Source organism: Pagrus major, chromosome 10 (genome assembly GCF_040436345.1).
Source record: "Pagrus major chromosome 10, Pma_NU_1.0".
NCBI lineage: Eukaryota > Metazoa > Chordata > Actinopteri > Spariformes > Sparidae > Pagrus > Pagrus major.
This window is the reverse complement of record NC_133224.1, coordinates 1,511,557-1,572,504: the sequence shown is the minus strand read 5'-3', so window position 1 is coordinate 1,572,504 and position 60,948 is coordinate 1,511,557. Positions and strand designations below refer to the sequence as shown.

Genomic DNA, 60,948 nt, shown 5'->3' with positions numbered 1-60,948 from the left:
CTGACTGGTAACCTCACAGTCATGAGTTCAAGACCAGGTGGTAGCCAGGAGTGTCTTTAGGCAGCAAGAAGCAGCAAATTCTAGTTGCACATAATTTATTAGAGGTGTCTGTCCGTCCTGGGAGAGTGACTCTTCCTGAGGTTTCTTCCATCCTACTCTTTTTTTCCCTCTAGGCGCCAAAGTCGCATTATTGCGACAGGCAACATTGCTGAATAAAACATCCCATATCTTTAAATCTACTGCCTTGTGCTGTTACTGCTTGCTACCACTAGATGGCCACTAGATTCAGCTTCAATCCTGACATCATTTGTGGGTGTGTTTCTATGCAAAATATCTGAGAAAAAAAAAGTTTGAAACCCGACACCAGCTGTCAGAGCGGCAGCGGCTGAGCGGCAGATCGGGAGAGGAGAGGTTTCTTCCATCTTATTCTTTTTTTTCCCTCTGTTAAAAGGTTTTTTTTCCATCAACATGGCAAATTTCTAAAGATTCTGAGGAAAAAGTCAGAATTTGGGGGAAAAAATCGATTCTGATTTTTAAAAAAAGGCAGAATTTGGGGAATGTAAGTCGATTCAGATGTTAAAGTTCAACACAGAAGGTATGCCACTGCTTGCCAGCAAATGCCGCTTCTGACTGGCATATGCCACTTCTTGCCACTTGTTCAGGATTGATATGCTGTTGATGAATAGGAAACCACTCCTGATATCACGATGGGGTTGGTAAGCTGCAGCAGACAAGTTGGCATACAAATTTGCGCTACATTATCTCTCTCAGAACTCTGTTGAATTCAATCTTAAGGTGAAAACCAAAAAAACAACAGAAGTAAAACCAGTGGATGTGGTAGGGTAGTGGTTAAGTGGCTGATTGGCAACCTCACAGTCATGAATTCAAGACCAGGTGGCAGACAGGAGTGTCTTTAGGCAGCAAATTCTGGTTGCACATCATTTGTTAGAGGTGTCTGTCCTGGGAGAGGGACCCCTTCCTCTGTGACTCTTCCTGAGGTTTCTTCCATCTTATTCTTTTTTTCCCTCTGTTAAAAGGTTTTTTTTCCATCAACATGGCAAGTTTCTGAGATTCTGAGGAAAAAGTCAGAATTCTGGGAAAAAGTCAGAATTTGGGGGAAAAAATCGATTCTGATTTTTAAAAAAAGGCAGAATTTGGGGAATGAAAGTCGATTCACATGTTAAAGTTCAACACAGAAGGTATGCCACTTCTGACTGGCATATGCCACTTCTGACTGGCATATGCCACTTCTGACTGGCATATGCCACTTCTTGCCACTTGTTCAGGATTGATATGCTGTTGATGAATAGGAAACCACTCCTGATATCACGATGGGGTTGGTAAGCTGCAGCAGACAAGTTGGCATACAAATTTGCGCTACATTATCTCTCTCAGAACTCTGTTGAATTCAATCTTAAGGTGAAAACCAAAAAAACAACAGAAGTAAAACCAGTGGATGTGGTAGGGTAGTGGTTAAGTGGCTGATTGGCAACCTCACAGTCATGAATTCAAGACCAGCTGGCAGACAAGAGTGTCTTTAGGCGGCAAATTCTGGTTGCACACCGTTTGTTAGAGGTGTCTGTCCATCCTGCAAGAGGGACCCCTTCCTCTGTGACTCTTTCTGAGGTTTCTTCCATCTTATTCTTTTTTTCCCCTCTGTTAAAAGTTTTTTTTTTCCATCAACTTGGCAAGTTTCTGAAGATTCTGAGGAAAAAGTCAGAATTTGGGGGAAATAATCGATTCTGATTTTAAAAAAGGCAGAATTTGGGGAATGAAAGTCGATTGACATGTTAAAGTTCAACACAGAAGGTATACCACTGCTTGCCAGCAAATGCCGCTTCTGACTGGCATATGCCACTTCTGACTGGCATATGCCACTTCTTGCCACTTGTTCAGGATTGATATGCTGTTGATGAATAGGAAACCACTCCTGATATCACGATGGGGTTGGTAAGCTGCAGCAGACAAGTTGGCATACAAATTTGCGCTACATTATCTCTCTCAGAACTCTGTTGAATTCAATCTTAAGGTGAAAACCAAAAAAACAACAGAAGTAAAACCAGTGGATGTGGTAGGGTAGTGGTTAAGTGGCTGATTGGCAACCTCACAGTCATGAATTCAAGACCAGCTGGCAGACAAGAGTGTCTTTAGGCGGCAAATTCTGGTTGCACACCGTTTGTTAGAGGTGTCTGTCCATCCTGCAAGAGGGACCCCTTCCTCTGTGACTCTTTCTGAGGTTTCTTCCATCTTATTCTTTTTTTCCCCTCTGTTAAAAGTTTTTTTTTTCCATCAACTTGGCAAGTTTCTGAAGATTCTGAGGAAAAAGTCAGAATTTGGGGGAAATAATCGATTCTGATTTTAAAAAAGGCAGAATTTGGGGAATGAAAGTCGATTGACATGTTAAAGTTCAACACAGAAGGTATACCACTGCTTGCCAGCAAATGCCGCTTCTGACTGGCATATGCCACTTCTGACTGGCATATGCCACTTCTTGCCACTTGTTCAGGATTGATATGCTGTTGATGAATAGGAAACCACTCCTGATATCACGATGGGGTTGGTAAGCTGCAGCAGACAAGTTGGCATACAAATTGGTTTTGATTTCACAAGTTTAATTTGTGAAAAAACACATGGAAAAACAAAAACAAAAAACACGAAAACTTTTTTCTCCACTTTGTATGAAACCAAGTATGAAGCTTGGAAAAAATGTTGTTTTCACACAAAAAAAACATTTCAAGGAGGAAAAATGTCTCCAAATTTTTTTTCACTCCCTCAAATGTTCTTTTTCACTTAGTTTCACAAAAAATTGTCCTGAAAAAATTCTGTAGAATTTATTTTTTTAACGTGATTTCCCCCCCCCCCCCCCCCCCCCCTAAAAAGTATTTTTTTCATTGTTTTCTCCTTTTTTTTTCTACTGAAAGAATTTCTCATGACACTATTTAGAATTTGTTTGTTCATGTGTGAAACTGGGTGGAAAAGAAATTTGCTCCTGAAATTTTTGCTCCTGAACCACTAGTTTTCATCCATAAAAAAATGTTTTCCTTTGGGGAAACATGAAAATTTTCACTTGGTTTCAAACTTGGAAAAAACTTTTTTTTCTTGGAAAAACAGAACTTTATTTTGCCTGCCAAACTTTTGTTTTCTCCTTAAGTATTTTTAAATTATTGACTTGATTTCACATGAAAAAAAAAACAAACCCTTCTGAAAAAAAACCCCCCAGAATTTCTCCAGAGATGTTTTCTCCTTGAAATGTTTTTTTTCCACTTGGCTTTTCTTTTTTCCATGTCTGAAAGTTTTTTTCCCACTCAGTTTCACAATTCTCTAGAAAAAAATTTCAGGCTAAATTTTCTTTTTTTCTCGTGTGAAATCAAGTCAATCAAAAAACAAACGAAACAAAAAAAAACAGCCATTTCTTTTCTGAAATTTTCACACATCCAAAAAAAAAACAAAAAAAAAGTTTGAAACTGAGTGAAAAGGAGACTTAAAAAGTGAGAAAATAATCTTTACTTGGCCTTCAGGGCTTCCATAATTAAAAAAAAAAACGGTCAGGAGCAATTTTTTTTTCGCCTGGCTTCACACAAAACATTTTTTTTTCTACTGAAATCTTTTTCTCACAGTTTCACACATTCTGGAGAATTTTTTTGTGAAAAAAAAAAAAATTCAGGGGAAAATAGTTTTGAAAAAAATAATTTCTCCATCAAAATTTTTTTAGGAGAATTTTTGCGTGTGAACAAACATCCTCCGGGTTTTTTTCCGCACTTGAAAGGAAAACTTCTCCAGAAAAAATATTCAGGACAATTTTCCTTTTTCTCATTTGAAATCAAGTCAGTCAGGAGAAAACAAAATGTGTGAAAGTGTGAAACCGAGAGGAACAAAAGATTTTCAGGAGACTAAGAAAAAGAAGAAAAATTTTTCACGCTGGGATTTTCACGTGAACTAAAAATTGTAAATTTTAAGCTCTTTAAAAATGACCATTTTTAATAATCACAGGTGGTGACTTGTTGAGTAAATCTAACCTGGATTTAAGAAATACTCAGGTCATGAGTCAGGAAGTCAAGGTCATTTCCAAAAGACTTAAATATTTTTCCTTTGCCAGCAATAAAGTTCAGTGAGAAGTACCAGATCCTTTATTTATTTTGTTGGCTGGAAGTTGTTTGATTTCAATATATTTGATTAAAAAAAATACTGGCTTTGTGAAACGAAAAACATGAATTAAAAACCCTTCCTCTGTTTCTTGACATTTCGGGGATGTGTCGTCACTCGACAGCAGCAGTGTTGAACACTTTGTGTCCGGGGAACAGCACCACTTTTAAAGTGGACACTGCTAACACACATGTTCAACAGATTGTGACTAATCAGGAAACTTTTCAGTCCTTGTGCCCTTTTGTTCCTTCATAAAGTCCAGACTGACCGTGTGCAGCGGTGACTCAGGTTGGGTAAACTGTCCCCGGAGTTATTGACCAGTTTTGGAGGATCAATAAAAGTGTGGGAGGACGTCGGCTCACAGGCAGAGAGGGGATAAATACTCGGTCCAGTGAGTTTTCAGGGACAGACAGAGGAGTGAAGGCACACTGAAGACCAACGACAATTTGAGAAGAGGAACTTTATCGACGGTCGACGATGAGGACGCTGCTGTTGCTGTATCTGTGTGCGTACGCCGCCCGGGCGAGTGATGTTCTGGAATATGATGACTATGATGTGAGTGTGTTGGTCGAGTTTCTAAAGATTTGTTTACTTATATCAGACCAAATGAATGTGAATACAGTATGACCCACAAAACACCTGGAAAATGTTTTATACTTACAGAAATATACAGTTTGTTCCTTAACATAACATTTTATTTTATTCAAGTTTCACATCAAATATCAGAGTTTTCAGATTGTGTGAGTAGATATGAAGCTTTCACACAACAAGCCCGAGAGAAAAGACGGATTCATTCACAAACATTGTCTTCCACAGGACACCAACAGTTCACCTGCAGGCAACGGGACGGTATGTAGAATGTGCTTAAATCATCCGTTTCATGTATTTTCATATGTTGTCACGTATTTCCTTCATCACATTTAAAAAAAAAAATTGTTTCCCCCCAGGGGACCATAGATGTTCGAGGTCACCGTCCATCAGTGAGAGGCGGAGACGTCTACAGTAACAACCGCTATTCCCCGCCTCCAATCGGTGGCCGCGGCAGGTACATAAACACACATATACATGAGAAAGGAGTACAAATCATCAAACTAAACTAATCCACGATAACAATATTATATCTGTAGAAATGGAAAAAAATGCTAGCAATCAAATCCATCTTTAACTTTGTTTACTGGATGTTTCGTTTGTTAAATAACTCAAAATAGAAATATAAGGAGAACAACAGAAGAACAGATGAACTCATTAACAAAGTTTGCCGAAGACGATGGCTGGATTATTAACACCATATCAATATTTATTTTTTTAATGTCACAGTTAGTGAATATTGCGACACGCCTGATTGAACACATTAAAAATGTTGACCAAGTTTTATGTCAATAAAAGTTCAACGATGACCTTCGTGCCCCGGGGACCACGAACATCCAGACGAGATGTTATGACAATCCATAAAACAATGTTCTAAAACATGCGCAGTGTGATTATTACATTAAACATTAAACCTTTAAAAAAGACAAACAACATAAAACAAAGTGGTCGTCAGAAATCAGAGTTACATGTCGGTGAAACGTCTCTTCCTGTTCGTCCAGGTATCGCGGCCGCCCCACCCCCGCTCCCGTCGGACGACCACAGGAGCAGGAGAAGCAGGAGCAGCCGGAGTCCGGAGGATGCACGCACGCCTCAGAGGAGATGGTAGGAGGACACAGGAGGAACTGAACATTTGTTTAACATGTTTCAGAACAGCGACTATAAACTCCAGACGTTACGTTAGAGCAGAAGTTCATGGACCCGTTTCTTCCAGTTGGTTTGAGTTCATTTCAGGGCCATCATTATTTTGGTCGAGGTTATTGTTGTGTGATGATGCATGATGGAGTTTTTCTGTCCAACAGGGTGTTCTGTGTCCTAACGGCTGCGAGCTGAAGACTGCCCTGCTGAAGCAAGAGAGGAACGTCAAGACGGTAAACATAGTTTTATGTGAAAAAAATCCAAAAACAAATTGAATCCTCGTCACATTATTGAGGAAACATTGCAGTTGACTAATTATTGCTGCCTACACTCCTCACAGAGCATCAATGACCTGAAGCCGAAGGTGGATGAACTGTCCAGATCCACAAACAACGTCTTCAACTACGTCAACAGCATCTCCACCTCCCTGAGGGAGAGGCAGAGGCTCTTCGACGGTGAGAAGTTTTCTTTCATTCATTCAGAGAAAACAATTTAGACAACACAAAAAAATGGATCATCGGATTTTTTTCTTTCTCACTTTCTCTCTGGGTTTCAGTAAATACTCACGAATCTGCCAATAAAAACATTTCTACAGAGTCACTGAGGGGCAAGCAAGAAAAAGTTTTTGGTTTTTTTTCATCTGAAAATAAATTCTCCTGAAAATTTGTTTTTTCACTCATTTTTTTTATTTTTGTGCAAAAAAATTGTAGAATTTTTGTTTTTGAAAATGAATCATCAGGAAAATGATAATTAAATTTCTCCTGAAAATGTTGCCTCATTCAGTTTTACACATGAAATTCTACTGAAAAAACTTTGACATATGATTTTTTTTCTTTCTCCTAAAATGTCTTTTTCGCTCGTTTTCAGACATGAAAAAAAAAGTTTCCCTAAAAGAAAAAAATCTTCTGATAATTTTTAATATTTCTCCTGAAATTTTGTTTTTTAACTCCGTTCCACACATAATAAAAAATTGATTCTATATAAAAAAAATTTTAAAAAAAATTCTCCTGAAATAAGACAGAAAACTCCAGATTGACAAAAATGATCCCGGCAAAATTTTTTGTTTTCCACCAGTTCTCAAGTCAAAAGAACATTTTTTAGATCACATTAGAAAATGGATCACCAGAACAAAAAGTCTTCTCTTGCCTCTCAGAGCTTCCGTATTTATCCGCAGATAAACCAAACAGAGTTATTGTGCACTGTAAACATTTAGAAAGAGTTAAAATCTTCCCCTTTGGACGTCCTTTAAGTTTCATCTCTGTCTGCATGTCCTCCTCCTCTCAGACAACGGCAGGGCGGTCAGTCAGTACACCGATCGGGTGGAGGAGCAGCACGTCTTCATCAAGGAGACAGTCGACACCGTTTTCCCCTCCAACATCAGAGTGCTGCAGGTAAATAAGAGCAGACACGAGTCTGTAGGAGAAAACTTTCTGTCAAGTTAAATTAAAAATGTTTTCCCTAATCAGCCACACGGAAACTAAACTTCCTTTTCAAAGACATTTACTCATTAAAAATGTTTCCTTATTCATAAAAGGTCATCAAGCATCACAAATGTATCTCAGAAACCAAAAGTCATTTATACAACACACAAACAAAACCAATGGTCTCACTAGAATCAAGTACATCCCGCCTTAAATGTGACGTACTATGTGTCCTGGCTGCAGGGCGTCCTGGACAAGGTCAGGCAGAAGATCCAGAGGCTGGAGAAGGCCATCCAGGCCCAGAGGGAGGAGTGCAAGGAACCCTGCAAGACCAAATGTCCCATACCAGTCGTGTCTGGTGAGTGCGTCGCCCCCTAGTGGCTGCATTGTTTGGGTATTACAAAAGGCTCACAGTCAACATAATCTGTCTCAGTTTAATAGAATAGACGCCAAATAACTTGTTTTAACGATAACTATAGCGAGTTTCAAGCAAGTTAAACCCAAAAAATGCAATGAGTGATAGCGTGAGGTAAAGCAACTAAAACAAGGGTGAAACTCGATACCTAGAGACTTAAAGTTTTCAGGACTTGTGATGAATCTTACACACACGAACATTTTTCATGCCAATCCAACATTTTTAGTAAAAGTTATGCCCAAAAAACACCAAATGTTACAGGGTAAGATCAAGAAAACAAGAACGATTAATACTCTGCATCAATCACAGTACATATAGATGTATCTTTCATACAAATCTATATGTACAGAAGTTTTCCTCTGTTGAACTGTTCACCTGTGGGATTCAGGTAAGGAGTGTGAGGAGATCTACCGTCGTGGAGGAAGAGACTCCCAGATGTACATGGTCCAGCCCGACACCTTTTACCCTCCATACAAGGTCTTCTGTGATCAGACCAGCCAGAACGGAGGTGAGAATAAAACAAAGAATTAGGAATATTTAGTTAGTTTTTATTGTACATGATATAAATGATAGAGGTCTCAGTGTTTTCAAGAGAACGTCTTCTATTTTCCCAGGATGGCTTCTCATCCAGAGCAGGCTTGACGGCAGCGTCGACTTCGGCCGACGCTGGGACGAATACCGACGCGGTTTTGGCAACGTCGCCTTCGATGCCGGCAAGGGTCACTGCGAGACTCCAGGTAAGACTTTCAAAATATGAAACAAGAGTCAAGTGTTGAAGTTACTATGGTTTGTGGTTGACTTGCGTACCTTTGTCATGCGACAGGTGAATACTGGCTGGGTAATGACCGCATTAGTCAGCTGACCAAGATGGGCCCCACTGAGGTTCTCATTGAGATGCAGGACTGGACCGGAGCCAAGGTGAGGATTCTGTTTACTGCAGAAACTATTATTTGATCAAGAGAAAAGCATTATTTTGATAATCGAGTTCAGGCAAAATAAAAACTCAAACATTCTAGTATTTCTTTATCAGGTCTTCATGTGTTTTGCTTGTAGGAAAATTTTAATTCCTCAATTATTCCTCAATAAACAGGCCAATAAATACCTATAGAAATAAATGATTGACAGATTTTTGACCAATCTGATGTCAAACATCACTGAATCAAGGCCTTTTTTGATTCAATCTGACCTTATTGATTTTAATACAAATAAGAACATTAGAATTTGTAATTGAATCATGCAGAAGCCACATAATTAGCATTGAGGAGAATTCCAGCTCTTAAACATTGCGAAGACACAAACTGTCACATGAAATATTTTACTGATGTCTCAGTTCGAGATGAAACTCAAATGTTTTCTGCGTTTAGGTCCACGCCCAGTACAGTCAGTTCACCATCCAATCAGAGACGTCCAACTACGTGCTAGCCGTGGCCGATTATTCCGGTACTGCTGGTAACTGTTTCCTGGACGGATCTTTGGAGCTCTACGGTGAAAACCGCACCATGACGATTCACAACGGCATGATGTTCAGCACCTACGACAGAGACAACGACAACTGGTGAGAGAAGTTATCCCCGTTTAAAGACGACTTTGAGTTACTTCAATTATTTAAATGTGCACTACGTAAGAATGTTGTTTATCTGTAGCTACTGTTAGTTTGTTAGCTCAGTTAGCAGTGCAGCTACCCAGTCTGTGTTTACGTTTTTTTATACATTTTAAAAAACATGTCTCTGTCCCTGAACCAGGACCCCTGGCGATCCATCCAAACAGTGCTCCAAGGAGGACGGAGGTGGCTGGTGGTACAATCGCTGCCACTCGGCCAATCCCAACGGTCGATACTACATGAGCGGAGCCTACACCAAACAGATGGCCAAGCACGGCACTGACGACGGCGTGGTGTGGATGAACTGGAAGGGCAGCTGGTATTCTCTCAAGGCCATCAGCATGAAGATCCGGCCTTACTTCCCCCCCAGCAAATAATGTCTGAGCAAGTCGACGCACACGTAACACAGTCAGGAAACCGCCAAAATAAAAGTATTTTACCAGTAACCTTTATGTCGATGGACATTTACACATGATTATAAAAGGGTTTGGACATGTGTTGTGAAAGTGAAAAAGAACCAAAATCTGTCTCAAAAATGTGCAACACTAACAAAATAAAGAAAACAGGAGATGTTTTAACGTCAGATAAACTTGTCATGTCTACTGATAAAGAGAAAAATCGTACTGGTTGTGAGCGAATGAGCTGTGATCTGTCCTTTCTTGTAACGTGTGACGTCTTCAGTGTGCTCCGACAGGATGAGTTGATGCCAACTGTCCTCCGCTACTCAATAAACACATTGAGGAACCTACTTTCTGTCTGGTCTGGTTGTTCTTTCACTGTTTCAATGCATAAAGTACAGTCATCTGCAAAAGAAGTATGAACTTACCACAGTAGTGCTGATCAATACAAGTGAAATGATCTTTTAAAGGAAACAGATTTAAATTTTCTGATAAGAAACACAAGAAATACAGAATAAGGGCTCTGAGAGGCTACAAACTTGTGCAAAATGGTTATTTATTAACTGATATGTGAACCACAAGATTACAGAAAAAACAGGCAGCACCTTAAATGCATCCAGAAATTCACTGTACAGCATGAAAGTAATTGTTTCTGTGCATTAAAGTTGCTATTTGTAAGAAACTTTTTTTAGTCTCATTCTCAACTCATCAAATAATGACGCTCTGGGATTGTGGGACGGGTCGGCCGCCATCCCAAAGAGTCAACTTTTCTTACAAGTAGCACCTTTAAGGAAATAAATACCGATAAATAACGAAAAAGGGAAAAGAGAGGAGTGTGCCCTCGAGGACGGAGGTAAAAGGAGCTTTTGGCAACTTGCAGAACCAGACAATTTCAGAACAGTACCCATAAATCCACTGGGCCCGCCTCGCCGCAGCCGTTCCACCAGGCTGTGCCACGGCACATAAACGCATCTCTGCAACATCAGGCAGGCGTGATGCACCACTTCTGAAACGCTCCCAGTGGGATATGAAGCCGCGTGGAGGATGTTGCACACGGCAGGTAACAAAGACGTGCTCAGTGAAAGTTAAGACTTGATCCTGGTAAAGATTAAAGTCGATCACAAAGCATTTCAGCCCTTAAGAGAGCTCCGCAGGTGAACATCTGTTACGAATCGGGAGGAAGACTTTTAGAGGACTTTTAACAGTCTTAAGCAGAGGAGATAATGGTGAAAAAGAATAAGAGGAACGAGAAATATTGTCTGGACACTGAATGACAGTGACTTAATGAAACTGACACCTCGGACAAGTGTCTGCACAGCAGGGCTGAGTACACAACAGGGGATTGAATGTAATTAATGGAAAAAAAATCGTGTGACACCGCACCTTTCACTAAAAAATTGAATATATCAACGTCTAAAAAACGCTCAAGAAACATGACACTTGGTGCAAGAGAGGATGGCACACCAGGTGCAGCCATCTTAGTGTGATCGGCCTCACAGTATGCACAATCCAACACCGTGGTGTTACACACCTTCAATCAGAAAGAAAAACAATTACATATATTGGAAAAGTCCTTTCAAAGCCAAATTAAGAAGTGCTTTTGAAAAGAAAAAGACACACCAAACCCTTTCATTCCAGCTCCACAGGATCAAGAGCCTCCACATCTGCAGCCTCGGCCAGCAGCTCTTCCAGAACCACCTCATTCTGCTCAATGTCCTCAAACTGGGTCAACAGTTCTCTCCGGACCGTCGGGATGGTTTTATACTCGGAGGACGGTGGCAGGTCTGAGTCTACAGGCTGCAGCTTGATATGTGGGATGTCTCCAAGAGGCGTAGCTGCCTTCATCCTCTGGTTGAGAGTCTTGTCCATCTGGTCCATGTCAGTTCGGAACGCTTGATGGCTCTGATGATCAACGCTGAACGGTAACGCCGACCGGCAGGACCCGGAGCAGGCTCGCAGCTTCATGTCAATGTCCACCTGGTAACGTAAGCAACAAGCAGTCGACACAACGTTAGCATGCAGTGCTATTTAAACATGGTCCATAGTGGAAGTGCATTTAGGGCACTAAATCCAAGTCCTTTTTAAATTTAATTTCAGAAGAATTTCATTTTTTTTCCCGTAATGTAATGAGAATTTTTATTTTTTTATTTTTTCATGGGTAACATTAAGTAAAAAAAAAAAAAAAAAAAGTTGAGCAGGGGAGAAAAAGAAAAATACGTCTGACACCGAATGGAAAAATATTTTTTTTTGTTGAATGTTTAATGTTTAATGTGTGAAACTGATTAAGAAAAAAAATAGTGTGAAGCGAGTGTACCAAGTGAGTCAGGAGACATTTTGGTTATTTATTTCATGCGTGACAAAAAAAAAAAGGATTTTTTTTTCTTGTGTGAAACCAAGTGAAAAAAAAAAAACTTTACAGGGGGAAAAGACAAAAAAAATGTTTTAACCCAAATGGAAAAAAACTTCAGGAGAAAAAGTTTTTTATTCATGTGTGACACAGAAAAGATTTTAGAAAATTGGAGAATTTTTTTTCCGGAAGGGGGAAAAAACAATTGTGTGTGAAACAAAGTGAAAAAAAAGTTTCCGGAGGGAGCAAAGAAAAAAAAATTTAAAGTGAAAAAAAAAAATCTTGAGAAAGTCTTTTTTGTTTTTCATGTGTAAAACGAGTTTTTAAAATAGGTTTCCAAAGAGGAAAAAAAAAAAAGTGAAACCAAGTGAAAACTTTTCTTTTCAGGAGCTTGTTTTTTATGCATGGCCCTGACTAAAAAAAGTTTTATTGAGGGGGAATAGAAAAAAAAAATTGAAACCGGGTGAAAAAAAAATAGTTGGAGATTGTTCTCTGGAAAAAAAAAAATTCACACATGAAAAAAATAAGTTTTCTGCTGAAATGTTTTGTTTGAGACACCGAGGAAAAAAACTTTCTGGAGGGGGAAAAAAATATTGAAATGTTTTTGATTATGTGTGAAACCTGTGAAAAAAAGACAAATGCCTGCCTCAAACAAAAACAGTAAAGTTGCAGGCAGTAAAACCAAAACAATGAGCTGAAAGAGGCTAAAACACTCCACAGAACTGACGGGAATATTGTCATCGCAAGCACCATCTTCCATATTACATGTGGTGATTTGATGTGTTGGTAATAAAACAAAGAGAACGGATTAGTGCAGCTTTAAGGATTTAAAATAAACAACACTATAGACCCTTTTGACGTTGAATGAACCTCTCGTCACGCCTCACCTCAGTGCGATACAAGTCCTCCAGTTGTTTCTGGGCGTTGCGGCGCAGCTCGTCGAGTTCCTGCGACAGCCTGAACGACCGTTTCTGTAGTGACGTGAGATTCTTGGCCAATCCTTCCGCTTGTTCTACGAACTTCAGCTCTGAAGCTGCAGACAAATATTCAATTATTGTATTTTGTCCAGCGAACCAAATCAAACACAGTCAGCGAGTCACAGTCAGTCTTACTGTATCTGTTGACTATGACTCGTCGGTTGTAGCTGTAGATGTGCGTCATCGCCTTCATGGACTTCTCAGTCACGTCTTCATACGTCTTTGCTGTCTCACACACCTTCGCCAGCTTTCTCTCCACCTCGCTTTCCATCTTTGAGATCAAACCCTGGAGTCTGCAGCCAGACGGGCATTTAGAGACCTTTGGAGAACATGAGGGTTTACAAGAACGTCCGAGAGAATTAACCAGCAGCTTTGGAGATCAATAACCATAAATATACTGCGACAGATGAAACTATGTTGTTCTCTCTCCTGTGTTTGTGACTTAAGAACTGTTGAAAGAAGTTTTGCCCAGATAATCTTTCTAATTTCCTGAAAAAAAAAAAAAAAAATCTATGAAAACACATGAAAAATAAATAAATAAATAAATAAAAGATTCATGTTTGATTCAATTTCTTTCACAATAATTTTTTTCCCTCTTTCTTTTCAGGTTATTTGTGTTTTGTTGACAGTTTTTTTATGTTTGTGCTTGTTTTTAGATACTCACCTATAAATATGTAATACTTTTTTGACAACTGCCCCATGTTGTGAAAAAAAAAAAATTCACACAATGTTTTTTTCTCCTGAAAAGATGTTTTCACTCAGATTCCCAAAAGAAAAAAAAACAACTTTCTCCTAAAAAAAGAAAAAAATTCTCTAGGAATTGTGTTGAAGTGTGTTTTTGTAAAAAAAAATCTCTTGACAGAAAGTTCTCCTGAAAAATGAAAAACTCCTGAGCGACTGAGCAATTTAGTGCTTTGGAGGACATTAAAGCAGTTATTTATATTAAGCGATAAATCAAAAATAGTGCGATATCATTTAGATGCCATGCTGCTCAGCCCGACAGAGTTTCATATGGAATATAAAGTGCAGCTGTGTGTCTTACCCAGTCATCATCTGAACACAGAGGGACGTCTTTTTTCCCTCGGCATTGTTGCTTTTTGTACGTTTTCCTGCGAGGCTGTTTGCCATCTTGATGCTGCTGCTTCAGCCTCACACACACTGCAGACAGACAAACACAAGCAGGACTGTGGGTCGGTTCAGCTTCAGCTGAGGTACAGTTCAAACACCATGTTGCAAAGATAAAATGTGACCTGCAGCGGTGTTTGTATTCTGTCACTGCTCTGAAGTTCAGATTGTTTTTAATGATTTCATCTCCTACTTTTGATGTTTGTTTCATTTTTTGGTACTTTTCTCACATCAACTGTGATTTTTCCTCAGTGAAAAGATCAAACTGCCTTTAAACAAAACTCGATTACCAACTGGGCAAACTGAATGAACACTTTATGTAGAAATTGTCCGTATTAATTTAATCTAACCAGACTTATTTAGTTTATTCACATCGACTCAACATGATAGAAAAACATTGCATTAACTGAGACACTTGTGTAACGAAATTAGATGAAAAATTATTTTTGAGTGTTGGAAAACTGAGGACATTTCTGAAAAGTTGGCAGATTTTAAGAAAATGAGCAGCTTTGTGAATCGTGAGGACGTTTGAGAAATGAAAGGTAGGTAATAGGTAAGATTTTATTTATTGTTTGTGATAGTGAGAACAAACTGAGAGCATTTCTGAAGAAGGGTTATTTGGGGTATGTGAGGACCTTTACGTAAAATTGTAAAAGAAGAACATAAAACTGTTGATACATGAAAGAAATAACATTTGTTTTCAATTTGACTTTTAAATTGAAAACAAATGTTATTTCCTTCATGTATCAACAGTTTTATGTTCTTATGTTTGACAATGTTCGGAGTTCATGCAGACGTTCAACTTAACTTTGTTTTTCATAATTGAATAGAAAATTAAAAATTGAATGTATTAATTTAATTTAATCAGACTAAGTCATTTAAAATTATTCAACAGTAAAGAAAACAATTGCATTAAATGTGACACTTTACATTGAACTTGTGTAATAAAATTAGATTAACATGTAATTAAAATACATAAATAAGTCACAGTTCTCAGCAAATTATTTTTGGTGAGAGTGTAAAGGTATATTTCTACTACAATAAGTCAACACATAGGTGATTTGAATTGAGATCACTTTAATATTAAAGTTCTGTTTATGTCTGAAAACACATTGCAAAGAATAATAAATGTTTTGTTTTTGACAAACACTTTGTATGCAGTATATATTAAATATAAATACTTTAATAGTCAAAGACAAATTATAGGAACAGGTCTTAAGACAATTCACAATTAACATTTATGAAATTGGTCAATAGTTTATGTTGTAACAATATAGGTCAATATTTTTTTGTATTGGTATGAACATAAGTGTTTTGTTGTGTTATATAGCCCTTTCATGCATGAATAACTAAATCACAAAGTACCCAATTCTTTCATGTTTGTTTTGACTATTAAACAATTAACAGGACATCAGGACAGCTTTTTTCAATATTGTTAAACAAGTAAAATATCACTACAATGAGGTTTTTCAAGACTGTTTAACACTTAAAATATCACTACAATAACTTTTTTCAATATGTGTTATCTTGAAGGAATTACATCACGCATCAGTGGCATGAAAAGTGATTCAGGAATAACTGTTAAATCCTTTCATTCTGAGAAAACCAGGCAGGTAAAAACTATTTTTCAAAAAAGTAAGTTATGAACATTTAAGCCTTAAATATCATGTACACAAAACATTTTTCTTAAAGTTTTTTTCTACAACTAAAAATACATCTATCCACCTGCAGTGGAAGTTACGCTCCAAAGGGCCACTATTTAGAAAAATGGGTCTATATTTACATACAATTAAATCTGTAGACTGTTTAATTAAACTATTCCAGGGTAAATAATATCACATTTTTAAATAAAATGCACAAAATAAGGATTGGACAAATGCATTTTTAGTCACAGAAGAAAGACAATCAGAAAAGTTCCACATTTCTAACATCTCTTATTTAGTTGAAAAATATTGATGTCTGGCACCTGGTGATTGAGACATGCTTCTCCAACTTAAAGAGTTTGAACTAAAATCACACCACAAACCAGAGTAGCTGAAGTGAACATTGAATCTTTATTCATTGAGCAGAGGTCAGTCATTTCTCCATACAGAGTTGAACACTGTTGAAACATCAGGTCGTTCCAACAACACTGATCAGATAATCCTCACAAAGAGGTCAGTGACATTTACATGAGCAAGAATCAACACAAACACCCACGGGGACAAACTGACACTGTTTGACATGATTTTGAAATCTCAGAATGATTTACGAACAGATCAACAGTCTGAAGGTCTGAAACCACCTTTGATTTTTGGCCTCCAACATGTCCTGTTTTTTGCGCCTGTTGCCTGTTTTGTAAGCACATTTTCTTGGGGTTTAAATAGATACTGTGTCTAAAGGTGTGTATAGATCATTTCTTTGTATGTCCTATTAAAAAGCGGCAGATCGGATAAACATCCTGACAGTTTTCAGGCTGTAATTAGCTGTTTTATACGTCACCCAAACAACTCCGTTTTCAATCTCATATGGTGAGTTTTTCTCCGGGTCGTACGTGCCTTTATAATACATCCCATTCAAGTTAGCTGACTGGCAGTTGTTGTACCACCACCCACCCCCGTACATCTCTGCACAATTCTCCTCCCACTTGTCATTGTCTTTGTCAAAAGTGCTGAATTTCATCCCGTTGTGCGACAGGTAAGATGCCATATCAGACTTAGGCATCACCAGAGCGTCCCCGGCATCCCCGGTGTACCCGGACACATGCAGCGGGTACCCCTCCTCCTCTGAGCCAACCCGGATTATGTACTCAGCACTAGCTACGCCCCCTTCCCAATCCTCCAGCTCCACCTTTAGCATGGTCTCACCCTGATTGGTCAACAGGTGGAGGTTCTGGTTGCCCAACCAGAGCTCCCCCTTGCCCTTTGCGTCGACTGAGCCGAACCCGGTGCGATATTCGGCCCAGGTGCGGTTAAAGCTAAGCGCCCCGGTCTCTCTTTGCTGGACTAACAACCACCCACCCATAAGCCCCTCCTGCTGGCAGTAAACCTCCACTACCTGTGTGGAGCCGGTGCCGCCAGGTCTGATGTTAAACAGGCCGTTTGTTTCCCCTTTCAGATGGTTCTGGTAGGCTTCGACACAATCTGCAAACAGAGAGGGGCACACCGCAAACCGCGAGTTAGCTTGGACCACCTTGGCTCGGCTAGCTTAAATTGACTGCTAAATGATGAAAGTGCTAACGGTCTCTTTCCCTAATTAACCCCCGTCAATCTGCATCCAGAGAATCAGCACGACTTTTTGGCACATAGAAAAATGGCTGGCGCTACTAATGAGGACAAAAAGATCATGTGCTCTGGGATGTTTCTGGGTATATCAGATATTTCTGAGTTTTGTCCAAAATTTATCTGGGTGCTTCTACCATCTGCAGTTCCTGAACCTGAGTTGTAAGCGTGCTTTACCTCAGTTTAACTGCTAAAACCAGCTTTTACTCAACCCATTTTTGTCAATCTGCATTTGAAATTTTGTGGGTGCAAAAGAACTTCGCATAGTCTTTAGTTTCTATTCACAATGACAGCAAAGTCCTCAGTGATTATCTAATACATCATAGTGAATGTGAAAATCTTTAAGCTTGAGTGACAAACAATAACAATTACTATGTTCACTTCATTTTTTGGTACATAGGGCTAGCTAGCAAGCTAGCTGATGCTAAAGCATGCTGTCTAGCTGACTGCGCTGTAGTGGCCCCTACAGATTTTACTCCACGTCTGATGTTTCGGTACCTTTTCCTATATAATCTGCCTGCCGCTCGACACGCCTGGTCTTCACACTCCGGGCGTGGAAATCTGGAACGTCATCTTCTGCATTGTCCGTCATAAACCCGCCGAGGTCAATCCCATCAACGGCAAAAGGGTCCCCAAACCCAGTTTTGGCATCTCCTAAGATGCTTCCCTTGGCACCACCGCTGTGGCTGAGGGTTGGGAAGAAGGAGCTCATCCCTCCCTTGGTACTGTCTGCCAGAGCCTGACACTCGGGGCCTCCCTCATACACCTCCTCCACTCTCTCCACTGGCCCGTCCTTGGTGTGGACGACGGTCCTCCTGGTGCTCTTGGTGCAGCTGACGGTTTGTGTTGACATGTGGGTCGTACCGGAGCTGCTGTGGCCTGGAAGCCCTCCACCTGTACCGAACGAATCGCTGCTGCCTCCGTGCTCAGTGATGGAGGGGGAGGAGAAGGAAGAGGAGGAGGACGAGGAGGATGATGAGAATGTAGGTGAAGAGTAGGAAGTACCATGGACCTTGGAGATGGTTGCCGGGGATGAACTGGAGCCTTCCTCCCCAAGGACCAACTGGACCATAGGCACCTGGGGACGAAAAGGATGAATAACTTGAGCATGAGTGGTCATGGTTCTAGAAAAGGTGGGGTGTTTTTGTGTGAATTATAGATTATGGACAGCTCTTCCTTAAGATAAGCTGGAGTGTTTTCTTGCAAAGAGCAAAACCTGTCATACCATAAGTGAAATAATGTGATATCATATCTTTGCCTTCTACTACCAAGGGATGGCGGGACGACCAGGAGAGGTAGCCTCAGTAGCAAACCATTAGCTAGGTGAAGCTGCGATGTGGAGTACACCAGGTAGTGGACCCCCAAAGCTTTGAGCACAATGCCAGTTGATTGGCATCTTTGAATCTCTTGGTTATTTTGAGATATGGCGTTATAAATCCAAAATGGTGGCAGGATACAGAGATGCACCAAGATCCAATAATAACTAAAGAATACAACACTTTGATTTGGGGACGGTCTACTTTCACTTCAGGACGGTATTGAAAAAGTCTGAAACCGTCAGAAGTGTTGAGTTACAAACCAACACATTGTAGGTTTTGTTTTTTTTCATGGGATTTGTTTGCGGTGTCCTTCGCGAACCAACATAACGTGTCACTCACGTCATTGAACACGTCTTCTCTCCGCTGTGCTGCCACAGATCCGGTTGTGTCCTTGGACTTGTAGATGCTGTCCACGATCTGGTCCTGCAGCGGCCGGCTCTTCATCACGTACAGCGTCTTCACGGACTCTGCTCTGCTCTGAGCCGACTGGGAGTCCAGCTGGTTAACCTGGGAAACAGACAGAAACAGAGTGGCTTCTCACTAAAAGACAATACAAAGCCTGATTTTGGGCACCAGCACTATCAAAATGATTTGTTACGATGTTTGGTGTTTTCAGTTTTACTTTTGCTGGTACATAATGAGACTATATGGTGATATGTCATAAGTGTTGTCTTTTCCTGGTTTTAAAGGCTGCATTACAGTAAAGTGATGTCATTTTCTGAACTTACCAGCCTGTTCTACTTGTTCAATTACTTGTCTTTACCCACTCAGTCATTATATCCACATAACAGATGATAATTGATCAGAAACCTCATCGCGTTAGCATTTTGTAAATATGCCTTACCTGTTTGTCCAGTTCCACGTAGCTCTCGTGGTCCACCTGGAACTCGGAGTAGCCTTGGCAGGATCCTTTGCAGGAACGGAGCTTAATATCGATATCAACCTGACAGGAGACAAAGAGTCGGAAATGAGCTCCATCGAGTTTAAATTCTCAAAGTAAACAGACCAAGTCGGACTACAACTGTGTTAAAAATCTGTGCTAACAAATCAAAGTTGAGACGTCTGCCCGACAAAAGCAAAATGCAGTGGCTCACCTACATATTTAGTACAAACTGACATTTTAATGTCTGTTTTACTGAAAACAAAATATGATAAAGAGAAAAATATAATTCCTGTGAAAACAGCTTCTTTAATTTGTGATTCCTAAAAAAGCAGAGCCAAAAAACTAAAATCTGTTAACTCCACATTGAATGTGTGTAGACAAACAGCTACATCAAGTAACGCTAGCTTAAAAGCTAACCTAAGCTAAAGCTACATCTGTATATCGTTTTTTAGGACCGTGTAAAATTCAATTGTATTCAGTTTAAGTTACTCAACATTACTGAATGACTGCTAAACCCAACAATGATGGATATTAATAAATGTAAACATGTATTCTCGTCGTGTCTCCGTACCTCCAGCCTCTGCATCTCCACCACCTGGTCTTTGACTCGATCCTTCAGGGCGGCCAGGATCCTCAGCTGGCGGTCGATCTTGATCTTCATGTCTGTGATCCTCTGGCGCAGATTCTGGGCCAAGTCGTAGTAGTTGGTGTTGTGACCTGGTGGAGGAAGAGAGCGTGAATCTTAACCCTAACCCAGACCGACTGACACCTGGCAAACACTCACACTTCGACCAGAGTTTGGTGTTAAATTCTGCGTCAACTTTAACACCAACATAAATCTAAAAACGTCTCCTTGTTCAGTTAAAGTTGAACTCACCAGCATCGGTGGTGAGTTTGTCTTTCAGGTAGTCGTAGGTCTGTTTGGTAGCCAGGTCGGCGGAGCGCTGCTTGGCCGTGTTCTGATCCAGGAGGCTGCGGATCTTCTCGATCCTCTTCAGCAGACTGTGGTCGTATTTGTTCATCAGACCCTCGATCCTGCAGCCCGACGGGCATTTAGGGCCCTGAAGAGATGGAAAGGGGATATTCCTCATTACTTACAGCTCAAAAGAAAACTTTAACTTTAAATAATTTGTGTTTCCACAAGAGAGAAGAGCATGAGGATGAAATCTGAGCTCAGGAAATTTTACATCATCAATGTGAAAGAGTAAAGATGGACTCGTACCCATTCGTCAGTTGTGCAGAAAGGCCACTCCCTCTGAGAGGCACATTTCTCACTTCTGGTGCCCTGCTCCACTGGACGAGCTCCTCTCGGGTCGACAGACTCAAAACAGACAGAGAGTGCAGATGTTTACGGACCAGTAGAAAAATACTTAATGTTTTTATTTTAGTATTTGTCTCTAATGTAGTTTAAGATACCATGAGCAAAATAAAAATATAAAAAAATATTACAATTTCATTTGACAGGGATTCTCTAACAAAAGACAAACACTTATTCAATCCTAAAGTCATACTTGACTAAAAGTGAAGATATCATGTTAAAATATTACTTTGGTAAAACTCAAAGCCACCCAAACAAATAGTACTTGAGTAAAAGTATCTCATATTAAGTGTACCTAAACATCAAAAATGTAAAAAGTCATGTATCTGTTGAACAATTATCAGATCTGAAAATAAGAATTTTTCTAATCATGAAGACGTTAAAATAATCTAACATTTTGCTCCTTTGTCTCTGAAGCAGAGTGCAATCTGCAAAGTAACTATGACTGAAGTTCTCAAATAAATGAAGCGGGGTAAAAAGTACAATATTTGCCTGTAAAATGATGTGAAGTTGAAGTACAAAGTAGTGGAAAATAGAACTAAACAAGTGAAGTACAAAGTACCTCAAAATTGTACTCAAGTACAGTACTTCAGTCAATGTCCAATTATATGTTTGGGAGAACCAGTTTGTAAATCTTAACGTATTAAAGATCGTCGGTGACGTGAGACTCACCATTTGTGAAGCCACACCGATGATAAAACAGAAGAGTAGACCGAGTCGCTGCATCTTTGTTTCTGTTGTTGTTCCTCTGTGTGAAGACGAGTCGCTGAATGCTGCTTCAGCGCGGCCGTCGGATCATTTGAACCCTCGGTGACTCATCAGGACACGTCTGCTCGGTCCGATCAGTGTTGAGTGACCTCAGCTGATCTATGTGGAGGCTGTTTGTCGTACCGTGTGTGTCTTTGTGCAAATGTACACAAACACAGCGACAGTTCAGTTCAGACTCAAGTGATGACTAACTGATGAGTGAAAGACAGTAAAGACAAAAACATAACAGCAAATACAATTGTTACGGCCCTGCATGTGTTGTATGTGCCTTGTCTCCTTTTTTTTGGTCTCCCTCTCCTGCTCAGTCGCTCTCCGGCCCCGGATCAGGCTCCTCCCTTGACTCCCAGGCCAGTGGCAGGTTCTGATTGGTGCGGCTCCGTCCGGTGCAGGTGCGCCAATCCGAGGTCGACAATCAGGGACTGGAGTTTTCAACGATCTGTCGGCTTGTCAGTCGGGGCGACTGATCCCGGTGGTCAGCTCGCCTCACTTTGTTTGGACAGTTGTGTGCAGTATTGTGGACTGTGGTTTGTGTCGGGGGTACTGGGCCAGAGTAAGTACATTTGCTACGGCGACTGCATACATTAGACGGTTTCCTGTGTTAGTTGTCAACAGTATTAGGGGTGCTGTTCACTTTGTATTTCTGTTTATCGCCATTACCAGACGAGGTCGGGGTGGGTTTTATTTTCATTGTTTGTCTTGTTAAATTGACAGAACTCTGGAATCGGAGTCTCTTTTGGTTATAATTATTTGTTGATTTGAGCAGCATCCACTGGCCTTTTTCCCCCTTTTAGCGTCCTCTGTTTTTGGTATTGTTCTCCTTTGATAAACTTTGGCGAATAAATGATTTATATTCCAACCTTAACATCTGGTTTTATGTTGCTTCCTTTTCCCTAACGAGCTGGGTTGTAACACAATGCATAAAATAAGGATTGCACAAATGCATTTTCAGTCCACAGTTCCACATTTCTAACATCTCTTATTTAGTTGAAAAATATTGATAGATTTTTACCCGTCTGGTTTTCTGAGAATCAAGGATACTTCTCTCTTCCCTCCGCAATTTTAAATTTCTGATGCCATATCTCAAAATAACGAAGAAATACAAAAATAATATTAAAATCTGAATTATGCACAAGGCTTTGGGGGTCTGGCACCTGGTGATTGAGACATGCTACTCCAACTTAGATAGTTAAATATTGCTTCCAAATATCTGCCCACCACCACACGTTAAAGAGTTTGAACTAAAATAACACCACAAACCAGAGTAGCTGAAGTGAACATTGAATCTTTATTCGTTGAGCAGAGGTCAGTCATTTCTCCATACAGAGTTGAACACTGTTGAAACATCAGGTCGTTCCAACAACACTGATCAGAAAATCCTCACAAAGAGGTCAGTGACATTTACATGAGCAAAAATCAACACAAACACCCACGGGGACAAACTGACACTGTTTGACATGATTTTGAAATCTCAGAATGATTTACGAACAGATCAACAGTCTGAAGGTCTGAAACCACCTTTGATTTTTGGCCTCTAACATGTCCTGTTTTTTGCGCCTGTTGCCTGTTTTGTAAGCACATTTTCTTGGGGTTTAAATAGATACTGTGTCTAAAGGTGTGTATTGATCATTTCTTTATATGTCCTATTAAAAAGCGGCAGATCGGATAAACATCCTGACAGTTTTCAGGCTGTAATTAGCCGTTTTATACGTCACCCAAACAACTCCGTTTTCAATCTCATATGGTGAGTTTTTCTCCGGGTCGTACGTGCCTTTATAATACATCCCATTCAAGTTAGCTGACTGGCAGTTGTTGTACCACCACCCACCCCCGTACATCTCTGCACAATTCTCCTCCCACTTGTCATTGTCTTTGTCAAAAGTGCTGAATTTCATCCCGTTGTGCGACAGGTAAGATGCCATATCAGACTTAGGCATCACCAGAGCGTCCCCGGCATCCCCGGTGTACCCCGACACATGCAGCGGGTACCCCTCCTCCTCTGAGCCAACCTGGATTATGTACTCAGCACTAGCTACACCCCCTTCCCAATCCTCCAGCTCCACCTTTAGCATGGTCTCACCCTGATTGGTCAACAGGTGGAGGTTCTGGTTGCCCAACCAGAGCTCCCCCTTGCCCTTTGCGTCGACTGAGCCGAACCCGGTGCGATATTCGGCCCAGGTGCGGTTAAAGCTAAGCGCGCCAGTCTCTCTTTGCTGGACTAACAACCACCCACCCATAAGCCCCTCCTGCTGGCAGTAAACCTCCACTACCTGTGTGGAGCCGGTGCCACCGGGTCTGATGTTAAACAGGCCGTTTGTTTCCCCTTTCAGATGGTTCTGGTAGGCTTCGACACAATCTGCAAACAGAGAGGGGCACACCGCAAACCGCGAGTTAGCTTGGACCACCTTGGCTCGGCTAGCTTAAATTGACTGCTAAATGATGAAAGTGCTAACGGTCTCTTTCCCTAATTAACCCCCGTCAATCTGCATCCAGAGAATCAGCACGACTTTTTGGCACATAGAAATATGGCTGGCGCTACTAATGAGGACAAAAAGATCATGTGCTCTGGGATATTTCTGGGTATATCAGATATTTCTGAGTTTTGTCCAAGATTTATCTGCGTGCTTCTACCATCTGCAGTTCCTGAACCTGAGTTGTAAGCGTGCTTCACCTCAGTTTAACTGCTAAAACCAGCTTTTACTCAACCCATTTTTGTCAATCTGCATTTGAAATTTTGTGGGTGCAAAAGAACTTCGCATAGTCTTTAGTTTCTATTCACAATGACAGCAAAGTCCTCAGTGATTATCTAATACATCATAGTGAATGTGAAAATCTTTAAGCTTGAGTAACAAACAATAACAATTACTATGTTCACTTCATTTTTTGGTACAAAGGGCTAGCTAGCAAGCTAGCTGACGCTAAAGCATGCTGTCTAGCTGACTGCGCTGTAGTGGCCCCTACAGATTTTACTCCACGTCTGATGTTTCGGTACCTTTTCCTATATAATCTGCCTGCCGCTCGACACGCCTGGTCTTCACACTCCGGGCGTGGAAATCTGGAACGTCTTCTTCTGCATTGTCCGTCATAAACCCGCCGAGGTCAATCCCATCAACGGCAAAAGGGTCCCCAAACCCAGTTTTGGCATCTCCTAAGATGCTTCCCTTGGCACCACCGGTGTGGCTGAGGGTTGGGAAGAAGGAGCTCATCCCTCCCTTGGTACTGTCTGCCAGGGCCTGACACTCGGGGCCTCCCTCATACACCTCCTCCACTCTCTCCACCGGCCCGTCCTTGGTGTGGACGACGATCCTCCTGGTGCTTTTGGTGCAACTGATGGTTTGTGTGGACATGTGGGTCGTACCGGAGCTGCTGTGGCCTGGAAGCCCTCCACCTGTACCGAACAAAACGCCGCTGCCTCCGTGCTCAGTGATGGAGGGGGAGGAGGAGGAGGAGGAGGAGGAGGAGGAGGAGGACGAGGAGGACGAGGAGGAGGACGAGGAGGACGAGGAGGATGATGGGAATGTAGGTGAAGAGTAGGAAGTACCATGGACCTTGGAGATGGTTGCCGGGGATGAACTGGAGCCTTCCTCCCCAAGGACCAACTGGACCATAGGCACCTGGGGACGAAAAGGATGAATAACTTGAGCATGAGTGGTCATGGTTCATGAACTGGAGTGTTTTCTTGCAAAGAGCAAAACCTGTCATACCATAAGCGAAATAATGTGATATCATATCTTTGCCTTCTACTACCAAGGGATGACGGGACGACCAGGAGAGGTAGCCTCAGTAGCAAACCATTAGCTAAGTGAAGCTGCGATGTGGAGTACACCAGGTAGTGGACCCCCAAAGCTTTGAGCACAATGCCAGTTGATTGGCATCTTTGAATCTCTTGGTTATTTTGAGATATGGCGTTATAAATCCAAAATGGTGGCAGGATACAGAGATGCACCAAGATCCAATAATAACTAAAGAATACAACACTTTGATTTGGGGACGGTCTACTTTCACTTCAGGACGGTATTGAAAAAGTCTGAAACCGTCAGAAGTGTTGAGTTACAAACCAACACATTGTAGGTTTTGTTTTTTTTCATGGGATTTGTTTGCGGTGTCCTTCGCGAACCAACATAACGTGTCACTCACGTCATTGAACACGTCTTCTCTCCGCTGTGCTGCCACAGATCCGGTTGTGTCCTTGGACTTGTAGATGCTGTCCACGATCTGGTCCTGCAGCGGCCGGCTCTTCATCACGTACAGCGTCTTCACGGACTCTGCTCTGCTCTGAGCCGACTGGGAGTCCAGCTGGTTAATCTGGGAAACAGACAGAAACAGAGTGGCTTCTCACTAAAAGACAATACAAAGCCTGATTTTGGGCACCAGCACTATCAAAATGATTTGTTACGATGTTTGGTGTTTTCAGTTTTACTTTTGCTGGTACATAATGAGACTATATGGTGATATGTCATAAGTGTTGTCTTTTCCTGGTTTTAAAGGCTGCATTACAGTAAAGTGATGTCATTTTCTGAACTTACCAGCCTGTTCTACTTGTTCAATTACTTTACCCACTCAGTCATTATATCCACATAACAGATGATAATTGATCAGAAACCTCATCGCGTTAGCATTTTGTAAATATGCCTTACCTGTTTGTCCAGTTCCACGTAGCTCTCGTGGTCCACCTGGAACTCGGAGTAGCCTTGGCAGGATCCTTTGCAGGAACGGAGCTTAATATCGATATCAACCTGACAGAAGACAAAGAGTCGGAAATGAGCTCCATCGAGTTTAAATTCTCAAAGTAAACAGACCAAGTCGACTACAACACATTCAGTGAATATTAATAAATGTAAACATGTCTTCTCGTCGTGTCTCCGTACCTCCAGCCTCTGCATCTCCACCACCTGGTCTTTGACTCGATCCTTCAGGGCGGCCAGGATCCTCAGCTGGCGGTCGATCTTGATCTTCATGTCTGTGATCCTCTGGCGCAGATTCTGGGCCAAGTCGTAGTAGTTGGTGTTGTGACCTGGTGGAGGAAGAGAGCGTGAATCTTAACCCTAACCCAGACCGACTGACACCTGGCAAACACTCAGACTTCGACCAGAGTTTGGTGTTAAATTCTGCGTCAACTTTAACACCAACATAAATCTAAAAACGTCTCCTTGTTCAGTTAAAGTTGAACTCACCAGCATCGGTGGTGAGTTTGTCTTTCAGGTAGTCGTAGGTCTGTTTGGTAGCCAGGTCGGCGGAGCGCTGCTTGGCCGTGTTCTGATCCAGGAGGCTGCGGATCTTCTCGATCCTCTTCAGCAGACTGTGGTCGTATTTGTTCATCAGACCCTCGATCCTGCAGCCCGACGGGCATTTAGGGCCCTGAAGAGATGGAAAGGGGATATTCCTCATTACTTACAGCTCAAAAGAAAACTTTAACTTTAAATAATTTGTGTTTCCACAAGAGAGAAGAGCATGAGGATGAAATCTGAGCTCAGGAAATTTTACGTCATCAATGTGAAAGAGTAAAGATGGACTCGTACCCATTCGTCAGTTGTGCAGAAAGGCCACTCCCTCTGAGAGGCACATTTCTCACTTCTGGTGCCCTGCTCCACTGGACGAGCTCCTCTCGGGTCGACAGCCTCAAAACAGACAGAGAGTGCAGATGTTTACGGACCAGTAGAAAAATACTTAATGTTTTTATTTCAGTATTCATCTCTAATGTAGTTTAAGATACCATGAGCAAAATAAAAATATAAAAAAATATTACAATTTCATGTGACAGGGATTCTGTAACAAAAGACAAACACTTATTCAATCCTAAAGTCATACTTGACTAAAAGTGAAGATATCATGTTAAAATATTACTTTGGTAAAACTCAAAGCCACCCAAACAAATAGTACTTGAGTAAAAGTATCTCATATTAAGTGTACCTAAACATCAAAAATGTAAAAAGTCATGTATCTGTTGAACAATTATCAGATCTGAAAATAAGCATTTTTCTAATCATGAAGACGATAAAATAATCTAACATTTTGCTCCTTTGTCTCTGAAGCAGAGTGCAATCTGCAAAGTAACTATGACTGAAGTTCTCAAATAAATGAAGCGGAGTAAAAAGTGCAATATTTGCCTGTAAAATGATGTGAAGTTGAAGTACAAAGTAGCAGAAAATAGAACTAAACAAGTGAAGTACAAAGTACCTCAAAATTGTACTCAAGTACAGTACTTCAGTCAATATCCAATTATATGTTTGGGAGAACCAGTTTGTAAATCTTAACGTATTAAAGATCGTCGGTGTCGTGAGACTCACCACTGAAGCCACACCGATGATAAAACAGAAGAGTAGACCGAGTCGCTGCATCTTTGTTTCTGTCGTTGTTCCTCTGTGTGAAGACGAGTCGCTGAATGCTGCTTCAGCGCGGCCGTCGGATCATTTGAACCCTCGGTGACTCATCAGGACACGTCTGCTCGGTCCAATCAGTGTTGAGTAACCTCAGCTGATCGATGTGGAGGCTGTTTGTTGTACCGTGTGTGTCTTTGTGAAAATGTACACAAACACAGCTCCAGGACTTCCCGGCATTTGATCGAGAATGTTTTCTCACAGCAAACAGTGACAAACAGAACCAACAGTTACAGTTATGATCCAGTAATGACTCAAGCGATGACTAACTGATGAGGGAAAGAAAAACATTACAGCAACGACTCATTAAAGTCAGTTTTGTTGTCTGAACATTCTATGGAAACGTTTTGTGTCTTTAATTTATGTTTTATTTCAATCTCTGTATGTTTTTTTTCTGTTAAATGCAATTAATTGTATCACTGTGTTTTATTAAAGTGTCATTCCATGAAAACTCACACAGAAAGAAGAACTGTTCCAAGATCATGTCATGGATTTAAAAAATAAATGAATTAATAAATTAATGGGACCTTGTAAAATCCCGTGTCTATACTTTTTTGTGATTTTTTTTAAGTTTGGGCTAAAGTCGTCACTTCAGTGATTCTTTGTTTGTGTACTCTCAGCATAATCAACTGCTTATTTTTCACTGGATCAGGCTGAAATTAACAATATCAGAGATATTAATGAATATTTTTTTTATTTTTACCAGAACATAGAATCTTTCATTTTCAAACATTAACATCTTTGCTAGTTTTCACTTTATTGACTCAAATGTCGAGTTTGTGTCATATTAATGGAGCTCTGTCACATTTATAAGTGACACAGATGTTGTTGAATATAACATCAGAGCTGAAAAAACACACTTTTTAAATATATTTTGACTGTAAATTCTCCCGAGAAGGATTATAAAAGTCCTTGAAAACTTCTTGTTTGAGTGTTGATATTCTTTGAAGACATATAAGACAAACAAAGATGTTATATTACGTCATTTCATAGATTTTTTAATTTTGTAGCAGATTTTTTGATTGTTTAATTTTGTTTGATGACAGACGTCTACTTTTTCTACATGATTATTACCACGAAGACGTTTCAGTAGTGTTTATTAAACTCAAACTTTAATTTCAATTCATTTCAATTCTCCAATAATCACGACTTTAATCCTTAATAAAACTTAAGTGTTAACCCATAATTTCATCTGATTTTCTCTAAGAACAGAATATTAAAACATCACTTTGAGTCACTTCCAGGCAATCGTAGCAACCTTGTGATGATCGGACCTCTGACCCAGTTCTTCCTCCATCACTCAGCGGTGTCCACAGTTCAGGTGTGACGAGCTGGAGATCACTGAGGAGAATGCAGCAACAGCACCACCTGCTGGAGACATGTGACTGATGATCAGTTTTCAGATTGTTTATTATTTATTAGACTTTCTAAATAAGGTCACGTTACTTAAACTTATATACTAATTGGCAATAATTAGGCCTGTCACGATAACAAATTTTGCTGGACGATAAATTGTCCTAGAAATTATTGCGATAAACGATAATATTGTCGCTTTGAGACCATTTTTCAACTAATATAATGATAATGGCATAATAATGCAACTACACCCTTTCAAAGATCAATAAACCTTTATTTCTAAAGAATATTTAACATTGGAATGTGAAAAAGACATTTTAAATATCCAAAATAAATAAAGATGGAGGCTGTGGCCAAAGCAATTGAGCCATGGCCAGCCACGGTTCCTTACTGCAGCAACAATGTTAGCACCATTGTCTGTGGTGATGTGGAGGCGTGACGGTACACGTGATGATGATGACGTATGTGTTTTTTTCCAAGGTGTTTCCCCGGTGTCCTCCTGTTAATCTAAACATGTACCAGCTGTCTGTTTATAATCATATGGATGCTGTTATAATGTGTTGTGATTGAGATCCTGACCCACCAAACATCCTGGAAAGTGACAAAGTTACGTTTTTCTATAATTTACATAATTACATAATCGCCATCAGTAAACTGGACGCTGTCTGACTATTTCACTCGCGGGGTTCACTAAGTTCACTGAGTCTCGTCGGGAGGGCTGACCGTCACCATGACAACAGTAACTGACCGTCACCATGACAACAGTAGCCTAACTGACCGTCGCGCGACAAACACTTGGTGAGTTAAAGTTTTTTGCCGGGGACAGACGCTGTTTTTCGGGCAGAAATGTGACGAAGAGTCGGTCAGACCGGCAGGCTGACAGACACTTCTCCACGAATAACTGCGGTATTTTTTTCCTCATAAGTTGCCAAAGACACGACCAGTTACTACGTTCCTGTTGTTTGGTCCTGTAACGTTGCTTTGTGGGACATTTATTTTTATTTTGTTGAGTGAAGGATCTGTAGAGTTATCAGACACCAACACCTTCAGATCGACACGCCCTCGCTCCGCGCCGCCGGCTCGGTTCGCCTCTGATACCTCCGGAGGTGCAGCGAAATTTCACCCGTCACCGCATCTGAAACTTTCACACAAAGGCGGATGCGGAGAATTGGCGCAGTATCCTCGCATGCAAACGGCTGCGTGAATGGGGCTAGTGACTGACAAGAGGGTTCTAGTGAGAGACACGAGGAAAACAAACAAGCATGCAAATGTTAATTATCGAGGCCGGCAAAATTATCGAGCTCATTTTAATTTATCGTATGATTAATTGATTTATTGATTATCGTGACAGGCCTAGCAATAATGTAGATAATAAAGGAACTTGCATGTCACAAGATGAGTTGGAGGAGATGAACCGTGTGAACGGATCAGCAGGAGGACGGTGTTTGATTTTCATTTAGAGAGGAGGGAACGCACAGAAACTACTTTTCATCTTGTTCTTGAAGTATAACTGAAATCATCTGTTTTGCTGATTAACTTTGTCGAACATGCTGACAGAAGACGCCTCCTTGTAACTCGACCTCCAGCTCCATATAAAAAAGTCCAAAATCTCAGAGTCTCTAATCCTTCTTGTTGTGTGTGAGCCGGTGGTGTGTGAGGTGCTGCAGCAGCCTGAAGCCCTTCTTACAGAGCTCGCACTCAAACGGCTTCTCTCCGGTGTGGATGCGCAGGTGCTTGGTGAGGTTACTCGTGTGGTTGAACTGCTTCCCGCACTCCTTACAGACGTAGGGTTTCTCTCCGGTGTGGATCAGCTGGTGCCTCTTCAGCGTTGCAGTCTGGGTAAAGCACTTGCCGCACTGGGAGCAGCGGTGCGGTTTCTCCGCCGTCTCTTGGCACTCGTGATCGGTCAGCTTGGCGAGCTTGTCGAACTTCTGCCCACACAGGGAGCAGCGCGGCGGTTTCTCCTCGTGAGCAGACTGGTGCACCTTCAGCCCTGATGGATGGGAGTAGCCTTTCCCGCACTTGTCGCACTTGTACGGTTTCTCCCCCGTGTGGAGGCGCTCGTGGATGAGACAGTGATGCACGAGCCGGAAGCTCTTGCCGCAGTGTGAGCAGCTGTATGGTTTCTCTCCGCTGTGTATCATCTGGTGCTTCTTTAGGTTGGTCCTCATGCTGAAGGCTTTGGGGCACTGGGGGCATTTGAAGGGTTTCTCTCCTGAGTGGGTGTACTGGTGCGTCACCAGAGACATCTGGACTCTAAACGTCTTCGGACAGAACTTGCACTGATACGGTTTCTCCCCCGTGTGGACGCGCTCGTGCTGCTTGAGTTTGGCTTGGTGCTTGAAGCTTTTGTTACAGTGGCTGCAGCTGTGTGGTCTCTCTTTAGAGTGACTCAGCATGTGTTTCTTCAGGTCTCCTCTCCTGGCACAAGTCTTGCCACAGTGGTCGCATTTATATGGTTTCTCCCCTGTGTGGATCAGCTGGTGCTCCTTCAGACTGCCCTGTCTCCCAAACTGCCTCCCACACACCTCGCAGCTGTACGCTTTCTCCCGCGTATGGGTGAGGAGGTGCTGTCGGAGGGTGTGCAACAAGTAGAATTTTTTATCGCAGCGCTCGCAGGCATGACTTCTCTCTCGTGGAGCCTCTGCTGATGTTTCGGTTCCCTCCTGATTTTCCCCGTTCTCCGTGTGGACGCGGACATGCAGTCTTAAGCAGTGTTTCGTCCGAAACGTCCGGCTGCATTTGTTGCATGAATGAGTCTCCTGCTCTGTCGGTTCTGATCCTGATTCTTGCTGGTTCCGGCTGCAGTGATGCCGCTGGTGTCTGATGACGTTGCCTCTCCTCGAGAAGGATTTCCCACAATGCTCACAGTGGTGACTCCGGGTTTTGGCTTCCTGCTGGTTCTTCTCTGTTCTGTTTTCATCTGTCGAGGGCACAAAAGACGAGAGAAACAGAGAAATACATGATTAAGCTTCTGTTCAGGATGATTCAGTAACACTGAGCTGAGACGTTTGTTTTCTTTAGGAAGCCGGAGAAGAGCGAAATTAAGAGATGGAAATCAGAATCTGTAGGTCTCTAGAAAATTGCTACTGATGCTTCTGTTAATCAGCTGATCAAAACAAAATTAATCTCATCTATTTTGATGAATCGCTTCGGAATTGTTTTTCATCCAAAAATGGAATAAATTCATCTATTAAAGCTTTTAAAAAGTCTATATTGTTTCTTTTTCTGTGACAGTTAATCCAACAACTTTTCAAACAAAGGCTCAAGGAACAGTTGATGGTATGAAAGGATTAGAGCCGCTGTAAAGAAGAAGAAAAAAACGTCATCGTTAGTCGACCTGAGTGAAAGCAAACAGACGTCTGATGCCAGATGATGTTTTCATTAATTGATTGATGAAAATTTGAGGTCTGAGCGGAGCAACAACTGTTGCTGTCATTCTGGACAAACTACAAACCCAAAGATCTTTCTATTGAAGAATCATGCACCATCATGCCTTTTTAATATCATTTAAGAATAATAATTAACTTTTACCTCCACCTGCAGACTCCGCTTCTTCCTCTTCCTCAGCTTCATGTTGCTCTGATGTGGTGACGACATCTGAAGGGCTGCTTTGTGATTGGTCAGCTTCCTCTGAATTACCGTGCGTGGCTGTTTTGACGGACTCATATTGTTCGTGGTCGTCTTCCCCCATGTGACTCGGATGCAGTTCAGTCATTTCTTTGGTTTTAGTTTTGTCGTCACACTCCCACGCCCCCGTTTCTTCTTTAGACAAACTGGTTTCTGCTTCAGCGTCGGGCTGCCGGTCCAGCTTCAGGATTATCTGCTGCTCCTCCTCTTTCAACTCGAGCTTGAAGCCGGCGTATTCTGCTGCCGGATCGACCGTCTGCCCGTTCAGTTCTGTCTTCATGCAGTCCACCAGGCAGGCAGACGGCTGCTTCAGAGCCACGACTGAGGGGCCGACTGATGAGTCTGAAGGCAAGACGGGTCGATTCAGAAACAGCGTCACATGCAAGATAAGATCTAAATAATCCCAAAATTCTGGTTCCAGATTTTGGAGGGATTAACTCCCAAACACTATATTTATTGTTACTTGTGGTATTAAAATCTCTTGTTTGGTAATCGATTCAATCCTTTTTAAAGCTACAATACCTCAACATTCACTGGTTCAAACAGGAGTAATGGGTCAAAGAATACATAGAGAAAGATTCAAGGTGACTTCCAGATGAAATAAACTTAATAAGACAGTATTTTTACTTCTCTTTGAGCATAGAGAGTATAAAATGCATGTTTTTGTCATTTATTCCATGATGAATATCTGGTTTATGACGTTGAGACGTACAGTGTCAACATAATCATGCCAACACCAGCTGCAGGTGATAAACTTTCTATGCACCAAAGTAAAACCCGTTCTCCGTCCCTGACAGCTGCAGGAGGTGACCGTGTGACGTTGTGTCTCTGGAGGGATTCTCACGTCAGCCGCTCACCTTCTGGCTCCAGCCTCTCAGCTGGTCTCAGGTCTGCCGGCGTCTTCAAACAGTCCACCAGGTAGACCGACAGCCGCCGGGAGCCCAGCAGAGACGGACGGCTGGAGGACGCCATCACCTCTGCAGAAAAACAGACCCCAAAGACACAGAGCTGTCAAAAATAAACCGTCTCTGAATGATTGTGGCAAAATAATGATTCTCTGAACAGATTTATTCATTTCACTTTCTTACAAGGTGAAATATGTAAGAGTTTTGATTATAAAACAAACAAACATAACTTCACTAAAATCAAGAGAATGTGAAGGATTAACAGGTTAAACACCAACACTTCCCACACAGCTCCCAGTGCAGACTGCTAGCTGCACGGCTAACTCAGCTAACTAGCCAATAGCAGCAGTTAGCGGTTAATCTGGTCACAGGCTGCCCCGACTTTCTTCAGTATGAATCCCGCAGCTTTAACTTTATAAACTGTTTTTATCTTTTAACTTTATCTTTGCTTCACTTTATCAAATACATGTTTAAAAGTGCTACCAAGAGGTTTATTATAATAATCCGATGAAACTCTCATAATGCTCATCTACCTATGAGGCTAACGTTAGCTTAGCTTGCGTTAGTGCACAAGCTGCTGTTCACCATCGCATTGACAAACTCTGTCCCGGTTTAAACGATTCATCCTCGGGTGAAAGCGAAACTGTGGCTGCAAACAAATTAAAGTATCATCACTTTAACTCACCACACGGAGCTAAACCCAGTGTTTTCCAGGATTAACGTCTCAGCCGAACTGCTGCTGGTGTCTTTTCGCGCTGTAGCTATAAAACTACTCTTCCGATGTTGTAATAATGTGATATCTGCGGCTGAAACACTAACAAACTGGTTGAAAACTGAACGAAACGCACCAAAGAAGCTCCATGTTTGTTGTCTTCCGGGTTTATTTGAAGAACGGGGCTGTCGACCAATGAGCAACAAGAAACCGAACAGGAGGCGGGTTCTTTTAGAAAGCTGGCGCCAATCCTGGCTTGCCGTTGTTACCGGGGAACGGCACCTCGCTGAGGACAAAATCAGACCATACGCGTTTTCTTCTATAGTCTTTAAAGCTTTAATTTCACTGCGTGTCGATGTAATATAATACAATAATATTAAATAGTGTAATATTATATAATATCATATAAACTTATTTAATGTAATGTAATGCAAGGAAAAGTCAAAAGTTGAATAATTAAATAAATAAATACCTCAAAACAATGTGACAATACACACATAAAATACTCTCATCTAAATATGGATCATAGACATGCAAACACAAACAATAGGAGTAAAATAAACAAGACAAATGTGCTACATAAAATCCTCTCTTGCAGCTCTTCTCTAAGCACCACTAGATGGCACCACATGATCAGTTTTTGTCCTTGTACAGCCTCCATCACTGTACATCCTCTTTACAGTAGGGTTGATTCAAACTAAAGGTTTGCAATGATTTGAAAAAATAAACAGTTTATCTTCGTGTGAGACACGGAAACGCACCAAACAGAAGAATAATGTGAGTGCAGATTGTAAACCTGCAGGAATCTGTTGTGAAGCATCAACACACGACAGAGTCCAGATAAAGAAGCTCGAAATAGATTCTGAGCCTCTGAAAGAAAAAACTCCTCAGGCCGATAAAAGATAAAGATTTGAACAATCGATATATAACAGTCCAAGATGACGCACACACACACACACACACACACACACACACACACACGAACACACACAAAGCCACAGGCTGAGTCCTTTGATAATTTGCTCTTTTGAAGACGGACATATTTGAAGTCCCTTTGAAGTGACTTTTACTAATGTTGTTCGTTTGCGAGCCTCAATTAACTGACTCCCTCATTTTAAATTCAAAGACTCGTCTCTGTTCATATATAATGAATTCATATATGAGCCGGAGCAGGCCAGGCAGGAGGAAGTGAGCAGCCACATCAATACGTCTTTAATCCACCGAGCAAACATCGCTGCAGGGCTGCAGGCACGCCGGCCTGAAAGACGGCATTTGAGCTTATTTGATATTTTCTGGATACAAACAATAAAAACCCATAGAATTACTCTTTCAAATGAGCGTGTAGGAGCAGTAAACCCTTCAAAAACCTGGTAAGTAGAGCAGCTCTTTCTAACCTGGGGGGTCGGGACTCTGCAATACTGGGAATACTGAAAGAAAGAAATGCAAAAAAGTTATTTTTTGGACTTTGTTCTATTCTTTGCGTCTTTACTTTCTCTTGTTTTACCATTTCAGACCTCTGAAAGTTATTCAAATGAAACAATGCGAGAGAAAAATATTATTCATGCAACCTATCGCAAGGGATTGCAAGGAGACGTTGCTGCATATTAAAGGGTCACAAGCATAACAATGTTGGGAATAAATGAATTACACTAAATCCAGAGAGAGAGCAAAGCAAAAAAAAAGTGTTAATTTTTCTCAGGGTTTACATCCACAGAGGGAACAGTAACTGTTGCATGTGAGAGCATGAATGTATTTTTGTTATTGGTGTGAGGGATGAAATTTACCCTACGAGGCAGCTGGACTCTCGGGATCACAGGTATGTAAAGAGGTTAGCATGGATGCTGCCATAGCTGCAGTGTTATCAGAGCTGGACAACATTTCTTCATGAAAAAGAAGAGCAAAGATCAGCACTGAAGGCTTTTCTTGATGGAAAAGATGTTTTCCCAAGCGGCTTCGGCAAGAGTTTGTTGAAACACCTTTTACTTCCAAGATGGATTTGTGAAACAAACCCTCTGGCGTGTCAAGGTCAGAGAAACCCAAAAAAGCCTTCAAAGGTCTTGTTTCGTCAGACCAAAACCCTAAAACATGCAGTTTACAGTGATATCAAACAGAGGAAAGAAGATTTTTGCTGGTCATATCACAGCAATCGCTAGGATTTATAACACTTCTGTCATGAGTGAGTCGTGTTGCTAAAAATGAGCTGGTTGTTTTGTGGCAGAGAACACGTAGAAGAAGCGTATGACCTCTGGATGTCTTCTTCTGTACCTGTCTCTGTAAAAGACACCTGTCAAACTTTGTGTAACACTCTCTCTCTCGGGGTGCATTTCACTCTAACATCTGGTCGATCACTTCCTGTGAGGAGAACATTTCCCTGCAGTGTAAACACCAGACACCAAAATCTCACTTTGGCAAACTCTGCATATCTCCTGTGTCTCAATTAGAGGGGACGATGTTTCAGTCAAAGCCCCAGTTCTAGATGTTTTAAAACATGTTGGAAGCTCCACATCACCTCCTTTTTACATTTTAAACAAACAGATTCACTCAGCCAGTTGGCCGAGGTACAAAAACTTCAGTGAATCCTTGAATTCCCCACGTACGGTGGCTGTGGTGGAACATGGTGGCACTAAAACTACATATTTTAACATCATTAACATCTGCTGAAGTAGATCAATACTTTTAGATGAATCTATGTTTTATCAGTGCAAAGAACGAGTTTGTCATTATGAGCCTCCGTTTGTTTTCAGAGTTGGAGGTGGAATATTTGGAGGCGGATCAATCAAACAGTTGTGGTGTTTGACGTTTGCAAACGGAGACGTCTAAGCTTCCAAGTTTTGATTTTTGTGATTTTTGAGTGATACCTGATCTACTCTGGTATTTTTCTGCCCCCGAGTTGTCTAGAGTATGAATTCAGGTGGCATATTCTTTAATATTGCACGGAGAGCGTCTTGTAGCTTCTCTGTATGTAAGTTTGGACAAAAGGTTTAGATTTAGATTAGATTGACGGGATGTTTTCGCAGCCTGTACAACACAGGAACACACAGATGTGCTGTTCGCTATTTAGCTACAATCTGATTTTTTTTCTCCCCTGGTACAAGAGTACAAATCCAATCTTGATGGACTGTTTAAACCAATTAAAATGTGTATTCCCTCAGTATGTACAACTGATTGAAATATTTCTACTATTTGCACATTTACATTGAACTACACATCGCTTCTTGTGCAGTCAGCTCGCGCTTTAAACAAGTTTTTGAAACCCGTTTTATTCAGTCCGGACCAAAAACATACTGATCGATAATGAGCACACACTCTTCAAAGCAGAGACGCTTGAAGTCGGTTATTAGTATTCATAGTCTGTAAGCTGTTTATAGAGGTGCAACATTTTGACCTCAATTTCATGCTTTCCCCTGTGAACGTTACCGCACACACATACACGCTCTCATCACCCGTTGCCCTGTGAGATTACAGGTTTACATCCCCCTCCTCTATCATCAAACCCTTTTACAAGTTAATGCTTCAGGTACACACACACACACACACACACACACAGAAAACTGGCAGGTCAGTATTTGCACACAAATTGCCTCTCTGTGGTTTGTGTGTTTTGGTGAAACTCAGGAGGATTCCAGTGAGCTGAGTCTTTATTTGATGAGACACCGACGTGTTTGCAGGAAAATAACGTCTCTGCAGGAAAAACCTCTTTTGGCCTCAGATCATGTAGAGAGGAGCTTAAAGGTTTCCCCTCCTCCATCCCTGTCTTACCCTCCTTCATGTGATTTGGCTAGTGGTGACACTACCTCGCCTCTCTGCCACCTTATGTCTTTGCAAGATGAAACTACTAAATTAGTAGTTCTTGGATCCATAGCACCAGTCAAAAGCAACATCAGGCACTTAAGTGGTGCTGCACACTTGTATGGCCTGTCAAACAGAGTGGTAATGTCCACAGAACCCACTATTTAAGAACCATTTCAAAACGCTTAACCAGATGGATAGAAAGTTAAACTAAGAAAAATGGTGTCTCCTTAGTGGTTCTTCAGCAGTTTTTGTGGCGGTTGAGGTGCTATAAAGCTCTGCTGCTGATCAAAGAAGAGTTGGCCCCAGTTTGGTTTTTCAGCTGTTGTTTAGCAGATCTTTGGGTTGGGTTGAGGTGCTGTATAGCTCCACTGCCATACAGAGAACCTTTGAGCCCAGTACGGTTCTTGAACCAGTTAAGCCTCCTTTGGTTTTTCAGTCAGTCAGTACGCACCAGGGGAGAATCAGTTTATTGACAGAGGTATATCTGACTCCACCACGGTAGATGACGATACGCACCGTTTCAGCTAGTTTCTACTGGACCTTCATCCGGCTGACCTATTATGTCACAAACCAAACAAGTTAAGAAGCAGTGAACGGTGAAAATGTGGATAACTTTTCAATTTGTCAAAAAATGTGTATTTCTTGCTCTAGCACTCACCCTGTTGATACCTTCATCAGCGTCTTCTTCTTCTTTTGTTTTTCCCAGCCACCATATGTGTGTGTGTGTGTGTGTGTGTGGACCGGAAATTGCTGCTTTGTGAAAGGTGAAAACTTGAACTCAACTGATTCTCCTGAAGGCGCTGAGACATATTTAAAATGGAAAAGAAGAAAGTGGCAACAAGAGTGTTTTTTATGATTGATTTAGAAATCAATAGTTTATATCCTGTAGATAAATGATGCTGTTTGTGCCGCCAAATTCTGTTCCACAGGTAGTTTCCTGATCTGCTGTAGGACCGTTCACTCTTCCCCCAGATCAATACAGACATTTGATCAATCAAGTGTCGCTGCCCATTTAAAGAAGTCCTCTCATCTCGCTCCTTGTGGTACATTTAAGGGATTGGATGATCCTCCATGATGCCGGAGGGGGAGCGATTTCCTGGTCACAAGAGGAGAGAGGTTAGAGTAATGAAAAGCAGCCCATATCTCTTGTGTTTCCACTTCCCTCACTCTATTTCCTCTTGATGTGTTTTCTTCTCTTCTCTCACAGATCCTCATACAGATGCTAATTGGCTTCTGATGCATTTTTAATGTTCAGCCACTCAAATCACACTCTGCCTGCCACCATCTCTGTTTGTGATGCTCAGATTGAGTTTGCATATTGCGTGTGGACAGTGTGCACGTGCAAATGTACATAAATCCTGTTTATGTGTGTGTGTGCGTGCATGTTTTCATGTGTAATCTTGTGACAGGAAGTCAATTTGTACTCATCTTTTCTTGCTTCAATCCACCCTCCCAGCGGACGCCTTAATGGCAAAAACACAGAGCTGAGCAGCTAAAAGTCTGCTGGAGAGTTTTTGTATCCGCTGCTGCTGAAAGTTTGTGGTTAACAGCTTTTCTGATGGTAACTCTGCTTCATTAAATGAACTCGCAGCATCGCGTCATGCTGGCTGCAAACTGGGTCACTTATGTGAGGATGAGTGTGTATTCTTATTCTCATGGGTCAAAACATGAAATATAAACATTTGCTTTTAATTGATGCAGCAGAACCAGAGATATCTTTGTGTTTTTCCTTTTTAAAACCTGGTATTTACATTACCCACAATTCCACTCTACCACAAGACAGATCAGACAGAGATTCAGTCGTGTTAGTCCACATAAACAGATTTGTTTCATGTTCCATAATAGAGTCAGATTACATGTATATGAGCCCACTTTCTTATCATGAGGAGGACCAGATGGTGGTGGCGAGACAGCTAGGTGAGATGGCGAGACAGCTAGGTGCGATGGCGAGACAGCTAGGTGAGATGGCGAGACAGCTAGGTGCGATGGCGAGACAGCTAGGTGAGATGGCGAGACAGCTAGGTGCGATGGCGAGACAGCTGCCATGCAAGAGACCCATGTTGGGTTTAAAGATTTTCCAGAGGTCTTTTTTGGCAACAAAACTGGGTATTTTAAGCCAAAACATGATCTTTTCCTAACCCTATTCAAGTGTTTTTTAATGTTTAAACCTAACCAGAGCATAAGCACAGTGTTAATAAAAAAATTCAACCTACACAAACAGAAATGTGCAACTGCAAGTACATTGCAGAAACATACAATGCCAACATTTATTCATGCAACTGGGCACTGTTTTCTTTGTACACCCCCACATGGGTGGTGTTGGGATTTATCACTATCCTACGCTGAAAACAGCAGCAATTTTATACACAAATCAGTTTCTCTACCTCGATTAAAGCTTTACAACAAGGTTCACAAAAATGCATGTAGTTCTCACAGATAGAATGAGGAATGAATCAAGAACAGCATGAATTGTAAATGAGCAATTCTGCTACTGAATACCTGCGATTCAAGGATTATATAGTAGAGATACTACATTAATAAATCATTAGGTAATGAAAAGTAAATAAATGTCTGTGAATCGACATAACGATCACTTTCCTGAACCAGCTGCTGAGGGGCACAAACTACTTACGACTTATTAAATATTAATTACTTAATCATTAGTTACTCTTTTTGTGCACCTTAACGTAAAGTAAAATATCAGACTAAATATTTCTAATTTTCAGGTCATTCTTTATTCACTCTGCTCTTGTTCTTTAGCAATAACGCACATTTTGTAATGTTAAAATGTTTCGGTATGATGTGTCGGATGTGCACTACAGGGTGAATTAACATGTGTCAAAGGCACAACACTGCCTGCACAAGATTCTTAGATGAGTATCAGGTCTTAAAGGATGTACTTTGTATGGCTCTAAATAAAACAAGTGTAAAATGTAAGTGCGCATGTATGTGTGAGCACATGGAAGGATCTGCAGCTAATTAATGAAGTCTGGACGTGTGAACCTTGAAAAAACACAGTCGCTTTAATGTAAAGTTCCTCGGAGGAAATTAATTAGGTGGCATGCAAACTGTGTGACTGTGTGTGAGTGAGTGTGACTGTGTGTGAGTGTGTATGTGAGAGATATGAGCCGGGAGGTTTCCATTAATCATCCTTGAATATTTCTCACACTTCACTGATTTCTGTGTGTGTGAGTAAGAAAGGAGATAAATTACAGACAATAGATCGTCTGGATGAGTTTTAACACATTATTGTACTGAATCTGTGTGCTTGTGTGTTTCTTTCATGGGTTTACATTCATTATCTTTGCATCTGTTAATTGGGCGTTAGAGGGTATATACTGATTTGAATTTGTATTCATATTCTTGCCAGCAGTCTTTATGCTAAACTAAGCTAATCTGCTGCTGGCTGTAGCTTCATATTTCACATTAATGGTTATTTATCTGAACCCAAGTGGACAGCACAGGTGAGAATACCCCTGAGATTTGTGAACACACCGTCTGTTTCAACTGTTTCACTTTCATGTAGTGATTTTAAGAGTTGTTGAGTTAAAACAAGCTTTATAACATTGTGAAACTCTGTCTCTGACAGATTCTAAATCATTGGAGCTTCTTGTAAATTCAGCATTAAATGAAAACAGTAAGTTGTGTGTTTCCTTGTAGAAAGTGTCAGTTTGTGGCAGCATGGCTGTACCAGCCTGTCTGCTTCTGTGTCTAAAGTGCTAAAGTCTGACCTGCCAACATTTAGCAGCTGTTTGAACACACTGTTTACACTGATTTCACTATTTACACTCAATTTATGAAAGAAGAAACATTTTATTGACGCTAAACATGTCAAATTTCAAAATACACTAAACAGTAACCAATATAGACTACTTCTTTGTCCCCGTGGAGAAAGTCACCAGACTCCCTTAAAAATGTCTCAGTTTAGTGAGTTGAATTAGGAGAAACTTTATAAACTTTGTGAAACTCTGTCTCTGACTAATTCTTTGATTGGACAATCATTACACATGAAGATATTTCTTTGTTTGTGTAAAAACATAAATGGGCGGCATAATCAATTTAATGAATTAAGTTAACGAGTTAAGATCTGACAACACAAAACTAATATGACTAATGTCGTTATTACTGTATTCAGTTTGTCCAAATGACACTTTCATATGCATCATTACACACATTAGGTATGAATCCATTTTCTTCAGAGGAGCGTGGAGTGTGTGTGAGTGTGTGTGTGTGTGTGTGTGTGCACTTACAGACAAGTAAGAATGAAACATGACAGGTACATGGCACAGTTAACTAATATGCGAATAAGGGGATGGATTCAATTTATTTTACATGGTATCACATTGTGTGTGTGTGTGTGTGTGTGTTTCTGCATGACTAGCTAAATTATTCCCATGCATTTAAATGTATGCGTGTGTGGAATTCATTACCATTTATCACCCTGTTTAAACAGGAAGGCCACATAGAGCACACTCCCTTTTGCGATGACACCCTGACAACAACAACATATATAAATAACAATACATATAAAAAGTACAGGACATCTGAAACAATATTCTTGTGCAGTATGATCTTAATTTATTGTTAAGAGGACATGTGCGATATTCAGGTAGTTTGTCAAGAAGTGCTTTGTCATGTAGAGAGGGCAATTTCTGAAGAAATTGCAGTGTGAATGCTGGCTGTTGAAAAGCTGAGTTATTTTAACACTCAAACAACCTTGAATAGAGAAGAACAGGACAATATGTTGTTACCTGAAACAATGTCCTAATTTTCCAAAAATTAACCCAATTCATAAAAATGTCACCATACTAAAGAAATGTAACTTTCAAAAGTCAAGAGAAGGATGTCCTTACTTTGCAGAAGTTTCTAAAAATCATCCTCACTTTCAAGAAATGTCCTCACGATCTAAGTGTCTCTTCTTTCCAAAATGTCTTTTTTTTTTCATCACTGTCAAGGTCTAATACTTCAATTGCCCCTAAAAAAATGAATTATAAGAGCATTACATTAACACACACAGTGACATTAAGTGGCAAACCATTGTAAAATTTCCCTCGAGCGAGACATTCAAATCACATTTTTTTGCTTTAGTCCATTAACTACAAATGTGAGACACTTACATGGTATTAGATTCTTTTCTTACCTTACTGTGGATTTAATTCAAGCTGTTTTAAAAGGGTCTGTTCACACAAGTTACAAAAAAACCCATTTTCATAGCTTGTTATCAAGCCATTATTTGTCCATTCTTTGTCCTGGTGATTGTGAATTGTCCTCAGTATCACTGTAAAAAAGCAAAGCAGAGCTGAAAAAGATAAACAGAGCTTGGTCTCCTCAGAGGAGAAAATAAATAAATAACAGAAACAACTTTTCAGAACTAAAAGGTTACAGAAGGTTGGAGAAGCATGGTCAAAGTTCAAAAAGTACTCCTGAATAATCTATGTGTTTATTTTCTTTTTTCACATTAAGCCTGCTTCTATACTGTAATACACTGAGCCAGATCTGGGCCAGAACATTCACCCTGCCAGGAGAGCTAAATCCCCACAGAGCGGCGCCGAGGTCGAAAGTTCAGCACAAAACAAAAACACCGTCTCCTGCATCTTTATGACAATGGAGGGAGGTTACAGTCTCAGGGAAGATGTAATGATTTCAGAAGGCATCATGGGATTTGGATACTGACTCAGAATCTGCTGAGCTTATCAATTATGAATGGCCTGAAAGGTAGAGCCTTCAGAGGGAACATAATCTCCTGACATTATTTCTTTCCCCTCCGGGCTGTTCTGCTTCATGATGTATTGACTCAAAACAGTAAATGTAAAATGACTGTCTGTCATACCAACAGAAAATTGAAATGGAAACTGGATAAATAGACAGATCTTAAAAGCTTTGCTCACACAAGTTAATAAAACCAGTGAGTGAAGTCACTGAATATTATTAAAGTCAGTCTTTTCATTCTATTGCTACATTGCTCTGTTCTGTTTATCACCATCTTCATGGCATTTCTAGCCATTTTCCATTCTGAGAATTAGAGGCAACACAACAAACATAACGTGTACTCGTTGTTTGTTTCCACTGTAATCCGCTGACGTTGGGTACGAACTCCTGGAACAAAGTTTGGACGAAGTTCAGTAATAGGGACGTTACGATCGTCCAAATCCCTGACTCGTTTTAACTGTCGATTTCAAGGTCAGATTCAATTCAATTTTTTTTTTAGCACTGACAGCGATGCCACGTTTAGACAAATGTATCGCATCTTGATTTGTAAAGATCAACAGATCATTGGTTTTATGCTCAGACGACTGTCATTTCCATTTTCTTACTCTTTTTTTAAAAGATAGAGGTGTCCTGGTGGCTTTTTTTTGCAGGTTATCAGTATCAGTGGGCTAACATGCTCAAAACTTTAACAATATCATACTGAAGAACTGGTAAGACGGTAAAAACATTTGATTTAATGATGGCAGTAGATGAAAAGCCTTAGGATCACCAAAATTATTAGGGTTCATTTTCCAGGGATTATGAATGTTGGTACCAAATTTCATGGCATGTGGTCAAACTACTGTTAAGACACTTCACTTGAAACCACAAATGCCAACCTCACAGTCAGAGGAAACATCCAGCGATCATCAAAGTTATTACAGTTTATCCTCTGGGGAACATGAATATCTTTCCCAGATGTGACAGTAATCCAGCCCATGTTAGTTCAAATATCCAAAGTGGCGGACCAATCCATATACAAACACTGGCATCCTAAAATGGCACTGTACAAGAATAGAAAAGGACAAGTCGTATAAAGAAATGTATTAAAATGTCATTTTTTACAGTTGGTACCCCGGGATGCTCCAACATGAAAAATGCATTTCTAATTTCAGGGGGCCTTTAAATTCCTCAGCATCATGGCTCAGTTGTCCTGATGTAGTGTGTTTAATAAGTAGAACAGCTTCCCTGAGGAGAACAGAGGGAACAACACAGCCTGTCTCTTAACATTATCCCAGCGACAGGAGGTTTTGCCAGACCATGGCCTCGGCTCCATCTGTAGCTTCCCTCTGCTTTCCTTGGCTGATATTCTGCCTCGTCAAGCTTCTCTGTCTCAGGGGAAATGTGCAACTGTGTGCGTTTTGAGTGCTAAGATGTGAATGCAAATGTTTATCTGGCATTTCAAGCAATGTTGTTTGATTTAGGGAGTCAGAAGGATTCTAAGTCGAGCCGACAGACACACAGCTCTGACAGCCTGTGTCACTGTGTCACAACGTTATTATGATGGTCGCCTCTTTACACATCCATCAGACGAGGAACACGTGGTTTTGATTATACTTTGTAGTAGTTATCTCATTCTTGTCTTATTTATTCTTTGTAAATATGCATTCAGTTGATGCAATTGCAACTTCCTTCTGCTTGCACAATGACAATAAAGTCTCCATCCTGTGTCAAGGAACACTTGACACAGGAAGTAATGATTCAATTTAAAAGTTTTAAAGTGACTTTAACAGCATATTCTGAGTCAGTAGGAGTGTGTCATTCTTCTAGTTCACCTCAGCAGGCCGGATGTCTGCCAGGACCTTGTTTCCTCTGATACAAATATGCTTCATATTTTTAAGTTTGGATCAGGAAAAAAAAGTCCACAAGTTGAAGGACACAACAAAATACAGAAACTTTTAATGAATTTTAGGATCTGTTAAAAGTTGGACCAGATAACACTGAGACAGGAGATTCTTCTCAGCCACCTGAAGCAGCTCTAAGTACTCACTAATCTGGGATCAAAACAACCTAACACACATGTTCACACACACTCTTTCCTCTCCCTACATCTCAAAGTAATTTAGAGAAACAAACAGCGTTCGCTGCAGGGAAATAAAGGCAGGATGAAAGGAGAATGTTAATGACCTCACTGTGGGACGTCTGCACATCGTCTGCACTCCTGAACCAAACCTGCGACGGATAAAAAGAAATGAAACTCTACAGTAAAATGTGACCAGACACGACAGTCCTCCCAAGTAGAATCCAATATAACAGTTGATAGTCGGTTAAATGCGTGTTAAGATTGAGCACAAAGCAATTATAGATGATGTGTGACTGTGAGCGCCGTTCCAAACCTGGACAACAATCTGTTCACAACAATCTCACAAACATACCAGAGATAGTTCAGAAATGTGCCAGCTCACAGAGTCTTTAGGAGACTAATGTTTGGTCCTGAGTCTTTTGACCGATGCATTCATCACAAAGTCACAAGCTCCATACCTTCTACACATTTTGGCCAAAACAGCATTTTTCTGACACACAAGTCAGGCAGATATTAACTTTGTTTAAAACACGTTTCTGCTTTAGTAACACACTCTCGCCAGATTCAGAAATCTGGAGCGAGTATATTAAGCTAGCAGGTAAAAACGAGTGCCATTAAAGAGCAAACATTACATTTAGACTGTATCTGGTGTTGTATTGTTCTGACATGGACAACAAATAGTCCTCAGTTATGTGTTAAAATGGCAACAACTTCTCCCTCCTAACTCGTCAAACAGCTTAAAACCAACATGCTCTGCTTACCACTCACTACTCAACTTACTTACATCACATAACTTATAAACTTGACTCTTCAACCCAAAAAAAGCCTTTAAGAAGTGATGCTGACCAGGCTGCTGTATCTGACGTGGTGGGACCGAGAATGGGCTGAAAATGGCCGCTCAACGTTTAGTGTGTCATCTTTGTTATAGAGAATCTTTGAATGGACTGACAGGCTTGTAGGAGTCCTTGCAGTTTGTCACAAAAATGTATAATAAAAAGACCTTCAAAGAAGAAAAACTAACAGATGTGTTTGACTTAGAGGAGACTTGCTCAAAAATGAAGAACCGTAATCAATCTTTTTCATTATTACTTTCAAACTGTGTTGAGTCAGTTCCGACTGGCCTTTAACAGGATGGAGGGATGATGATGATGATGTAACTGTAAGCAGTCTATTTGAGCTGATAAGAATGTTTTGATTTAGGATTTTCTTATCTTCGTCTGCCCTACAGAAGGTCGTTCATGCCTTTATCTTATTGGATTTAGATTCCTGCAGGTCCCAGACTGAATCTGCTCTCAGGCCTCCAGTTCATGATGGGATGGCCACCAGAGAACACAACAACAGAGTCTTCTTTCAGCTTTTACCTCCAACAAATGTAAGAAAAAAAACAACAGCTTACCACATACAGCTCAGACAACTTACCGTGAAATTCTGTGCTGATGCTGTTTGGAAATCCTCCATACCTATAAATCTGGTAATAGTCTGTATTTTTCTTCTTTTTTCATGTGATTTGTTGAAAGTGAAGACAAACACAGGGTCACACCGGGCTGATCCTTTAATGGAAGCTGCAACTTAGACTCAAGTGTGAACCTCCAGTGTAAAAACACACAGCCTCCAGTCAGGATTAATGAACCTCACCGCTGCAGGACAGAAGCATTAAAAATGTTGTACACGAACAGCTGGAGACAAAAACAACCTGGTGTGTATGTGTCTGTCTGTGTGTGTGTGTCTGTGTGTGTCTGTGTGAAGCTAAGAGTGAAAATGTGCTGTTAATTATTCATACGCAGATAAAGGAGAGTGGATGTATCAGCTGCCTCCTGCCTGAGTATGTCGGGCATGTACTGAATTTTTTATCACACTTAGTAAATAATTGTATTGTGTCTTTTTAATCTGTATGATCTCTGTAAATAACATATGTTTGAATCCAGTGCTGCTCTCCATTCTGCTCCATCTGGGGTCTCATTACAGCAAGTTCTTACTCTGAAATCATGTCTAAAATCAGTTTAGGATGACAGTTAGGATTTGGGGTATAAGTTATATATGCTGTCCTAATTTCAAAATAACTGGCAAAAAATGGCAAATGGCAACAGCAACCACTGTTGTTAGGTCTGAATGGCAATGGCAATGGCAAAACTGACATATTATGATTGAAAGGCTACTCAAACTATAACTATTACAGAAGCTAACACTGCTGTTAACCTGTTGCAGAAGCTTATACTGACATTAGCCTTTTAGCGTTAAGTTTGTCAGACCATGTATAATTGAATATTCATCCTTGCCTCCAAAAAAATTATTAATGTCTGCTTGTTTTTTCTTGTCCACTGCCCTCCACTCAGTCTTCACACACCTTGAAAATAAGAACCTTCCTGAGAACCAAACATGGTCATCACACATCTCCACCTTGGTAAAGAAAGCACAGAAAAGGCTCTCAGGAAACGTATGAAGGTTAAATTCGGATGTCAAGTCCTCGTCAACTTATAAAGCGGGGGAATAGGAAGTGTCCTGAGTGGAAACATCACAAACCGGCATGGAAGGCTCTACGGCGGGTGATTTAAACCACCAGAACATCACTGGTACCATCTACAGAGCATCAGTGACATCAGTGAAGTGAGATGTCTGCACAGAGCCCAAAGATACTCAAAGACAACCACCCACCCAGCCACAGTCTGTTCACCCTACTGCCATCTGACAACAGATACAGAAGTATCCACTGCTGTATCACCAGACTACAGAGCGTGAGACTCCTCGGTTTGTGCCCTGAAACACTGAAACACTGAAATTTTCATAGTATTATCTTGTATTGCATAATAACAGTGACATTAATTTTGAGGCTTAATTGAATCTTGAAACTAGCTAGCCAGTGGTGAGGGAAAGTGAGGCAGTTGTGTCATGGTTACAGGCATTCTCACGTACATCCTGAACACAGATACACAGGAATGACAAAACGAGGGCCGATTGAAGAATATAGTTTACAGCTCTTGTTAGAATTTCCTAAGCTAACCTACGAGGTTTGAGATAGGACAGGACACAACCATGAGTGGAGGACTTGCTTCTATAAGAGGAAGATACAATTTTCCCCTTTTTTAAAACTTAAGGAAACTTTTTTGTAATCAGGCCCTGGAGCGTAAACTCACTGATGATCAGATGTTTTGTAATCAGTGTGAAAAGCCAAACATGTGCATGCATTTACATGATGTGGAATACATGAATGTGTGGCACGAAATCCCATCATCTGGCATGTGACATACTAAATCTGAATTTCTAAGAAGTAAATCTTTCCCCCGCTGGCTCATGGGAGAATTTGTCACTTTTTTGGCGACATCTTTTATTCCCTGAGACACCTCGTCTCAGTCCGAACAAAGTCACAAACCAGAACTGACATCTACTGGAGAAAAGCAGGAGACGTGTTGCTGCTCAAACCAAAGTGACATCTTTTGTTATTCTGCCTGCACACGCATGTTTTATCTTAATAGCTGTCAGTTCAGATAGTTGTTCAATATCCTACATTATGATAATCCAAAATGGAAAAAAAGCTCAGCTGCTGATCAAAACTCAGCATTTGAATCAGTACTACTAATATATTCCAAGCAGATTTCCTCAAAAATGGAGCCCTTCCAGTTTATGTAAAGTGCCAACAGAATAAACGCAGCTATGAATTGGAAGCACATGTGGAAGAATATTTTTGTTTCTTTCATATTTTCTGTCTTCCTTCTTCTTCTATTGTTTTGCAACTCTCCATCGGTGCTCCCAAAATGGACGTTTTGGCTGACAGTTTATGTCGTGGTTGGATTTTTGGTGCTGATATAATCTGGGAATATGCCACCTTTATTCTGCCAGAACACTTATATGATATTGCCTTTATGATCAGCTTTATTACTTTGTGGCAACACAATGCTTTTAGGACAAAAGTTCAATATTTTTTCGGTAGAAGAGTGACATGAGATTAATACCAGTAACATGTTTGTACATTAAATAAGAAACCAGATCCAGCAGCTGGTCATTTAGCATAAAGCTCCTAAAGTGTAAAAATGCACTTTTGTTAATTCTTATTCTACAGTTTTTAGTTGCTAACTCTATCATTTAGTGATTTTGTTGAGTATTTGGTCAGCTGTTTACCGACGGGAGGAGAGCTCAGAGATTACTTTTAAGTTCTAGCCATTTGTAGACATTTTAATGCACAACTCCTACAAATGATCTGTAAATGTTTTCCTGTTCTCTCAGCTAGTATTGTGTACACTGAGCTGAGTAAATACTGTAATATCAAATTGATGTATCTGTGTATTTTACAAAAAATAATAATCCACACATTACTTTTTTCAGTCCGTCCTTGGAAAAATTACACAAAAGTTGACTGTGAATTCCGCTTATTATAATCCATATTTACGTTCTTTGTTAAGCAGCGACATCTAGCGGCCATATTAAAGCAGAAAAAGAGCAAAAAAGTATTCATAAGGAGGAGGTCAGGGACAGATGGTCGGGTCAAACACGTACAGGACTTTCACCCAGGAGACGGCTGTTTGTGTCCAATGTGAAACCAAAATTAAATTTGAGTTATTTCAACTTATGTACATAACTGCAGTTATGTATGTTACATAGGTATGTTCATAACAGACAAACAGTTTGGTTAAACCTAACCAAACTGCAATCCTAGTGATATATGTTGTTTTGAGAGTGACTTGTAATTGACCTATACATTGCTGAAGGGGGGCAGAGGAACAGAAAAGACCGGAAGGCAATTACTGACTTAAACTTTCTCTTGCATGAGGAAATAAATGCTGGAAAACTCTTTAAAAAATCTCTGGATTCGTCCTTTCCCATGCACAGCCACATCTGTTAGACTGGCTCTGTCAAAAAGTAACGAATCCACCAACCAGCTCTCTAATTAACATGTGTGTCAAAATCCAGACAAAAACTCTGGGTTTGAGAGAATAACTTGCCATGATTGGGTTAAATGCCAAAGTTTTTCTAGTCTCTGAGCAGTTGCCAGGCAACTAGTTTAGTTTTTAATTATATTGATGAATTTCTTATTCTGGTAAAGTGGCAGAACAGCTCACACAGGTCAAAAGACAAAACCTCCACTGTTTTCTTTTCTTTCTGTTTCAGACATCGGTTTTGACAGCAGTTAAATGACTCTATTTTAAAGTGAAGCATTGGCATGTAGAAATATAGTCATTTCAGATTGACATCTCAAAAACTAAAACTTAAAACGGCATTTGCTTTCAGCTGCTATTGTTTGTACATCTCTGTGCACTGTGATCTGAGACAAAATGTTGAAGCTGCCAAACAGTTAAGTCAAAAAACAGATGGCAACCGAACAAATAACACAAATAACAATGCAAGCAATATTGAGACTGTTCTGATAACAGCAAATGAAACTAAAGAAGCCAAAGTAATTGCATGTGATGCTGAAAAGTCAATTACATACAACTCACTTCCAAAGTCATTATTACAAAGAAGTTATGTAAGATTGATTTGGGGGGACATATTTGGTAAATCAATAATGGTGATAAGTGTTTTAATGTTTCGATCATCATCATCATCATCATTAAATCTTCATTTAATCAGGTAACTGTGATCAGATTTTCAAGAGAGACCTGAGGTGCATCAATAAAACAAAAAACAATTTAACATGATATTCAATATCAATTATCATACTTAAAATAATACCACAGTAACATGGTAGTTGATAATCAATTGCAATAATTAAAACATTCCTTTAAAGTAACACAATCAATAAAATGAGCACTACATTCATGGACGACTTCCTGTTGGGTTTCGCTCCAGGCACCGAGAGATTTTTTTGTAGATCTAGGTGTGATACACGTGTACCAAATTTCATACATCTAGGTCAGTGATTCCCTAACTGTGGTAAGCGTACCATCAGTGCTACTCACACTGTATGTGGTAAGTAGAGTAAAAAAAACAGTCACGAGGCATGAGATGAACTCGATGCCAAGTAAAAAGACGTCACCAGTTCAGCTATTGCTGTTATACCCCAGGTATCTGTATCATTGTTTTTGTCTGTATTTGCAGTTGGTGGTGCTTGGGACATTTGGTTTTGGTATAAGTCGGCTTAAGTTTGTGAACCTCTCATCTATGTGAAACTTGCCGCAGATGCTGCTCTTTAGGGGGTGTTAGTGAGCATACAAAGAAAAATAATTCCTACACAGGTCGGTGCTCGGACCCTAAATATTATAAAAGTGATAAATAACAATAATATGGCAATTAAATAAAGATGAGAGATAGAGGAAAAAGAGAATAATAATACAAAGTGCAAGAGAGAACGAATAAAGGAGAGAGTTTAGTCACCACTGTAATCTTCAGCGTCTCAATTAGCAGACGACTGATGCTCCTCTGTGAGATTTACAAAAACATTGTGAACGGTGCAGCTTTAAGGTGCCACACTGAGACCCAGATAAGCACATCGACACATCTCCATCTTCTGTTTCCTGCTTGTTAAGAAGCCTGTGAACACGGGGGCCAACGGGCCAACTGTGAGGTTTCTAATTGGCAGAGGGAATGTGTGTGTGTCCGGTCGGCGGCTTCATCTGGCTTTTGAAGGTCTGATGATTGTTTCTGCCTCTGGGAGGTAATTAGTTCCACCACGAGACCAGAAGGTCAGCATTTATATTATATGAGAAATTAACCCGCGATACACATAATGATGTGTGGGTGTGTGTGAGAGATTAACTGTGGTGAAGAATTGAGCTTCCCGCGGTGACATAAGGTCACCTTATTAAGGATTAACAGCCACTGCTGCTGTGACACTTAAATAATATGTTCTATACGTCACAATTAATTTCATTAGCGATATAATCCTCAAGTTTTATGCTCCATGAATCCCTTTAATTTTTCATTTTTTAGTAGTATTATAGAGTTGTTACGGTGGAGGAGCTATTTTGGGATCTCTGGTTCTGGTGGTAAAAGTTCCTATTCCTTTTTTGTTCCTTAAACAATATCAGACGACCCTCAGTTGAGTCTTGGATTAGCATGACACTTTCCTGGCTGAGTAACCAGTTCAAAAGATGAACAGAAATTATCTGCGTCTTCAACTGTGAATAAATTCGAGATGTAATTTAGGGTGCTGTAGGAGTCACATTTTTCCTCATTTGTTTATTCATGACAACTGTTAATGCTAATGCTAATTGCAAGGAGACTTCTTCGCCCTTTGTTGGGTCTCCCAGACAGACCCTCCTCTCAAATCCTCACCCCTTCGTGAGAACTGTTTGACCCTAAATCCAACCAAAGTCTGAACTCTCCATGTGATCACCACAGGGAGGCTGATCTGGAGTTTTCTTTTCCCCATTTGGCAGCTTGTGTTTATGCTAAATCCAGAATTATGTAAACGCAGCATCTATTCCGAGTTCTTCCTCTGCCAACTGCTGCCAGAAATAAACTACTTTCAACATGAAAGTGGCACAAAATTGAACCCTTGTAAAATAATTTACAACTTCACGAGGGATGTAGACCAAACATGGTACAAACCCTAACAGAGGACTTCTTTGAACTCATGAGGCTGATTGGTAGACCCATTTGGAGGTGGTAAACACCCTTGGAGTAACTGCTCAAAAGAAGGGTACATAAAGAGTTTTACAACTTAAAAAAGCCACATCCAGTGTGTTCTGGGCAAGTTCCCACCTTTCGACATACTTCTACTCTGTATTATCTTTCTCCTTCACGATGTCCGAACTTTTCGCCCTCCCTAAGGCTTAAGCAAATTCATTTCAGTTGCTTGTGTCTAGTCTCGTTTTTTGAATCACTACCTAAAGGAACGTAATTGACTGGTAAATGAGGGCTTCAGGCTCAGCTCCCTCTTCACCATGACAGTCTGGCAGGCACAACACTTGAAGCTAACAGCCAACGCTCTATGAGTCCGCCTGTTGATCTCATGCCCAATCTGACCCTCACTCATGAACAAGACCCTTGAGATACCCATTCAGGGCAGTGCTTGTTCCAAAGAGAAAGCCTGAATGAATCAAGATAATGGCCTCAGGCTTTCAGGTACTGATTTACAGGTACAGTTTGAACAGATTCTTGCACTTGAATGGTTCCATTTAAGATTATTTGATGTTGGTGCTATCTAGTATCTAGGACTGGTGTCATGAGTGGAGGGGGTCTCACGATGCACAACGACTTAGGTCACACTTAAGATAAAGGAAAACCAGCCGCTTGCTGGGAATCAACTTTTTGGGGTTTCGAACCACATTTTTTTGGTCAAAATGGTCCAAATGGTTCAAAATTAGGGATGCAAACTGTGATGGAACTGGTTCAATGTTGATGGAAGGGGCAACAGTCAGCTGTAGACTGACACAGTGCGTGCTGTTTTGCAAGTTTGATGAAGTCAGCAAAACCTTGATCCATATTTACGTTTTTTACATTTAACTTGGTGATTGGTTAAAAGCAAAACCATACATATAGTCATTTATTCAACAGATAAAATAGGATAAAAAAAGATACAATTCAGGTATTGTTTGACTGTGGAGGTTTCGATAAAACGTAATACTGAGTTATATTGGTTGACACCTTATTATTAGGTATTGAGTTCCTATACTCAGCCCATGATAAGCTTTCTCTAAGTCAACAATGTACATCTAAACTGGCAAACAATCTGCCCAAGAAACCATGCAAGGGAGGAAGAGCTGGTCCACTGTTTCACAACCAGGGTGACGGTCACAGAGGTTTAGTTAATTTCCCTTTCCTGATTCCTTCTACATCTTCTTTACGTTGGCTGTCTTAATATGATACTGTTTCCTCGCATACACATATGTTATACCCCCAATCGGTAGAAGTATCAAAACTATCCAAACGACACCCACATGGGTTCGCATACATGCAGCCCAGAGTAATAATTCCAACATGAAGCTGACATTTGATGACTGATGGGAGCCTCCCTTTCCCAAAACTTTGCTATAAGTTGTCCTAGAGGCGAAGAGCAGTGCAATACTACACCGAAAGGGTGTATCAACCAAGACAGCCCAACAATATTTAGAGCCATCTCAGGACAACTTTTTCACCTCTAGTGCTTCTTTGCCAGCGGGAGATTTTGATTACCTCAGTTATCTCTGCCAGAGAGAGAGGCAAAGTTTCCCTTAAGTCATCCTCCAGAAAGGGCATGTCGATTTGGTTTAAGAGTTCCTCGAAGTGCTTCTTCCACTGCCCGACTGTCTCAAGTTGTGGTCAGCACTTAAAGTTTGACTAAAAGCAACTTGGATGTCAGAGAGCAGTACAGCGTGTTTTATTTTTGAAGAGAGGGTTGCTGGGAGTTGATGTCAGAGGAAACAAAAGTCAAAAGGAAAAGACAAGAAAAGTTTGAATATTAATTTCAGGGGTGGTAACGCCAGTGTGTGAGTCAGAACAATGAGTCATATCCCAGACTGACAGATATGAATGTCAGACGGAAAAAAAATACAACGACGGCGGAGAGGAAAAGATGATTAGTGATGGTTGATGGAAAGATAGAGAGATAAAGGGGGTGGAGGTGGAGAGCAAGAGAGGGAGATGAGGATGAAGAATAGAAACACAGGAAGAGAGCGACTGAAGTGAGTCTATTTTAAACGACACTGTGTCATTCTCTCTGTTATCAGTGTGTGTGGGTTGTCGCCTTTGATAGTTGGTGGAAGTTTTTGTTTGACGGATTACATGAGAGTTGAAAGTTCACTGATAAAAGTTTCTCTTTGTGATCGCTGTTTATTTGAAGTCTTTGAGTAAAAACTGTTGAGTGTGTTAGATGTATGTTCCACCAGAGGCTAGTGCTTCAATTTATACTTTTGAAGACCTTCTGTGACATCCCCAAGACTCAAACCTCTCAAATTCTAACCTTAACCATGAAACCAAGCCTTAAAATGGTCTTTGAACTGTGTTCCACAGATGTCCTCAAAACATTATTTCATTTTCACAAGTGGATGTCGTAACTTTGAAAAAAGAAACACTTTGATTTTCTGAAGATGTCTTCGAGGGGTGCACGTTAATCTCAGCGTGTCACTGGTAGCCGGGGCTTGAAAATGAAATTGGCATGGCCTCGACATTAATGTCCCTGCCCAAGATGATGCTTTAATTATGTGCACACAACTCAAATTGAACATTACATTAGGAAAAGCATTGTCTGCATCTGAAGTATGCCATTACAGTATGAGTAGGCATAAAAATCGAGATGGGCCATCACATTTTTTTTTGTTATGGGGAGGGCGTCGGCTAAACAATCCAATGGGCTGCCGTGGTAAAACAAATAAAACAAATATGACTAAGCAACATTTAACTCTTGTAACGGCTACTTCTATAACTACCTTCTAACACTTTCTGACGTACTCCTAGGCACGGCAAACAGGGCATTCTCCTTTAGTAGACTATTGTGGTACGACGTCAGGAAGTGTCGGGATAGTGTGGAGTGTGGACAGTAGCCGTACCTTCAACCGTGGCTGCTTAAAGTCCCCAATATGTTAGCTTTACTACAGTAGACTTAAAGGTCCAATTTGTAAGATGAGTTGATTTTTGGGTCTCATTCCAAAGGATTTGGGTTGGTAGGTCAGGCTGGTAACCAACCTAAAGCATCAGTGTTTGAGAAGTTGGGAATGAGACTCAACAATCAAATACCTCAGAAATTGGACCTTTAGTTGGAGGAAATATGTGTATATATAAATATATGTATATATATATATATATATATATATATATATATATACACATATATATGTATATATATGAAGCTAACAGCTTCATCCATGGTGAAGAAAATGACATAGATATCTGCAGACTTCAAAACTATTTGGCTGTTGTAATAGTCATAATATGATATGACCATATATATTACACAACAATGAGTTTGGAACATGAATACCAAACAGTAGAAGAATTTTCACTTACATATCAGAATACATATAACTGTTCTGTCTAATAATAATGACCTATGTGAACAAAAGCAAACCCACCACACAGACTATTAGCAAGTGTGAAATAAATATGCGCTCATTAGTTGATGTTGATTATCATAAAGTGCTGCCAGCGTCATCTCCCTGGGTCTCTGGGTTCATTTTAACTTTAAACACCAGATTGCTCGATATGAAAGAAATATGTCTGAACTTTTCAACTTGTACTCAGAGGGAGGGAAATATCTGTAACAGACACCAGAGACAGCTGATGGGGAGAAAGAGAGGAATGATCTGAAAATTATATTTAGAGAAGAAACAAGGGGACACGAAGACAAAAAGGGGAATGATGGAGGAATGATGAAAGATGAGTGATGTAAAAGTTTGGGGTCATTTTGAGTGGGAACTGAGGGAAACAGAATACAGAGTGACTGTTCTAAGTTTGATGTTCTTTTGTTCTTCCATCCATTATCCCTCTTCTATTCACCTATCTGTCTTTCTACCCTTCTGTTCATCCACCAGTTCAGTTCGTTCATACATCTTTTTTATCATCCTTGTGTCCAACCATGTTTTTCCATCATCCATCCATCAATTCATTTGTTTAACCATTGATAAATCTATCATCCATCCCTCTATCCATGCGCCCATCTTTCTGTCATCTATCAATCCATCTTCCAAGACAACTGTTCAACAGTCTATACATCTATCAACCATCTTCCCAACTGTCTGTTCTGCCATCCATCCATATGTTCAACCATCAATACATCTACTATACATCCCTCTATCTATCTGTCCAACCATTGATACATTCATCATCCATCCTCCTATCCTCCTATCCATCTGTCCATGTTTTTTGTAATCCTTCTGTCCAACCATCTCTTCTTCCAACATTCATCCATCCATCCATCCATTCATTCATCTATCATCCATCATCCTTCTATCCCCATCTGTCTTTCTGTTATCCATTTCCATCCATCCTTCTGTCCATCCACCAATCCATACATACATCCATCCATCCATCCATCCATCCATTAATTTCATCCATATATCCATCCATCCATTCATGTCACCATCCCTTTGTCTAACCATCTATGCCTCCACCCATTTGTTGACAAAATTTGTTCATCCATTTTCCCAAAATACATCCATTTATCCATCCAACCATGCCTCCTCTCATCCCGTCACTTTATAAAAAGTCATTCGTAGATGTACTTTTAAACCAACTCATGACGCTAAAATTTATTAGCTAGCTGGCTAAATTGGACAAAATCTGCTAGTTTTTGTCTACTGTGAATCAGTCAGGGACCTTTCTTTTCACTAACTGGCCCAAAGGTTCCCACTGTTAAATCAAGTTAAGTTTAATATACTCCAGCAGAGCTGGTTTATTTAAGACTGGATCATGTGACACATCTGATAGCTTCTTCCATTTTGGACTCTCCAGCTCTCAAAGGTCAGAACCATGACCATGGATTTACTGCGCCTCATTGAGTGAATCCATTGGTCTGATGTGATATGGGTCTGAAGTACTGTTGTTGATGAATATTTACACGTTAAGGCTTTAAATCTTTTTTTAAATGCTTTTGCCCTTTTCTTGTTATCACTTTTTGCTGTGTCAAAAATGATCTAAATCATTCAAACTAAATATTTTATCTTCTCCACTTAATAATTTGTTTATCTGTTCATTTCATCTACCAGCTGATAAAACATCTGAAATGACAAAACATTTCCTGGTAAACTATCCGGCGATTACTGCCCTGACTGTGTTTTATACTCAACAACTTGAATCTCATTTTCTTTTGCTTTTTTCTGCTTTCACTAGCTCCGTATCTCCTCTGCTCTCACCCAGCGTCCTCACTGACACAAGCTCAATAACCGACGTCAGATGAGAACACAGCAATTTAAAAATCATCCCTTGAATGCTCACTGACGTTGACAAGCCATTAAGTTCAGGAAATTGATTTGCAGATTGAATATCCATTTAGGTTTTGAAAAGCTCACAGCCGACTGAAACGACCTTACAAAGTCCTGAAAGGAGAGGTCACCACAACTTTTTATGTAGCATGAGACTGATGAAAACGCCCAGTGAGAGAGTCAGCTCAGGTGTGTTTGACATGAACCGACACTGAAGCTCAAGCCCAAGCCATCAACCAACACATCCATCCACCTCCCAGAATACATTTCACCTCGACACCTGGACACATATGTCAACATTCATACAACAAAAACGATCCTGGACATGACTTTATTGTCATTCACTCATATACAGCGCAGTAGAGAGAGGAATGGAATTGTGATGCAACACTAAATTGAAGTGAAGCAAACATTTTTGTCTGTTCTCACGGACATTAATCTTTAATTAATCAGTGTCAGTTCTGTTTTTCCTTCTGCTGTCTTTAGTTTGTGGCTGACTGACTACCAAGCATCCACAGAAACTACTAATGTGGGAAAAACAAAAGGAACTAAGAGAGCCTTTACAGTCTGTACTCTCATTTCGCTCATTTCGTCTGTATTCCTGCATGTTTTCTGAAAGCTTACGGATATATCAACAGAGCAGTACCTCAGGTAGACGTGGGGGGCAGTGTAGCGGAGTAGCCAACAGTTCAAGCAAGATGTGACCACATCTTTACGATGGTACTTCGCCTGGGCACAGAGACAAACAGTTATGACAGAACAGCTGGGAGGACACTGGACAGGAATTAAATGTGAGTCGGAGATCAATTTGAGTCAGAGTGGTGCCCTCTAGTGGTCGTATTGCTTAACGTCCATGCCAACGTAAACGACGCAAGGAGGTACATGGACAGTGACAGTTATATCACTTGAGTATCTATTTTCATACATAAAGGGAGCATAAATGAGCCGTTACTGTTGACGAACTGGTCAATAAAGATGTTTTTAGTTTGACCTGATTTTTAGCATTAAAACACCTTGACCAGAGCAAATTAGTTGCTTTTTTTTCTTTTGAGTGACTGCAATGTGATTCCACTCTGTTTACCTTGTGTAAGCTGAGTGAACCTTATGTTGAACCTTGTGTTGAGACTTTTTTTATGTCAGAGAAAGCAGCAAAACCATCCTCACCATAAAAGATGGCAGCACTGGTTGCTTGTTTCAGCATGTATAATGTGTGTTTACATTTAAGCAGAATATTTGCAAAACCAAGAACAACAGTCAACTTTAACCAGTTCAAGTATCTTCTTGTGTTTCCTGTTTCTGTTTGTGCCGTTTAGATATGCATCCAGCCCTTAAGTGTTTTGACAGGCTTGATTTTCTGTGTAAAACACACTTGAAGACTTTAATTTCCTGATTTTCAGATTGTTAAAGCAGCATGAGTGTTTCTTTGCTGTAAATGGCTGCAGGCTAATTTCGAGGCGTCAAGAGGTTTGTAAAAACATTTGGATGCAACGCTCAGCTTGAACTTCATCTTCGACTATGGAAGAGCCTGATTTAACAGAGTGAAACCAATTATATATTATGTGGAGGAGTTTGTATTCTGGGTTATTTTAGTGGAGCTTTAAAATGGTAAACAGGAAGTGCTTTTCATTTTCTTTTCTTCTTTTCTCTCTGTTCTCTCTCCAGTGCTTCATATTTCAGTTTTAATGAATGCAGGCTGTTTACATTTGAGTAATATGGATTTTCTCGACTGGTCTGACGCGTTCCTTCAAGCTAATGTTTCTGCTGTTCAGACTGTGAACACAGCCATCAACACACAGGCTTTCTTTTTCTAAGACAGCCCCATTTCATTTTTAAAATGAAGGAAATGTCACATTTTCCCCCACAAATGATGTCCCCATATAAACAAACCGCCTGAGGAAAACATTCAACCACATTCACACAGGCAGTCTATCACCTCTCA

General features: G+C 40.5%; 5 protein-coding genes across 5 annotated transcripts; 1 reads left to right on the top strand and 4 right to left on the bottom strand.

Annotated features, from left to right (window-relative positions):
* Nucleotides 1-4,510: 4,510 nt before the first annotated feature.
* Nucleotides 4,511-10,052, top strand: fgb (fibrinogen beta chain). The gene is made up of 13 exons (XM_073475400.1): nt 4,511-4,698; nt 4,960-4,992; nt 5,091-5,188; nt 5,733-5,835; nt 6,033-6,101; nt 6,209-6,323; nt 7,153-7,259; nt 7,533-7,647; nt 8,093-8,212; nt 8,319-8,441; nt 8,528-8,622; nt 9,069-9,259; nt 9,447-10,052. Exons 1-13 carry the CDS (start codon nt 4,621-4,623, stop codon nt 9,679-9,681), a joined length of 1,482 nt encoding a protein of 493 aa, XP_073331501.1. The 5' UTR covers nt 4,511-4,620; the 3' UTR covers nt 9,682-10,052.
* A 189-nt stretch (nt 10,053-10,241) lies between these two features.
* Nucleotides 10,242-14,833, bottom strand: LOC141003921 (fibrinogen alpha chain). Its single transcript, XM_073475401.1, has 4 exons — nt 14,069-14,833; nt 13,162-13,345; nt 12,937-13,082; nt 10,242-11,679 (listed from the first exon to the last, which is right to left on the bottom strand). Exons 1-4 carry the CDS (start codon nt 14,360-14,362, stop codon nt 11,332-11,334), a joined length of 972 nt encoding a protein of 323 aa, XP_073331502.1. The 5' UTR covers nt 14,363-14,833; the 3' UTR covers nt 10,242-11,331.
* Nucleotides 14,834-16,186: 1,353 nt separating this feature from the next.
* On the bottom strand, nt 16,187-21,900 carry LOC141003918 (fibrinogen alpha chain-like). The gene is made up of 8 exons (XM_073475398.1): nt 21,604-21,900; nt 20,836-20,934; nt 20,491-20,674; nt 20,185-20,330; nt 19,575-19,673; nt 19,070-19,237; nt 17,910-18,489; nt 16,187-17,273 (listed from the first exon to the last, which is right to left on the bottom strand). Exons 1-8 carry the CDS (start codon nt 21,655-21,657, stop codon nt 16,564-16,566), a joined length of 2,040 nt encoding a protein of 679 aa, XP_073331499.1. The 5' UTR covers nt 21,658-21,900; the 3' UTR covers nt 16,187-16,563.
* A 1,065-nt stretch (nt 21,901-22,965) lies between these two features.
* Nucleotides 22,966-28,148, bottom strand: LOC141003917 (fibrinogen alpha chain-like). The gene is made up of 8 exons (XM_073475397.1): nt 27,984-28,148; nt 27,216-27,314; nt 26,871-27,054; nt 26,565-26,710; nt 26,334-26,432; nt 25,834-26,001; nt 24,689-25,310; nt 22,966-24,052 (listed from the first exon to the last, which is right to left on the bottom strand). The coding sequence occupies exons 1-8, from the start codon at nt 28,032-28,034 to the stop codon at nt 23,343-23,345; spliced, it is 2,079 nt and encodes a 692-aa protein (XP_073331498.1). The 5' UTR covers nt 28,035-28,148; the 3' UTR covers nt 22,966-23,342.
* A 1,015-nt stretch (nt 28,149-29,163) lies between these two features.
* Nucleotides 29,164-34,818, bottom strand: LOC141003919 (uncharacterized). The gene is made up of 5 exons (XM_073475399.1): nt 34,650-34,818; nt 33,917-34,036; nt 32,964-33,401; nt 30,815-32,352; nt 29,164-29,441 (listed from the first exon to the last, which is right to left on the bottom strand). The coding sequence occupies exons 2-4, from the start codon at nt 34,029-34,031 to the stop codon at nt 31,049-31,051; spliced, it is 1,857 nt and encodes a 618-aa protein (XP_073331500.1). The 5' UTR covers nt 34,032-34,036; nt 34,650-34,818; the 3' UTR covers nt 29,164-29,441; nt 30,815-31,048.
* Nucleotides 34,819-60,948: the final 26,130 nt, after the last annotated feature.

Excerpts from the sequence above, each read along its gene's own strand:
- LOC141003919 (XM_073475399.1), bottom strand. The coding sequence starts at position 34,031 with ATGGCGTCCTCCAGCCGTCCGTCTCTGCTGGGCTCCCGGCGGCTGTCG. Across the intron at positions 33,402-33,916 it reads TGAGAGGCTGGAGCCAGAAG|ACTCATCAGTCGGCCCCTCA; the intron begins GTGAGCGGCTGA and ends TCTTGCCTTCAG. Across the intron at positions 32,353-32,963 it reads AGCGGAGTCTGCAGGTGGAG|ATGAAAACAGAACAGAGAAG; the intron begins GTAAAAGTTAAT and ends TGCCCTCGACAG.
- fgb (XM_073475400.1), top strand. The coding sequence starts at position 4,621 with ATGAGGACGCTGCTGTTGCTGTATCTGTGTGCGTACGCCGCCCGGGCG. Across the intron at positions 4,993-5,090 it reads CACCTGCAGGCAACGGGACG|GGGACCATAGATGTTCGAGG; the intron begins GTATGTAGAATG and ends GTTTCCCCCCAG. Across the intron at positions 7,648-8,092 it reads TCCCATACCAGTCGTGTCTG|GTAAGGAGTGTGAGGAGATC; the intron begins GTGAGTGCGTCG and ends TGTGGGATTCAG.
- LOC141003918 (XM_073475398.1), bottom strand. The coding sequence starts at position 21,657 with ATGCAGCGACTCGGTCTACTCTTCTGTTTTATCATCGGTGTGGCTTCA. Across the intron at positions 19,674-20,184 it reads TGGAGATGCAGAGGCTGGAG|GTTGATATCGATATTAAGCT; the intron begins GTACGGAGACAC and ends GTCTCCTGTCAG. Across the intron at positions 18,490-19,069 it reads GAGAAGACGTGTTCAATGAC|GTGCCTATGGTCCAGTTGGT; the intron begins GTGAGTGACACG and ends TTTCGTCCCCAG.
- LOC141003917 (XM_073475397.1), bottom strand. The coding sequence starts at position 28,034 with ATGCAGCGACTCGGTCTACTCTTCTGTTTTATCATCGGTGTGGCTTCA. Across the intron at positions 26,433-26,564 it reads TGGAGATGCAGAGGCTGGAG|GTTGATATCGATATTAAGCT; the intron begins GTACGGAGACAC and ends GTCTTCTGTCAG. Across the intron at positions 24,053-24,688 it reads GGCAGATTATATAGGAAAAG|ATTGTGTCGAAGCCTACCAG; the intron begins GTACCGAAACAT and ends CTCTGTTTGCAG.
- LOC141003921 (XM_073475401.1), bottom strand. The coding sequence starts at position 14,362 with ATGAAACAAACATCAAAAGTAGGAGATGAAATCATTAAAAACAATCTG. Across the intron at positions 13,083-13,161 it reads AGTCATAGTCAACAGATACA|CTTCAGAGCTGAAGTTCGTA; the intron begins GTAAGACTGACT and ends ATTTGTCTGCAG. Across the intron at positions 11,680-12,936 it reads AGGACTTGTATCGCACTGAG|GTGGACATTGACATGAAGCT; the intron begins GTGAGGCGTGAC and ends TTACGTTACCAG.